We start from the raw sequence: 72,089 nt of genomic DNA, 5'->3' as shown, positions 1-72,089 counted from the left end.
TGGGGCACCTTTTTGAGGCTTGGGCGTGAAAATTAAAGGACCAAGTAAACCCGGCGAAATACTGCTTAATGCTGCTTTTTTTTTGTCCATTATCCGCGAAAGCTAGCCATCTGGTAGCCACGCCCATGCCTGCCCATGTCCCGCCTTCACTTCGCCGCCGACATGCCCCCTTGCACTTTCGCTGGCGCGGCAACAGGAAAGCGGCAATGGTGTCAAAAACGCTGCTTTCGATTATACCGATTTCACTGCTTTTGCGAAATCGCCGGCCATCTCCCGATATATGTCAGAAGATGGCCGGCGATCACTTTCAAAAATAAGCCTGAAAGTCAACATGGATTTAGTGAAGGGAAATCTTGCCTCACCAATCTACTACATTTCTTTGAAGGGGTGAACAAACATGTGGATAAATGTGAGCCAGTTGATATTGTGTATCTGGATTTTCAGAAGGCGTTTGACAAAGTACCTCATGAAAGACTCCAAAGGAAATTGGAGAGTCATGGGATAGGATGTAGTGTTCTATTGTGGATTAAAAACTGGTTAAAAGATAGAAAACAGAGAGTAGGGTTAAATGGTCAGTATTCGCAACGGAGAAGGGTAGTTAGTGGGGTTCCCCAAGAGTCTGTGTTGGGACCGCTGCTTTTTAACATATTTATAAATGACCTAGAGATGGGAGTAACTAGTGAGGTAATTAAATTTGCTGATGACACAAACCAGCTTATTTTCAAAGGAGATCGCCGGGCATCTTTCGACACAAATCGGGAGATGGCCGGCGATTTCCTGAACCCGGCCAAATCAGTATAATCGAAAGCCGATTTTGGCCGGCGCCAACTGCTTTCCGTCATGGAGCCGGCCAAACTTCAAGGGGGCGTGCCGGTAGGGTAGTGGTGGTCATTTGGTCAGTTGGGGCACCTTTTGATGCTTGGTCCTGAAAAAAAAGGGACCAAGTGAAGCCGGCGAAATGCTTGTCAAGGCCGTTTTTCTTTTTCCATTATCGGGCGAAGACGGCCATCTCGTACCACGCCCCAGTCCCGCCCCCATCCTCTCACTGCATGACCATGTGTACTGGGGGCTTTTTTACCCACTGCAGTAAAAAGAGCCCTGGCGTGTGAGAAAAACGCCCCCCCCCCCCACCACTAGTGCAGGGCCCTTTTTCCCACAGCTTGATAAAAGGACCCCAAAGTGACGTCCAAGAAATCAAGAAGCAGCAGTAGGATTTGAACCCTGGCTTCTCTGGTTGACACCCTGCTGCTCTATTCATTAGGTACAGCTAATACAGATGATACTTATTCCAAATATGTTTGGTAACCCAACAATAAACTAAAGGTTGGCGGATCTGAAACCTGGTGGCTATTTGGTAACTTACTAGGCAAATCAGTTTATGGTTGCTGGAAACCACAGGATTTCTGTTACAGTGCTGCCAAACATTGCTGTTTACATGGCCAACAGGAAGATGCTGGACTGGGGAGCTAGAACTGATTGCTAGCCAAGTTTTAAAGTACCTGCATATATTACCAAAATACTGCAAATACTATTCTACTTAATATGTTGCTTCCTCCACTGTGCTATTGTGCTGTCCTTGCTTCCTGCACTGTAGTGTTGTGCTGTATTATTTTGCTGTACATTATTTAGATTTTTTTAAAAAAACTTTTGGCACATAATTCCCTGGAATGTGTTCAGTGTGCATATTATCAGTAAGAGAAATAATTGGGGATGGCAGCTGTTAGCTCTGCACCAAAGAGGTCCTTCATTGCTGTGTTCAAAAATGCCCCTACTGTACCTTTACTGTTGATATAGGAGTTGCCCCCCTCACCATAAGGATCTTAATTTACCCAATCACAACTCACCACCTTAGTCCCACCCATCTGAGCCTCCCCAAACAGTCGAGTCATTGACTACCTATGATGGATTGGAGGATGAAAGTGGAGGTCAGCATGAGGAGCAAGAAAATGGGGAAACTGTTGCTTACAATTTTCAGGGAGAAAAGAGGATTTGGAAGGGATATATTAAGGGAATTCTTAATGGAACACTTTATATTTAGGTACCTGCTATGAGCCTATTCTTCCTTTATAAAATCGGCCTCTATCAGGTGCCTAAATATAGGTGCTCTGTTATAGAATTGCCTTTTATGCGTGTGTGTGGGAGAAGTGGTAGGATCCCCAACCCCTTTTATGATGTTGTGGGGAGATGGAAGGTCGGGTGGTTGGTTTGACGAGCCTATTTTGTGGTGTGGTGCTGTGTTTTGCTAGGGTATATTTTCCGCCTATGGATCTGTAACAGTCCAGCTTGTTCTGTTTCCCCAGTGGGAAATGTATTGATGTCCTAGAGAAGTGTGTGAGAGGAAGGGGAGAGGGTTAGTGTGCACAGCCCTTGACAATTCATGGAGATGTGGGTGGGGGCACCATGTGACACACTTCCCTTGGTGCTAGCTCATTTCAGTGAGAACATCTTCACTGTCCAAAAAACTTGGTTCCTATCCGGTTTATTTTTTGAGATAACCATATATGAATATGAATGACATGTATATATGCAAATTAATATAATAATGTGTCACAGCCTACATTTTGCCCCTCCCAAATGGAACAGTCAAACTACACCTATGCGCGCATTTCATTTGCATGTGATTCCCTTTGTGTATTGGTTGCTGCTTACGACGTGGTAATTTTTCTAGCGGCACCCGTATTTACCGGTTGCCACTGTGCAACGGCCTCAGAGTCCTTTAGGACACTTTCATCCTCCAATCCATCATAGGTAGTCAATGACTCGACTGTTTGAGGAGGCTCAGATGGGTGGGACTAAGGTGGTGAGTTGTGATTGGGTAAATTAAGATCCTTATGGTGAGGGGGGCAACTCCTATATCAACAGTAAAGGTACAGTAGGGGGCATTTTTGAACACAGCAATGAAGGACCTCTTTGGTGTCTGGGGACAGAGAAATACTATAGTACCTGAATTTAACTCACTTTGAGCTATCACTGAAAAAGGCATGAACTATATCTAAGCAAACAAAGGATCTTAGAGAAATCCAATGCACAGTAAAAAAAAATTAAAGAATGGCACTATGCATTATCAATTAGTACTATAAGTTGATACCCAAATTTTATATGTGGCACCTTGAGTTATGAATGTTAAATTGGGTGCATGCCCAATTTAACATGAATAATGTAATTGAATAATGAGCCAATCAGCACTGATAACTGGTGATAACAACCAATTATCAGCACTAATTGGCCCTAATTAGGATTTATACGCATATCATATTATATAATGATCTATGCGTAAATCCTAATGTGTGTAACTATTTTAGGGCATGGCTAGAGACATTTCGGAGTGTTTTTAAATTTTATGCATGTACATATATAATCACGCCTATCTGTAGGCACCTACAACTAGACCTGAACAGGCCTAATTGCAAGCGACTACAGTTAGGCATGGTTATACGCTAAGCATGATTCTATAAAGAATGCATACCCCTTAGAGAATTGCTCTAAGCGCGTTAAATTTTTACCGCCGATTTTTAGGTGCTACTTATAGAATTTGACCCTTAATGTATAGCATTCAGAATTACAAATATTGCCAAAAACAACCTTTAATGCTTTGAGCTAAGCATGAAGTATATTTCTTCAGTTAGAAAATATATCATGCATTCAAAATTGTGCAGAGGAACATTTGAGACAGCAGAGCTTATGAAAACTGTAGAGGGTTTGATGTGCCACCTTTTAGTGGAATGCTGTGCTGCTGCTTTTTCATAGGAACATGAAGGAGGCTTGCAGGCTTATTTTCGAAAGAGAAGGGCGCCCATCTTTTGACACAAATCGGGAGATGGTCGTCCTTCTCTCAGTCGCCCAAATTGGCATAATCGAAAGCCGATTTTGGGCATCCCCAACTGCTTCCTGTCGCGGGGACAACCAAAGTTCCTGGGGGCGTATCGGAGGCATAGCGAAGGTGTAGTGAAGGTGTGACTGGGGCTTGCCTAACAGATGGGCGTCCTCGAGCGATAATGGAAAAAAGAAGGGCGTCCCTGAGGAGCACTTGGGCGACTTTACTTGGTCCATTTTCCTTACGAACAAGCCTCAAAAAGGTGTCCGAACTGACCAGATGACCACCGGAGGGAATCAGAGATGACCTCCCCTGACTCCCCCAGTGGTCACTAACCCCCTCCCACCCTGAAAAAAACTTTAAAAACTTTTTTTACCAGCCTAAAATGTCATACTCAGGTCCATTGCAGCAGTATGCAGGTCCCTGGTCGGGGGGGGGGGGGGGGGGAGGTATGTTTGTGTCAGCGGAGGCATAGCGAAGGCATGGACATCCTTCCTTCAAACATTTTGGACATCCTGAACTGCCCCCCCCCCCCCACAGGGAGTGAAGTGGAGTGGAGTAGAGTAGAGAAGTGGCCTAGTGGTTAGAGCACTGGTCTTGCAATCCAGAGGTGGCCAGTTCTATCCCACTGTTGCTACTTGTGATCTAAAACCCAAATAAATAAAGGGGATGTTGGAGGCATAGCAAAGGCATGGATGTCTTTCTCACAGAAACATCCACATTTTGGATATCCTCAACTGCTGGAGGCATAGCGAAAGAAAAAAAGACGTCCCTGACGAGCACTTGGACGTCTTCACCTAGACTTAAGGTTGTAGACGGCAATTTATTTAAGGTTGTAGATGGCTATTATACACGCAGCTTGTCTGCATGTAGGAAGCCATCTTTGGCATGCGCAGAGCAGCCACGCATAATGCTTGGCTGCTTTGCACTAGCTTTCCCTCTTTAGGAAGGAAGTCGTGTGCAAATGGGCTAACAGCGAGCAGTTCATTTGCATGCGATTTCCTTCATCCATGCCCGTTCCTTTCTGAATCACTAAGGGATCGGTAAGGGAAGGGCTTTTTCCGTTCAGTTAGTGCATCTGGCTGAAGGTAAGGGAGCTATGTACCTGGGAGCAATTTGTGAAGTCCACTGCAGTGCCCCCTAGGGTGCCCGGTTGGTGTCCTGGCATGTCAGGGGAATCAGTGCACTACGAATGCTGGCTCCTCCCATGACCAAATGGCTTGGATTTGGTCGTTTCCGAGATGGACATCCTCGCTTTCCATTATCGCTGAAAATCAGAAACGACCAAGTCCTGGGGACGACCATCTCTGCTGGGGACGACCATCTCTAAGGTTGACCTAAATTTTCTGATTTGGGCGTCTCCGACCATATTATTGAAACGAAAGATGGACGCCCATCTTCTTTCGATAATATGGGTTTCTCCACCCCTTGCTGGAGTCGTCCTGGGAGGAGGTCCCCAGGAAAACTTGGGCATCCCTTTCGATTATGCCCCTCTTGGTATTCTGGAAAAGTTTCTCTATACTATTGGATTTGGCTGAAAGTCGGTCAGAATTCAATCCATCCAAAAGAGAAAAGTCAACAACATAAATAAATAAATACAATTTTAAAAAAATATTTGCTAAGTAGAATAGGTAAGATATTGGTGTTTCTGAGTCTGCACTTATACCTTCCTATCAGTGATAGACGATGCTCAGAACTCAACGCCGTCGCTAGAGTCAATTAGTGCTGGACTAGCTCTGGCGTTAATCTGCACAGAATGTTCAGAGGCTAAAGCGCAGGAAATAACAGCCATGCCAAAGATTAGTGCAAATTGTATTTAATTGTAATCAAATAGATATAAATTAGGTAATTTGCTATTCCTTCCTAATGCTTAGAGAACAGCACACAAACAAACCCTGTCCATATCACTGGAAGCCTAATGCCAGCTCAGAGCTTGCATTGGGTTCTTCAAAGAGAGGATTTCTAATTTTTCTCAGCTCAAAATCTGCTGATTTTGATTTATTTCAGAAGCAGAAGGAAGCCTGTGCAAGCATCTAAAATGCTGGGAATGAAAAAAAGAAATGTGTGCGGGTCCGAGAAACCCAAAAATGAAAACACATATTGGCACCTGTTTTCTGCACTTAAATATAAGCCTTTTAAGTGGAAAAATAATTGAAAAGCTTATATTTAAAGGCACAGAAGAATGGTGCCGATGTGCTCTTCCCTTCCTGGTTTGCCTGGCCATAGGCAAAAGCACAGTGCTTACTGCAAAACTCGTCTGTGCATGCACTAGACACATTCCTCCCCTTACTTTCTGTCTCACAGCACATATACCATTTGCATACCATTAGCATTGAGCATTGGGGAGTGAAGTTTTGGCACTGTTCCCATGGTATGAGACAGGTGCTATTCCCTATAGCATGGGAGTTCTATGTATTGACCCATGAATGAGTGAGTGCTGGTTAGTGTGATCCTCCTCCCCTCCCCCACTATCAATATATTTTTGAAACATTTTAGCAGAAGATTTAGTCCTTTTGTGTTGACAATCGTGGTAAACATCATTATGTCCCCAACTGAGGGAGAGGGACAAGGAGAGAGAAAGGAAAGTCAAGTGACAGAGACTTAACCACCCCTCCCCCCCAAGTTATATTTTAGGTAAAAGACCAAGAAAAGACTATTCCTGGTTCATAGCTCAGACTTTGCACTTGGATTGCAGCTAAAAAGTGAGATACATAAAATAGGAGCCACTGTGATTCTAAAATAATTTAAAAGTATACAGAATAAACTTTTATTACTGACAAGGGTATTACTTTAAAATTAACAATGATCTCTCATATAAGCCAATAATTTGAAAAAAGCTGACTTTAACACAATCTATTTCAACCACTGCAAAAAAGTTGATGGATTTGATTTCTAGCAGTGGAATAAATCCTCAATGAGTGGAAAAATAATGAAGTATTGAAATACATGTATCTTTTATCAACAAATATAAAGCCATAGCTGTAGATAAACGTAATAGATTGGGTCACTTTCATCTGAAATAGAAATCACTGGATTAATTTTTTGGTCCAAGAGTTATATATAGTTGATTATGATGTAAATTATGAAAAGTTTATCTAGGGATTGGTGGGCTTGGAGTGTGCTTTTCATAATATATTGTTATTATTTCAGAATTGTTTAAAACATTTTCTGAAAATAAATGATAATAAAAAGTCTGAAAAAAATCCAAAATGTCTCTTTCTCTCAAATAAACTGCCTTGTAACAAACTAGGGGGTCCTTTTACAAAGGCGCACTGAAAAATGGCTTGCGGTAGTGTAGGGGCGGGTTTTGGGCACGCGCTGATCCATTTTTTAGAGCGACTGTAAAAAAAGGCCTCTTTTTGACAAAAATGGACATGCAGCAAAATGAAAATTGCCACATGTCCATTTTGGGTCTGAGACTTTACCGCCAGCCATTGACCTAGTGGTAAAGACTCATGCGGTAACCAGGCGGTAATGACCTACGCGTGCCAAATGCCACTTGGCGTGCCTCCATTATGCAGTCCTGAAAATAAAAAATTATTTTTCAGATGCAGGAATCGGACACACACCAAAAATGAAATTACCACAAGAGCCACGCGGTAACTCCATTTTGGCATGCGTTGGGCACGCGTAGACGCTTACGCAGCTTAGTAAAAGGGCCCCTAGGTTGTCCACTTTTCATTGGCAATTTTTACTTGAAATTAGCAAGAAGCTGATATCTTGTTGTTAAAATCAAAAATAAATGATAAAACCCTGTAAGTATAACTTACCCCAGACAATGACATTTGCATCTGTACATTTTATGAAAATGACTATAAACAGAAACATGGCTTCATTTCATGGTATTTCCTTCATGCCTGAAAGCAGCCCTATAATTGTTCACTTCAATTACAGCATTCCTACTTTAAACTGAAACCCATTCTATCTGCAGACCAGCCTTCTTTTTATTTGTTTTACCAACTATATCTATTTCCATTACTACAAGGCTGATGGTTTGTCTCAAGAGGAAATCAGATCCATTAATTCAGAAATTTCAAGCAAGGCTGGATCTGCCATAAGCAGTATTCCATTTGTTAATAGCACATGTGCTGGGACTGAAAAGAACTGACATTGCTCAATAACATTTTTTTAGCATAATAAAAATGTTTCTATAATATAAAAACGTTTCTGATAATAGCAAGAGCACATAAAGGGGCCCTTTTCCCAAGATGCATTACGTAGCCAGTGTAGGGTTTGCCACATGTTAAATGTTAATGCATACCTGAACTAATGTCTAATGCTTTGCTAAAATGCCCAGCATAGTATATTTATTAAAAAAAACCCAACATGCTAGCTGCTTAATGCATGGGCATGACAGGGTGGAGCGGAGGAGTGACTGTTGGTGACAGCTAGTGCTATCATGACTGCTGATAGTGTGGCTGCACTTTCCATAACATCAAGAGTAGAAATTAGATTCAACAATGCTATGGGCAGTCCAGTAGTGTTGCTGGTCTACAAGCACTGCCATAGCAGCGTACCCACCACATCACTCTTCCATTATAATCCCTTGACACAGAACTCTTCCGATCCCCCCCCCCCACACACACACACATCAATCACCCCACCCCCCTATCCTATCCCCTTCCTCAACTAATAACCATGCCACTAGAGAATAAGCCCTGTTCCCTAGAGCCCAACCCTTCCCCTCCCCCTGATCCCCAGGGTCTTACCCGAGGTCTTCATGGTGGTGTAGTGGCATGTGGCGAGAGTGCCCCCCCCCCTCATCCAAAATGGAAATAATGTCCCTAGCTGTAGTCTTGTGGTACCATCACTAGAGTGCATCATTCCAAATAAGGAGAATTGAGCTCTGGAGACATGAGTAACATAGAGGGGCATAATTGAACGGGGGCGCCCATCTCTAAGGGTGCCCATCTCTAAGGACGGCGCCACGAAGGGGCAGGGAAACCCGTATTATTGAAACAAGATGGCCATCCATCTTTTGTTTCGATAATACGGTCGGGGACGCCCAAATCTCAACATTTGGATTGTAGAGATGGCCGTCCTTGGTTTTCACCGATAATGGAATCCAAAGACGCCCATCTCAAAAATGGCCAAATCCAAGCCATTTGATCATGGGAGGAGCCAGCATTTGTAGTGCATTGGTCCCCCTCACATGCCAGGACACCAACCGGGCACCATAGGGGGCACAGCAGTGGACTTCACAAATTGCTCCCATGTGCATAGCTCCCTTACCTTGGGTGCTGAGCCCCCGCCCCCCCCCCCCCCAGGTCTGCCTGCCTGAAGTACACTGCACCCACTACAACTGCTCCAGGGACCTGTATACTGCTGAGATGGACCTGAGTATGGCATTTGAGGCTGGCAAAAAAGTATTTTTAACCTGTTTTTTACGGTGGGAGGGGGTTAGTGACCACTGGGGGAGTAAGGCGAGGTCACCCCCAATTCCCTCCGGTGGTCATCTGCTCAGTTTGGGCATCTTTTCATGGCTTGGTCATGAAAAAAAATGGACTAGGTAAAGTCACCCAAGCGCTCATCAGGGCCGCCCTTCTTTTTTCCATTATCGGCCGAGGAAGCCCATCTCCTAATCACGCCCCAGTACCACTCCAGTCCTGCCTTCACTACCCTGCCGACACGGCCCCATGAACTTTGGTCGTCCCCGCGATGGAAAGCCGTTGAGGGTGTCAAAAAATTGGCTTTCGATTATGCCGATTTGGGCGGCCTTGCGAGAAGGGCGCCCATCTCCCGATTTGTGTCAAAAGATAGGCGCCCTTCTCTTTCGAAAATGAGCTGGATAGTAACATAGTAAATGACAGCAGATAAAGACTTGTACGGTCCATCCAGTCTGCCCAACAAGATAAACTCATTTTACATGGTATGTGATACTTTATATGTATACCCGAGTTTGATATGTCCTTGCTATTCTCGGGGCACAGACCATAGAAGTCTGCCCAGCACTCTTCTTGTACTAAAGGTTCTGAAAGTTAATGTCGAAGCCCCTTAAAATTTACACTCCATCTCATCCATATCTATTCAGTCACGATCAGGGCACAGACCATAGAAGTCTGCCCAGCTCCCATTTTGTTTCCCAATTAATGGCGTTGCCACCCAATTTCCGCTAAGATTCCATGGATCCATTCCTTCTAAACAGGATTCCTTTATGTTTATCCCACGCATGTTTGAATTCCATTATCGTTTTCATCTCCACCACCAACCACAGGAGAGCATTCCACATATCAACCATCCTCTCCGTGTAAAATACTTCCTGACATTACGCCTGAGTTTGCCCCCCTTCAACCTCAATTCATGTCCTCTAGTGCTACCACCTTCCCATCTCTGGAAAAGGTTTGTTTGCGGATTAATACCTTTCAAATATTTGAATGTCTGTATCATGTCACCCCTGTTTCTCCTTTCCCAAGGTATACATGTTCAGGTCGGCAAGTCTTTCCTTGTACAGTTTCAGTGCAAATCCCATACCATTTTTGTAGCTTTTCTTTGCACTGCTTCCATTCTTTTTACATCTTTAGCAAGATACGGCCTCCAAAACTGAACTCCAAGTGGGACCTGACCAACAACTTGTAGAAGGCATCAACACCTCCTTTCTTCTGCTGGTTATACCCCTCTCTATGCAGCCTAGCATCCTTCATTTTGTGCCTCAGTAGCAAGTAAGTAATTAATATTCATTATATTGGGCTTCATTTACAAAGCCTCGCCACTGATTCTCGGTGCGGCAAATGAAAGAAAGTCCATCAATTCCTATGGACTTCCTCTCATTTGCCACGTGGGAATTGCTAGCATGGCTTTGTAAAAGAAGCCCATTGTTTTTTTTTTTAAATTGGTTTTATGTTTTTGTGGGGAGAGAGGGTCTGTTGATTGATTTATTTATCCAAGCGAGTGAACATATCCCTTGAGGGACCTGACGGTTGTGCACTTGGCTAGTTTAGCCCATCACAAAAAAAAAAAAAAAGGAGAGTAGAGGTGCAATCAATTTTCTTGATATATGAAATGTTCGGTGATGATGTCACTGGGGGGTCCAATTTGGGATTTTTCTGGTTCAGTTTACTCTTATTATCTTGGCTTCTAGTTGAAGATAGGAAGGGGTTGGGTAGAGGGTAGGCAGATATGGATTGTTCAGAGTTTGATGACTGGTATTATACTGCTGTTACCATGTGCTTGCATATTACTTACCTCTGTATGATTACAGGTGCTGGCTGTTACGTGTTATCATCAATAAAAATTGTTGTACCATAAGTGACAGTAAAGTGGACACCTCCATTCAGGCATCACAGATGGGCAGTAGGACCCTTTTCTCTAACAGAACCAAGGCACCCATTTTCCATAGAATACTAGCATAACCCCATACTGTTAGGCCTAAGACTTATACTAGCCATGGACCTAGAGTAAGTTCAGATATCTAAATGTTACAGGAATACACATAACTTACAGTTTTCTGTAAGTTACTCATATAAGTGGGGTCCCCCTATGTCCTGCCCATGTGTATGCTCCCCTTGCAAATACAGTACAGTCTTGATTATCCGACTTTCACAGATACAACCAATTGGCATATCCGACAGACCCCCCCCCCCCCCCCCCCCCCGGTGACATCATCGTATTTATTTCTATTTAAAAATCTTTGTTTTACAACAATTTTTGAAAATCGGGAACTCTATGCCTTTATTTATGCATTATTTGAGAGGTTTATGCAGTGTGCTCCATATTATCTGACTTTTCACTTATTCGACAATGGATTGGTCCTGTTTACATCTGATAATTGAGACTGTACTGTATATGCTATGCAAGATAGTCATATATTTACAGAATAATACTTAGGGTCCCTGTTTACTAAGCCGTGCTGTAGATGCACTAACTTTTTAGTGTGCACTAAAAATTAGCATGTGCTAATGATAGAGACACCCATTAAATTCCTATTGGTGTCTCAAGCATTAGCACGTGTGTGCTAAAAAGTTTGCACACCTACAGGGTGGCTTAGTAAATAGGGGCCTTAGGTAACATATTGGTTATATATATGTGTAAGTGTGCAGCTACTTGTGCATGCATGAGGAGTGGCCTAGTGGTTAGAGCCCCAGTCTTGCAATCCAGCGGTGGCCGGTTCAAATCCCACAATTGCTCCTTGTGATTTTGGGCAAGTCAATTAACCCTCCATTGCTTCAGGTACTAACTTAGATTGTGAGCCCTCCTGGGACAGAAAAATATCCAGAGTACCTGAATGTAACTTACCTTGAGCTACTACTGAAAAAGGTGTGAGCAAAACTTAAATAAAATAGTATTCTAAACATTTACACACACAGGACCAGATTCTGTAAATAGTGTCTAAAATGTAGAAGTGCTCAAAAAAAAAGCAGTTTTGCTGTTTTTTTGGAAGCATCTAGATTTTATTTTTTTTTTAATTTTTAATTTATATGCATTCTATAGTTTACATTCAAAGAACAAACTTATGAATGATAGTGGAAAATCAGCAAACATGAAACACTCATGAGACTCTCAATTCCACAAGAAAAGAAAAAAGGAAAAAAAAACCTTTAAGATAGTTCACAAATAATTCTGGCTATGATACAAGGAAATAAAACAAAAGGAAAAAAAAACCCATATAATTAATCTAAGACTAACTATATTAACACACTGAGCAGGATTCTGTAAAAACCAAGTAGACTGTACAGAATCCCGCTCAGTGCGTTTTTACTCGGCACTGATTTTTTTGTGCACTATATAAACAATCTAGCCCTATATCTGTATTAAATCTCCTATTTATTAGTTCCTGCCTATCCAAGAGTAGTTGAAGTTTAGTTACATTCAAGTGCAGTAGGTATTTCCCTGTCATTGGAGGATATACAATCTAAGACATTGTTGCAGAAAGTCATTTTACAGAGCTGTATTTAGATAGCTGAGAATGTAGCTTCTACCGCAAGCTTAAAATTGCACCATGCAGTAAGAAATGAGCATATAAACTACTGCCACATCAAAAACTAACACACATATACACAGGAAGAGGCACATTATTTTTTTAAAAAGTTGCTTCAATCTGCCTCTGCCCAACATTTCTTGTTGTCTACTGGACTCTTCCCTCTCTCCCCTGATTCAATCCAACCCGACTCTTCACCCTCCACCCCTATCATAGAAATAAAGTCTTGGTAGTCTAATGCACCCTCCTTCCCTCCACCCCAACTATTAAAAAATGTCTCTAGATTCTGGGGCATCCTACCCCCAATCCAGCCCCTGACCACCACCCTACTTTAAATAATTTCACTACTGTATATTGCTACCCGGAATCCCTCTGACTTCTCCCCCACTTCCCCTGCCCTCCTCCCCTAGGATATACCTTAAAAGATGCAGAAGCAATGACCATACGTTCCTCCTCAGGCACCGCCATCTTGGAAAATGGTGGTGCCTGACCTCGCACAGTGCATCCTGGAATGCACCAAGCAGGGTCAGTTTAACATATAACGGAGATTTTCATTATTTGATAGTCCCTGCCTACACCACCAAATAAGGGAAAAATTCTTTATTTGGCAAACTGACTCCACTTCCTGCATCCCAGGATGCACTGTGCGAGATCAAGCACCACTGTTTTCTAATATGGTGGTGCCTGAGACAGGATCAAGTGGGCATCACTCCTGTCTCTTTAAGGTATACCTGAGGGGGGGGGTCTTAGGGACCTAGTGGAGGGGTCAGAGGAGTCATGGCTTCCACTAGACATTAGGGAATTGTCTTTTTAATATTAGGGAGGTTAATTGTGTTAGAGGGTGGGGGAAAAGTTGCCTTAGACATAAATGTTGCCCATAAATGTCTTGTCTGTCTGTTTTTACCTAGATTGTAAGCTCTTTGAGCAGGGACTGTCTCTGTGTGTCTCATGTTCAGCACTGCGTACGCCTGGTAGCGCTATACAAATGTTATTAGTAGTAGTAGTATTAAATCTTGGGGAAGGGTCAGGTTGGGGAGTGGGGTGTGCCCTAGACACTATAGAATATTTTTTAACTGTTGTGTGTGTGTGTGGGGGGGGGGGGGGGGTCAGTGGAGGGTGGGGGACACACCATGCACTGATGCTGATAGCTGTTGAAGAGAGGGAGAGGGTGCCACTAGAAAGATATCAACCCTTCTACGCTACCCTGAACCTAGCAAAAAATTTATCATGTGCTTCAAAAGCCACTGTTTTCTTCCATTCATTGTGGCAGAATGCTTAATGGGCTCATTATCATCCATTTTAATGGAGTGTGTGGCCACATCTTCCACATGCTTTAACACTCATGCTCAACTCCTCTCTGATTGGTTGGCAAGTAACTTGGACGTACAACCTGTGGTGGCTTTCTTCATTGGCCTTTAAGTTTGTACCCGAGGCAGTTGAGAGTGAAGTGGATTGTCCAAGGTCACAAGGGGTGTCAGTGGAATTTGAATGCTGGATTCTCTGGCTCCCAGCTTGCTGATTTAATCACTAGGCCACTCCTCCACCCCATGTGTAAAAGGACATGCAATGTCAAGATCATGAGTACTCATATTGTGCTTGCTGTAGGTGGAATTTCAGTAGAGTATGGATGGATATGTAATTTATACGTGTACTTAATAAAACTGATCACGGATATTGGTGGAGTAACCTAAGGTCAGAGGCATAGCTAAGAGGGGTGCAAGGGAAGCAGCCACTCCCCCAAACAGATTTTGAGTTAACTGATGCTTATCATGAATTGGTTCTGCAGTCTCGCACTGGCACCTGCTCCCCCGACATCAAAACCTAGCGATGTCTCTGCCTAAATATAGTGGAGGAGTAGCCTAATGGTTAGTGCAATGGCCTGAGAACCAGGTTTAATCCCCACTGCAGTTCCTTGTGACTATGTGCCATTAACTTAAGTGGAGGAGTAGCCTAGTAATTAGTGCAGCAGACTTTGATCCTGGGGTACTGGGTTCAATGCCCACTGCAGCTCCTTATGACTCTGGGCAAATCATTTACCCTCCATTGCCCCTGGTACAAAATAAATACCTGAATATATGTAAACCACTTTGAATGTAGTTGCAAAAACTTCAGAAAGGTGGTATATCAAGTCCCATTTCCTTTTCCCTCTATTGTCCCAGGTACAAAATAAGTACATGCTTTGATTTGTAACCACAGAAAGGCGGTCTATCAAGTCCCATCCTCTGTGCATACATTTACACCTGCTCCTGACCAGGTATAAATATACACAGGCACATTTTACCTACAGTTTCTATAGGATCTGTGCAGCTAGGCTCTTACGTACCTTTGTAAAATACACAGCAAATAGGTGCCATTCACCTGCAAACCTAGGTGCCCTGTTTAAAATCACCTTCAAATGCATGCATATATTTACATCATCTTCAGAATAAGTGTAAATTTGTGTGCAGGCATCAGCATGCTATTAGAGCTGCATCTGGGAGCCATATATAAAACTAGCCATTGAGCCAGTGTAAATGGGCTAGTTTTGGAATGGGGGGGTTCTGAGGCCCCCCCCTGAGGTCGCCGCTGCTCCGCCCCCCCCCCCTGGCCCGAGCACTGTCTGTTATTGAACTTACATTGCACCACGCAGACGCAGCAGGCACATCAGCAAAGCTGCCATCGGGACGGGCTTCCTTCTCTGCCTGTGTCTCGCCCTCGTGTGACGTAATGCGGCGAGGGCGGGACACAGGCAGAGAAGGAAGCCCGTCCCGACGGCAGCTTTGCTGATGTGCCTGCTGTGTCTGTGTGGTGCGATGTAAGTTCAATAAAAAAGACAGTGCTCGGGCTGGGTGGAGGGGCAGCGGTGGCGGCGACTCCGGGTGGGGGGAGCAGTAGCAGTGACCTCGGGGGGGGGGGGAGGGTGGAGCGTTTGCGAGTACGTCTGTGGCATGCGCAGTAGAGACTTCCCGCTCTGTCCTGCCCCCCTCATCACGTATTGATGCAGGGGCGGGGCAGAGAGGGAAGTCTGTACTGCGCATTTTCGAGTGAGTACGACACTCGCCTTTTATATGTTTGATAGGCTTAAAATAGCTAGCTATCTGGGTTTCCCATATAGGCATTCAGTTATAAAATCAAGCCCTAAAAGTTCTATAACCTATATGGAATCCATAGGAATAAGTATTCATTTTTTCAACAGCTTTTCTTCTGCATTCATTTTGGTCTGTTTGTGCTAGTGGAAGTGTACAATATCCCTATGTCTTGGGGTCTACATCAACTTTTCAGAACTGAAATAAACTGTAGTGATTTGGCCTCGGCCTCCATGCCCTATGGTGTTGGTGCTTTCTTCCTTTTCCCACAGATGCATTTGAAGCTGTAAATCAGTTCTTATTGGAGACTCTTTCTTACATTCTGCCCTCTGATAAGCTCTCAGAATGCAGCCAAGGCTTTTAGGAATTGATGAGCCATGCAATTGACCTGCCTGGTGCATTGTTTTGCCAGCTATTAAGCTCAGGATACCCATTTTAGGATGTGTCTGGCTTTTTTCATCTCTTAGCCTACAAAGCAACCTTAATCACCCCTCCTTCTAGTCATTATTTAACTGATTTTTTTTTTTTATTTGCTAACTGAGATGCTACCTTCACGCATCAAATTAAGAAGATCAAACTTGCACTGGGCTTGTTTCTGTGCTTGAGAAATGTGTGTCTTTTTTTTTTTTAAGCAAAAGAGATTTTCTAACTGTACATGCCACTTTTGTTTTGGTTGGCAAGGGACTGTGATTCTTTTCTCTAAAAACAAACTATAAATCTTTTGTAAACATGCGTTCTTTGGTTTGCACATTATAAATGGTTCCCGGTTGTTCAGCATCGGCTTGTCTCACTATTGTGTCAACAACTCTACTGAAGCAATTGTGTATGGATGTCTTTCAGCCTCAATGCCTTGTTAGGTCTTGCCCACTGCTTTAAATCCAGCCTTTTGTTTTGGCAGAGCAGAGGCTTGGTAACCAGCAATAAATACCCTGATTACTTGTATAAGCCTTTCCTACTGGCAGAAAATTTCACAAGTGCTGTTTTATGTAATCTGTGCTTCATGAGTAGCAACAGAGAGAGAGACCAGCACTTGAGAAACCCACAATATTAAGAAATAGCTTAAAATAATACAACATTTCAGTGAAAATGTTTCAGGTAGAATGTGGAATGTGAACTTTATGGCTTGCTTGTTATTGAGGATCAGGGCTGAAGCTGGAGGAATGTGTCCTGACTCTCCCACAATTATTCACTTCTGGCAGTCTGGCTATAAATTAAATTACTGTTGAGAAGTACTAGGAAAACCACTTAAGCCATAGTCCCTAGGACTCCAGTAGTATCTCAATATGATTATTTTCAATTTACTTAATGTGGTTTCTCTAATAATAATCAGTCTTATCCCTAACATATTTTTCTTGACAAATTATGTAGTTAATCATAAATTCTGTTTTTATGTGTTCAAATAATTCAATTTGTATGGAAGAATAAGCAGATGCAATAACACTTATACCTGTTACAATGTGGATAGGAGTTTTCAATAATTATGTCATCAAGCATTTTTTTTCTGCTCAAGTCATCACTAGGTTGATATGTTTAGAATATGTTCTTTTTTTTCAGGAGTATTGCATGGGATACTTGATTCAATTACACTTACATCTGCAAACCAGCCTGCCTGGGTTAACATGAATTACTCAACCTCTGATTAATGTGGATGCTGGCTCCTATCAAGTTAACAACACTGAGCTCTGTGAGCAGAATGAGTTAGGGCTACAGGATTCTTAAGTAAACATTTCCTATATATATATATATATATATATATATATATATATATATATATATATATATAGTAGATGACGGTCCATCCAGTCTGCCCAACAAGATAAACTCATATGTGCTACTTTTTGTGTATACCTTACCTTGATTTGTACCTGTCCTTTTCAGGGCACAGACCGTATAAGTCTGCCCAGCACTATCCCTGCCTCCCAACCACCAGCCCCGCCTCCCACCACCAGTTCTGGCACAGACCGTATAAGTCTGCCCAGCACCATCTCCGCCTCCCGCCACTGGCTCTGCCACCCAATCTCGGCTAAGCTCCTTAGGATCCATTCCTTCTGAACAGGATTCCTTTATGTTTATCCCACACGTTTGAATTCCGTTACCATTTTCATTTCCACCACCTCCCACGGGAGGGTATATATATATATATATATATATATATATATACAGTGGGGGAAATAAGTATTTGTAAGTTTGCCCACTGACAAAGACATGAGCAGCCCATAATTGAAGGGTAGGTTATTGGTAACAGTGAGAGATAGCACATCACAAATTAAATCCGGAAAATCACATTGTGGAAAGTATATGAATTTATTTGCATTCTGCAGAGGGAAATAAGTATTTGATCCCCCACCAACCAGTAAGAGATCTGGCCCCTACAGACCAGGTAGATGCTCCAAATCAACTCGTTACCTGCATGACAGACAGCTGTCGGCAATGGTCACCTGTATGAAAGACACCTGTCCACAGACTCAGTGAATCAGTCAGACTCTAACCTCTACAAAATGGCCAAGAGCAAGGAGCTGTCTAAGGATGTCAGGGACAAGATCATACACCTGCACAAGGCTGGAATGGGCTACAAAACCATCAGTAAGACGCTGGGCGAGAAGGAGACAACTGTTGGTGCCATAGTAAGAAAATGGAAGAAGTACAAAATGACTGTCAATCGACAAAGATCTGGGGCTCCACGCAAAATCTCACCTCGTGGGGTATCCTTGATCATGAGGAAGGTTAGAAATCAGCCTACAACTACAAGGGGGGAACTTGTCAATGATCTCAAGGCAGCTGGGACCACTGTCACCACGAAAACCATTGGTAACACATTACGACATAACGGATTGCAATCCTGCAGTGCCCGCAAGGTCCCCCTGCTCCGGAAGGCACATGTGACGGCCCGTCTGAAGTTTGCCAGTGAACACCTGGATGATGCCGAGAGTGATTGGGAGAAGGTGCTGTGGTCAGATGAGACAAAAATTGAGCTCTTTGGCATGAACTCAACTCGCCGTGTTTGGAGGAAGAGAAATGCTGCCTATGACCCAAAGAACACCGTCCCCACTGTCAAGCATGGAGGTGGAAATGTTATGTTTTGGGGGTGTTTCTCTGCTAAGGGCACAGGACTACTTCACCGCATCAATGGGAGAATGGATGGGGCCATGTACCGTACAATTCTGAGTGACAACCTCCTTCCCTCCGCCAGGGCCTTAAAAATGGGTCGTGGCTGGGTCTTCCAGCACGACAATGACCCAAAACATACAGCCAAGGCAACAAAGGAGTGGCTCAGGAAGAAGCACATTAGGGTCATGGAGTGGCCTAGCCAGTCACCAGACCTTAATCCCATTGAAAACTTATGGAGGGAGCTGAAGCTGCGAGTTGCCAAGCGACAGCCCAGAACTCTTAATGATTTAGAGATGATCTGCAAAGAGGAGTGGACCAAAATTCCTCCTGACATGTGTGCAAACCTCATCATCAACTACAGAAGACGTCTGACCGCTGTGCTTGCCAACAAGGGTTTTGCCACCAAGTATTAGGTCTTGTTTGCCAGAGGGATCAAATACTTATTTCCCTCTGCAGAATGCAAATAAATTCATATACTTTCCACAATGTGATTTTCCGGATTTAATTTGTGATGTGCTATCTCTCACTGTTACCAATAACCTACCCTTCAATTATGGGCTGCTCATGTCTTTGTCAGTGGGCAAACTTACAAAATCAGCAAGGGATCAAATACTTATTTCCCCCACTGTATATATATATATATAATTTTGAGTCTTTGAGTTGTATATAATCTAAACAGGGCCAGATTAATGAATGGGTCAGGAGAAGCTCTGGCCCAGGGCACAGGAGATAAAGGGTGCCAAACGTCTTAGCCTGTGATGTCACTGGCCCTATTGGTTAAGCTTACTCAGAGCTTGCCTGGCAGTATTGTATGGCAGCAACTCCCTCCTAGTTCTGTCTCAGGCTAACTTCCCATGTCTACCTTTAACCCTACCTTCATCAGTGCCCTGGCATCTTCCTTCTGCCATGCCCCAGCCCTTCTTTGACATAACTTCCTGTTCCCACAGGGGTGCAACAAAGGGAAGACTGAGGAGCCAATTCAGACAGGAGGAAACTGCCTTTAAAGTAGGCCGGGGGAGGATGACTGGGGGGGGGGGGGGGGGAGGCATGCCAATGGGAGGGTGCCAAACCAAAAGTTGGCCAAGGATACCACAGTCCCTTGAACTGGCCCTGAATCTAAGACTGTTGATGAGGTTCTGTCCCAGTGGGGTAGATTCTTCAAAGAACAGGAAAAATATGGGCACTTATCACCACTTCTATAATGGCAATGGCATTCAAAACAAAATTGCCATTATAGAATAGGGCATAAGTAAGCATATGCATGCCTAACTTTAGGCACAAGCACTTACGCCATGCAAATGCCTACACTAAAGTTGGCAGTTGTGCATTTAAGTGATAGTGTTCTGCAACTTTAGGTGCTTAAGGCCCAATATTCAAAGGATTTCTGCTCCTAATTTTGAAAGTTATACTTATAAATTACCAACTAGAAACACATCAGAATTAACACGATCATATCTAAATCTCACTACCCAAGCTGCAAAGGACTTAAATACAAATCAACTTACGCATCCAGCCTTTCCTACATAAGCACACAATTGTGGAACGCACTACCAAAAGCCTTGAAAACAACGGACGACCACCTAAACTTCTGGAAATCACTAAAAACTAACCTGTTTAAAAAGGCATACCCCACCGAACCAACGTAAATGCCTGATCCCTGCAACACAACAAAACTAAAGTACATAATGGACAAAACTCTTCCGATGTACGTTTCCCCAATGTGGCCATGCCACATGAACTTTACCTTACCATAACATCACTTTGTATTTGTTTACACCGGAGTCTGCAAATGTCTCTCCGGTACTATGTAAGCCACATTGAGCCTACAAATAGGTGGGAAAATGTGGGATACAAATGTAACAAATAAATAAATAAATTGGCCTCTTTGAAATGTTGCTAGTAGATGCAAGGGGAAAAAACAAAACAATTTGAAGTGTCTGTATACAAATGCTAGAAGCCTAAAAAACAAGATGGGAGAGTTAGAATATAATGAAGGACTCAGAGACCTGGTGGAAGGAAGAAAATCAATGGGAAACTGTGTTAAAAGGGTAGAAATTATACCATAATGATAGAATGGATCAACTTGAAGGGAAGGGGTTTATGCTATATGTTAAAGAGGGAACTGAGTGAAACAAAATATTCTACATGTAACAGATAGCAGAGTGGAATCATTATTGATAGAAATTCCATGTGTGAAGGGAAGGAGTATTCTTGTAGGGCTGTACTACTATCCACCTGGACAAAGATGTAAGGGATCTACCTGTTGGGCTTTATTCATTTTGCATGTTTTAAAATTATATATGGCTATTAGTTTTAATGCATAATTTTGCATGTTTTTCTATTGTGTTTATTGATTATTAAAGATCTGCATGATTTTACTTTTTAAGTATTATGTATGTTGCTAAATGTTATATTTTTCCTTTTTTTCAATTGAGCATTTTAATTTGTTTATAATTGAAGATTTTAATTTACTTCTAATGTTGATTTTAATTGCATTATGTAAGTCTGGTTAACAGTACTGAAATGTGGCAAATAAATCTTCTCATCTATACATCACTTGGTCTGCTTTCTTCTGTCTGACAGAGATCTACCTGTACCAGAAATGGTTTTCAATGGATGATGCGGAGGAAATGAAAGAAATCTCGGTGAACCTGGAAGACATACTGAGCCAAATTGACAAACTAAAGAGTATTAAATCACCTGGACCAGATGGCATGCACTCTATGGTACTGAAAGAACTCAAACATGAAATTGCTGATCTGCTGCTAGTATTTCTGTAACCTGTCATTAAAATAGTCTGTACTACTTGAAGATTGGAGGGTGGCCAATATAACACCAATTTTTAAAAAGGGCTTCAGTGGTGATCTGGGAAATTACAGACTGTTACTTACAGAACACATAGATAAACATGGTTTAATGGGATAGAGTCAGCATGGATTCAGCTAAGTGAAGTCTTCATCTCACCAATTTGCTTCACTTCTTTGAAAGCATGAATAAACATGTCAATAAAGGTGAACTGGTTGATGTGGAGGGGCATGTTCAATATGACGTCTAAGTTTAACTTAAATCGTCCAAAATCTGAATAGGAAAGAAGGTCATTTTCAAAAAAAAGAAAAATATCTTTTTTTTTTTTTTTTTTCAAAAATACTGTTTTGAACAAGGTTTTGTGATTTGGACATTTTGGTTCTACTGCCTTCTAAATAGGAGGTGGGAAGGGCTCCCCTAAGGAAATGGCCACACAGCCTTGGTGCATGGCAAATCCATGCACTGACACTACAAACAGGCTACCGCAAAACACATTAAAGCATTTTGTGGTATTTTGCCTGGCTAAAAAATATTTTCAAAAAATTAATATGTGCTTAGCACGTGCTAACAGGCAAAACACCACAAAATGCTTTAATGTGTTTTGCAGTAGCCTGTTTGTCACGTACTAAATGTGCTTTAGGTCTTAATGCCCTTTAGTATAAGGTCCTCCGTGTGTATTTGTGAAGTTAGTCTTCTACTGTGGTAGCATATCTCAGTAACTCTAGTTACTTTGGGTCCCTTTTGCAAAGTTTTGGTAAAAAGGGCCCTGCGATAGAGTCGGTGCATGGATTTGCCATGCACCAAGGCCCCTTTTACTGCTGAGTGGGTTTAAAAAAAAAAAAGGGAAATGGTGACTGTGTGGTAAGTACAAACTTGCTGTGTGGACATTTCCATAGGGGAGCCCTTCCCACCTCCTATTTAGGAGGCAGTAAAGTCTTCCTTACTAAGCCGGTGGTAACAGGGCAGCCCACAGCACTGCCCGATTACCACCTGGTAAGCCCCCCCGGTGGAAAAATAAAAAAAAAATATTTCTGGCTCCCGCTGTGGGTCTATGGTAGTACTGGATTGGCCTGCGCCTCTGTCACATTGTAAAAGGGCTCCTTTGTATTGATTTGAATGCTCACACTGCATCCAGTTCATTTTCCTAATTACAAATTAAACTGTGGTACTGTTTTACTAAAGCTTAGCACATGCTTATACAATTAGTGTGCACTAAATGCTAGGGAGTCCATAGGTATAATAGGGTGAATTCTGTATATGGTGCTGAAAAAAAGTGTTATTCTATAAGCTGCACTTAAAAGTTAGGCACTATTTATAGCATAGCACTTATGCCTGGGACTCACGGCTAAATTCAGTCATGGCCATTTACACCAATTGAAACATGGTGCAAACGTACGCACATAAATTGGACATGTATGCCCCGTATTCTATAATAATAATTTGCATAAATACTAGGAATGCCCACAATCCGCCTATGACCCTCTCATTTCCACACTTTTTTTTTACTCATGTGTAAAATTTGTGCCTAAATTTACATGCATAAGTTCCAATTAAATCTAGTTAGTTGCAATAATAATAATAATGGTGCTAATTAGCTCAAGATTCGATTAAATTACATATGCAAATTGGGCACGTGCCCAAATTTACACACACAATTTTTGGTGACTTATAGAATTAGGTGGGAAATGGGCTTCTTAGCATTTAGTGTGCTCTAATTCTATTAGTATATGCTAAGCTTTACTAAAAGGGCCCCTGCATTCCCTACGTTTTGCGCATATCTCCATTCTATGGGCAATCTATGTGCTAATCCTGAAAGAGTAAATAAGTCCCTTTCTGTCTAAATAATTGCATTCTCAGAAAATATTTCTTCACAGAAGCAGTGGTAGATGCCTGGAATGCTTTCCTGAAAGAGGAGGTGATGGGAAAAACAGTGCTGCAATTCAAAAAGAAGAGAGATAAATATAGAGGATCCCTACAGGGCAAGAGAATAGAAACTAAGAATCGAGCACTTCAACTCAAAACATCTTTGAAATGATTGTTGTTCTTATCCTAAGAAATTGTGGGTAAAGTAATCTACATTGTGTGGTTAGTACAACCTCCCCTCCCCCCCCCCCCCTCCCCAAATAAAAACAGGCAAGTGGAAACTAACCTGCACTGTTCTGACAACCCTACTAGGCAAACTGGATGGACTATATCCAACTTTATCTGCTGTCATCCACTATTTTACTATGCTAAATAGCTAAGTGGAGATGGGCAAGCTGCCAAGATCAAGACAAATCTCTTTCCTTCCCAGCACTTGCAACCTTTGAGCTGGACAACATATTGTGTTTGTCTGATGCACGTCAATACAAATTAAACTATAAAACAAAAAACATTCGGTGACTCTTTGACATCTAACACTTTGTCTTTTGTACATTTATATATCAAAGAATGAAAACTGAGAGAGAGAGAGAAAGAGAGAGAGAGAGAGAGAGAGAGAGAGAGACTCTGCAATTTCTAAACAATGTGTTTGATTTACTAAGGTTTTGTCCTTTTCTGTATATATGAGATGAAAGGTTAGTAAATTAGGCCTTTATGAAGGAACTCTCTGCTAGTTTAAAAATTGCCAAACTATATGTTTGATAATACTAAGACTGAGAAAAGCATTATGTAATAGTTCACACTCTATCATGGAGGGAAAGAAAGGAGAGATGCTCTAGCATGAGGCATATACAAACCCCTAAAGAAGCAAAGAAGATGCTAGAAAGGGGATTTTCAGGAAGAATGGGAGGGTTGCTTGTTATGTGGTTAGGAACTGTCTGAAATGATTAAACATTAACAGTATTGTGAGAGCTGATGGATTGCATCTGAGGATACGACATGAAATGAGTATAGAATTATTAGAGCCATTAGCTCTTATTTTCAATAAGTCATTAGGACTAGCTGACACAATTACAGGAGATTAGGAAATATGGGATGTAATAATTTGTATGAAATATGACAATGAAGATCCATGAAGCTGCAGACAGTAGACAATGTTAGCCTGACGCAAGTGCATAGAAAAATTGTATTGTTTATCATGAAGGACAGCAAAATAAATAAAGACCTGAGAAACAGTGGATAAGAATAAGAAAAGGAGAATGGAAAGGCATGATGTTCTTAAGGCAATAGCTCTCATTACTGTTCCTTGAGGGCCACAAACAAGTCTGATTTCAAGGTAGCCAAGCTAATTAACTAATTAGGTTGTGGAGGGCAATTTTATAGCAAGAGGCTTATCCTGTGGGCCTGAAATGCATGTCAGTTATGTCTATTTTATAAAGGACACTTATGTACGTAACTGTCTATGAAATAACTCTCTGCCCTCTGAGGGAGAGAGTGTCGTAGTGACAGGTGTCCCTAAGAGCACTCCCTCACTGATGATGCAGTTAAGCAACCTTACATCAGGTGGCACTAACATGCCAAGTCAGAGGTTGACTCAGGGAGGCAGGGCTCAGACCTGGCTGGAGTTAAATACCCTGAGTCAGTGTAGAGGAGGAGAGGCTTTGAGTGCAGGGTCCTGAGGGAAGAGGACCCCATTCTAAACAGAGCTATAATACCTGAGGAGAAGGTCAGGAAAGCAGTGTGGTTAAAGCTTAAGGCTCCTTAGTCTGTGTGTGCGAAGACTATCGATGTAAGAGATAAACTTGTATTCTATTCAGAAAGTATTTACTATTGGTATGTGTGCAGAGAAGACCCAGGAAGGTGTTAATAGTCAATGTTTTGGGCTGCGCTGGGAGCCAGCCCTAGGAAGAGAGTGCTGAAAGGGATACATGGAGGGGAATAATCAAAAGGGACACCCAAGTTTTGTTGAGGACGTCCTAGCAAAACGTCCCAATGGAGGGGCAGGGAAACCTGTATTATCGAAACAAGATGGTCGTCTATCTTTCATTTCGATAATACGGTTGGGGACGCCCAAATCTTGAAATTTAGGTCATCCTTAGAGATGGTCGTCCCTAGACTTGGTCGTTTCTGATTTTCAGCGATAATGGAAACCAAGGACGCCCATCTCAGAAATGACCAAATGGAAGCCCTTTGGTCATGGGAGGAGCCAGCATTCGTAGTGCACTGGTCCCCCTGACATGCCAGGACACCAACCGGGCATCCTAGGGGGCACTGCAGTGGACTTCATAAATTGCTCCCAGGTACATAGCTCCCTTACTTTGTGTGCTGAGCCCCCCAAAACCCACTACCTACAACTGTACACCACTACCATAGCCCTTACAGGTGAAGGTTTGTGGTGGGTTTTGGAGGGCTCACATTTGCTACCACAAGTGTAACAGGTAGGGGGGAATGGGCCTGGGTCTGCCTGCCTGAAGTGCACTGCACCCACTAAAACTACTCCAGGGACCTGCATACTGCTGTGATGGACCTGAGTATGACATTTGAGGCTGGCACAAAATATTTTTAAAGATTCTTTTTGAGGGTGGGAGGGGGTTAGTGACCACTGGGGGAGTAAGGGGAGGTCATCCCCAATTCTCTCCGGTGGTCATCTGGTCAGTTCGGGCACCTTTTTGTGCCTTGGTCGTAAGAAAAACACAACTAGGTAAAGTCGTCCAAGTGCTCATCAGGGACATCCTTTTTTTCCATTATGGGTTGAGGACATCCATGAGTTAGGCACGTCCATGTTCCACCTTTGCTACACCTCCAACACCCCCCCCCCCCACCGTGAACTTTGGCCGTCCCTGCGACAGAAAGCAGTTGGGGATGTCCAAAATCGGCTTTTGATTATACCGATTTGGACGACCCTGTGAAAAGGACACCCATCTTCTGATTTGTGTTGAAAGATGGGCGTCCTTCTCTTTCGAAAATAAGCCTGAAAAGGAACCAGAGCGAAACAAAAAGATTTTACTAATGCCAGACTAAAGCCCGTGAAGTAACAGGGGTGTGCATAAAGTATTTTCCTTTTGCTTGCAAACCCTGAGAGTATGATTTTGTGACAGATCCAAGCCACACCCTCAATCACGTTACCACATACCTACTGAAAGTAGCACCCACACATACACCTGCTCGGGAGCACCTCAAAATAATACTGATCTGTTATCTGCAATGTGAATGGACAGTTATCAAAAAGTCCATTTCTGCAGGTAAAACACTATTGTACCGAATTTGAATTGTGCACCCAAAATAAACATTACAGAAAAATACCAGGCTCTAAGTTCCCTTGTAGGGTCAAGTGTCCCCAGAATGACATCCATTTCGTTCAAAGGGTAACCAGCAATATTAAGACTGGCCATGCATATTCAAGCATATACATGTGACACAGGTAAGAGTATATTCAGTTCATTTACAAATGTTATATCAAAGAGAGGTGCTCGATAAGGGGCCCTTTTACTAAAGGGTGAGAAGTCTTAACGTGTGGTTAATGTGCTGAAACAGGCTACCACGTGATCAGGTTTTTGCAGTAATTTGCCAGTTTTTGCTCATTAAACCATGCATTTTTCAGATTTTTCTTTCCCTTAGAGGACGTGGCATGAGCTGAGAGTGGACAATGAAGCATTAGCCAGTTAACACGCGACCACTTAATAGGAGATATAAGTGACCTTGCATTAACTCTCAGCAAGTACTGCATGCAAATGGAAACATTAAAGCATGACCTGCAATAAAAACAGTGGGAATGACCCGCAAAAGGTAGCTGTGTAAAATTTGCAGCTACTGTGTGGTAAAATCCCACATCCTATTCCTTCCTCATCTAAACCTGTTGCTAGGAAATGCTTCCCATTTAACACAATATTCCTTAGTGGAACCATGATTTTATCTGCACTGAGGCTGAGTAATCGTCAGAGGGTTTGTGCAGATAGAATGTTTTTTATCCACATAAATCATATTGAAAATTGCCTTGATTTACAAAGCCATATTGAAAATCAGTCAGTACAATGTATATTCTTAATACACATTAACAGACAATATCGATGCAGCTTATCCTATATAATAATTCTCACCTCCAACGTTCTGAAGCTGCCTGGGACCGTGGATCCCTTGGAGGTGGTGAGCTTCCGTCCGTAGATCAGTGACATCACAATGACACTGCTGAGAGAATCCAATAGCAAACAGAGGTTGACTCAGGGAGGCAGGGCTCAGACCTGGCTGGAGTTAAATACCCTGAGTCAGTGTAGAGGAGGAGAGGCTTTGAGTGCAGGGTGCTGAGGGAAGAGGACCCCATTCTAAACAGAGCTATAATACCTGAGGAGAAGGTCAGGAAAGCAGTGTGGTTAAAGCTTAAGGCTCCTTAGTCTGTGTGTGTGAAGACTATCGATGTAAGAGATAAACTTGTAAACTTGTAGTCTATTCAGAAAGTATTTACTATTGGTATGTGTGCAGAGAAGACCCAGGAAGGTGTTAATAGTCCCCTGCCTAGGAATCAGCTGTCAGTGCCCCCCTCGGCACATCACCCAAGCCCCTCCCCTGCCAAACCGCGACCCAGGCAGGGGGAGGAGTGCCTAGGAATCAGTTGTCAGTGCCCCCCCTTGGCGCATCACCAAAGCCCCTCCCCCCTCTTTCTCCCCCCCAGCCACCCATGACCAGCGACCCTCCCCTCCCCCCTCAGCGCATCACCAAACCCCCCTCCCGGCGCATCACCCAAGACCCTACCCCCCCCCCCCCCGGGCACATCAATCCCCTCGCCACCCGCAACCCCCAATAGTAACCCTGTCCAGCCGCTGCTGCTTCTCCTGTTGAGCAGCAGTGGCCGGTACAAAAAGAAAGAATTAAAAAAAAAACAACAACCTGAAAAACGCGGCTCCATTGACAGCCATCTGGCATTGGCTGTTGTCTCTGCAGCTGCTCCTCCTCTCCCCTGCATGTCACTGCCCCTGGAGGAAGACCCTGGAGGAGCGCAGCAATGTCAGAGGGGAGAGGAGGACCGGCTGCAGAGATGACAGCCAATGCCAGATGGCTGTCTACGGAGTTCGTTTTTTTCTTTTTGTACCGGCCGCTGCTGCTTCTCCTATTGAGCAGCGGCCGGACACCATTAATATTGGGGGTTGCGGGTAGTGAAGGGGTTGATGTGTTCAGGGGGGCGGGTAGGGGCTTGGGTGATGTGCCAGGGGGAGGGGCTTGGGTGATGCACCGAGGGGGGGCAGGGGGAGGTTCAGTCCCTGTGTCTTTAAATAAGATAGGACTACAAATCTTTCTTTAGTTCTCTGTGATAGGCTCTTCCTAAGCACATGTTCCTGTTCCTTGTTTCTTATGGGACTCCCCTATTGGCTAGCTTGAATTTCTAGGCTTACTGGGTAGTTAACCCCCCCTCTCTTTTTTCTCTTTTCATGCTCCATGCTCTGCATCATGCTTCTCTATAAACTGTAGTTTAACAGTGTACCTTGCTGCTCTAACTTTTCAAAACCTTTGTAGCATCATACAATTTTCACCAGTTCAAAAGTATTTACAACATCTACTCTCTCAGCTTGGTGCTGAGATCTCCTAGCTTCTCTTTGCATATAGAGTAAGCTAGTGAAGGTTGCATGCGTCAACCTTTTCCTACTTGACCACACAATTCTGGAATGCGCTGCCGTGCAACTTGAAGACAATCCATGAACTAACCAACTTCCGCAAACTACCGAAGACCCATATCTTTGAGAAGGCATACCACAAAGATCAACAAATGTGAACCATTACACAAATATCCAGAACTGCTTAAAGAAATTCGACTCACGAAATTAGTTCGTTACTCTACTATCCTGCTTAACTATTATCATGTTACCCAAGATCCTTAAGCAATAATAAATGTATATTTTCATATAGATTTCCACTATTCATAATGTAATGTAAGCCACATTGAGCCTGCAAAGAGGTGGGAAAATGTGGGGTACAAATGCAATAAATAAATAAATAAATAAATATGCTGTGCAGAAACTCTTGTTCATCACTTTAGAACTGTAAGTCATTTCTTTGTTTGATTTTGCATTGAAGAAGATTTTGGTTCAAGAGTTCTGAGTCTTTGCAGTGATGTTCTATACTCTGGTTTAACAGGTAGTCAAGTTTAGTGTTTCTGACAGCACTGTTACAGGTGTTAAAGCCCTTAGAAGTTTTCTATAAATCGTGCCTAAAAATTCAGCGAGGAAAAAAAAAACATTTAAGAGCTATTCTATAAGCCATGCCTAAAGTTAGGCACAGTTTGTAGAATAGCACTTAAGCACAGGGATCACACATAATTTTGGTCACGTCCATATGCACCAACAAAAATGTGGTGCAAATTCCCCTGCATAAAATTTACATGCAGAACCCCCTTATTCTATAATTACATATGTAACTGGAATCCATGCCCACGCGCCACCCTGAAATGCCCATGATCGTCCCATTTTCGTGCCTTATTATCATGGACATGCATAAAATTTAGGTGTGGACCACAAGCCTAAAATTATGCACATACATATTAATTGATTTCAATTAGCACCAATAATTGATAAAAAAAAAGTCAATTAATTAAATTATTAATTGTAATTATTCAATTAAATTGTGCATGCAACTTGGAGCTCATGCCCAAATTTGCACATGTCATTTTTGGTGCCTTATTATAGAACTAGGGGTTTATTGCATGGTTAGCACATGCAAACAGGCTACTGCAAAACACATTAAAGCATTTTGTGGTATTTTGCCTGTTAGCATGGGGTATCCTGCATGTTACCTTGGTGGATAGTGGGTGTTCCCACATGACCCAGCTAGCACATTAGAATTAGCATCCACTAACTGGAAAATGCAGTAACACACAAGCACTTAGCACTTCCTAAATAGGAAGTGGTAAATGCTCCCGTGGGGTATACCATAAGAGTGTCATGGGGAGTATATGCCTGATGCACTCCCCTCTCTCTCGGGAAAGCTGTGATCTAACATCTATTATTAAAAGACTGAGTACAGCTTGGCTTGTAATATAAATAGACCATCATTTGGGCATGTCTGATATTTCCTCATACAAGTTTTTTGTTGTTAACTTTGCCTATTGGTTAGTTAATAGTTGTCCTGCCATCTTTAATGTTAAATCTCCATTGGACTTGCTGGATGCATCCAGAACATCTATACTGCTACCCTCTCCAGATGCTTAAATAACAAAACAGCTGGCACTTTGTGAGAGGGTACTCATTTAAGTAGAGATTTGGCACATAGTTCCTGCATGAGAGGCTTAAAGTGACAACAATAGCACATAACCTGTAAATAAATAAATAAATAAATAAATAAATAAAAGACATGCCCTACAAAGTGAGCATTGACAGCCTACCCCACATTGGGTCACACAAAGCCTGCAAAAACTGGGTCCATATCTCCAATGCGGTTAACAAGGGGCTACAGAAACTGATACAGAGAACTATCACATTACAATTGCAACATTCTGTTGGACCTAGACATTTTACTGCAGCAACATGCTCCATCTAATTAAAGCAGGGGTGGGCAACCATGGTCCTCCAGGGCCACAACCCAGTTGGGTTTCCAAGATTTCTACAATGCAAATGCATGAGATTGATTTGCATGTACTGCTTCCATTATATACAAAAAATACAAAGAAATCCCAAGCATATTCATTGTGGAAATCTTGAAAACCTTACTGGGTTGTGGCCCTCAAGCACCATGGTAGCTCAATTCTGAATTAAAGACATTATGGTCATTTTTACAGCATTTGCATGTGTAAATACCAGTATTTGCCTGTGTATATTGCATACATATGTACATAGGGAAATTAGAAAACCATTATTTATATGTGGAGATCTACACCACACAGAAATTTTAAGGGAGCATGGTAAGGGCATGATTTAGGAATGATTTGAGTAGGATACAAATCTATATGTGTACCCTTCATTTTCCAAAGGGGATACAAATCTATGGGGAAAAATGTCCCCCAAAGATCAACTCAAACTTTTTAAAAAGTGCTCATTTTAGCCAGTCGTTCTCCTAAATCCTTCTTTGTTTATTTCTGCTTCCATAATGAAACCACTTTAAAATTGTTGTTTTACTACTTATACAATAGATTTCTGAAATGCGGCAGCTACATATGAAGTGATATCACTTTTATGAGGAAGTTGCAAAGTTGTTCTTTCCATGTGGAAGCTGTCAGACTCATATTCATTTTATTCACATGCATATTTCTAAACTAGCTGTTCCTGCTGTGTGTACTGATAAATACAGGTCAGTGCCGGGCAGAATTCTATAGACTATGACTCGATTATGGCAAGGTCAAATCAAGATCAAGTATACATGTGCTATATTGAACCATGCTATGAATGTATCTTATTGGACAGACTGGATGACCGTACAGGTCTTTATCTGTTGTCATGTGATATGTTACCATGTTACTTTATTTTAGAAGAGGTGCTGCATTAGCAAAACCCTTTTTAAAAAAACAGCAAGAACTGAGCATGTCCCAACCTGGATCGTTCTGGTCAGCAAGGCCGTGCCAACCCGGTAAGTGGGGTAAGCACCGCAGGGGGGCGCCTGCCTTCAAGGGCGCCACACCATCGAGTTGTATTAAAAAATTAAAAAAATAAACCTTACTGCGCGTTGGCACCTATGCACATGCACTGCTGTCTTCCTGCGCTCGGCTCTTTGGCACCGCCCAGCTATTCCACGCGCCTTGGAGCCTCGCTCGCGGATGCGGAACACATTGCTAAGCAGGTCCGAGTCGAGTGCTTACCCCACTTACTGGGAGAAGAAAAGCTATCAAGGGCAAGGCTCCATCACTGGAGCTAGAGAAAGGGAAGTCGGCGGTAGGAAACCAGGACACTGCAGACGGGGCTCAGTATCCGTAGCCGGCGAGAAAGAAGACCGGAAGCAGGTGCTGCGCAGCCACGGCACTGGGTGAGTCGAAACATCAAGATTCCGGATGGGTCACCTCTCTCGCCCTAGGTGCAGATGCTGCCGCTGAGGAGAGGGCGGCGGATAGCAGCGGAGCCCAGGGCCCGGGGAAAGGCAAGAGGGTTGAACGCAGCGGGACTCTGTGGGAACTGGCAGAAAGCCTCCGCCTTCGTGGAAAGGAAATCGGCAGTGCTTCAAAACCCGTCAATGATGTTGTGGACACGCTGGTGAAAGCAATCAGGAAACACGAACCATTCCACGAGAGACTGGCTACCGGCAGTTACTACGAAGGCGTAAAGGTCAGTGTTGCCAGGTAGTTGTGGAGGAACAAGCATGTTTTAGCTTACCCCCCCCCCCCCCCAAAAAAAAAAACAAAAAACAAGCATACCAGTTAGAAAAAACTGAGCTTGGTTTTGTTTTTTACATGCTGTGAAATTTAAGCATAGGCTAAAGCATTTTTTCAACGTTAAACATGTTTGTAGGAACATAACATCACTCAAGTTCATCGATTGCATGTTCTTAAAGAGCATGCACTATTTGCATACTCTCTCCCATCGGTACACACTTGGGCTGTCATTTGTAATAAATTTCGTTTGCCATCCCTAATCTCTCTATTTTTCTAAAAGCTTTTCTAGTATAAAAACTTACTAATATGTTACAGCCGTTGACTTATAAAACCACTTGTACCTTTTATGGTAATGGGCTGAAAAAGGGGGCAGGGTGGGAGAAGAGGGAGAAGAGAGAAAGGAGATGTCACACGGCGGGGGTGGGGGGGGGGCGCCAACTGATAGTCTGCAGGGGGGCACCAGAGACCCTAGGCACGACCCTGCTGGTCAGTCCTCTAAAGGGTGTATTTGACAGATCCTTGGGGACAGGATTGGAGAAGGGCTGCAACAGAAAAACAGTTCATAAATGTCAACTTGGTCTGTACAATTCAGGGTGTTCTTCTCTTTTAGATAGTCAGCACAGCACAAAACATAGTCAATCATATCAGGGCATTTAGGGTTCTCACTTCAAATCTTATCTCCTCTATTTACAAACCCAGAAACAGTACTTGGTGATGTTTCCCTCTTGATTAAACTCAGCCCACATTCATCTCCACACACAACTGTTGCAGTTTCTCCAGTTTCTTTATACACTCCTCTGATCATGGCTCAGGGAAATGGAGTGGGTAACCATCCACCCCATGTCCACTTTAGTCCTTGACTCTTATCTTTCTCATTTTTTTTCCTCTTACATAGTCTCTTGGTCTTACAAGCAGCAAAATAGCATATGGGTGAGCCGAGCTAGCTCTTTCAGCTTATAATCCACCTTTCATGACTTCCATTGTCATTTGTCCCATCCTGAAACAAGGTCCATTCACTCATGTAATGCAAGTCCTGCCAGAAGTGAGGCTCACCCACTTCTACTTCTCCCACCTGCTGGTTATCTTCAAGCACTGCTCCTCTATTCCCAGATCAGGAACTCTACTGCAGGCATCTTGTGCTTTGTTCAGAGGCTTCCAAACACCAAACCTACACATTTCTCCTGCTTTGGTACCTAGCATCTCCCCCTCAATGCTATGGATCTTGGCAAGGGTGGGCTACCAGAGACCAAATTTTTCTCCAACCTGTTTTTTTTTTACTTCTCATGTCCTGCCCCCTTGGGCTTTATCCTGATTTCCTTAGTTTCCAGGCTCCTTCCTCCCACCCTCTAAGCATGGGCATTTTCGGGGGAGGGGGGGGGGGGATATCACATAAGGATATAAAACAACTTGAAGTTGTTCAGAGAAAGCTGACCAAAATAGTTTGAGATCTGTGCCACATGATGTATGAGACTTGATATGACACAGACATTTTAATACTTGAAAGGTATTAAAGAACAAACATTTCTTTTTCAAAACTGGAGAAGCTACAGAACTAGAAGACATAAAATGAAAATGTAAGGAATTGTTTAAAAACAGTATCAGGAAATATGAAAAGGGTGGTGGATGCCTGGAACACCCTCCTGGTGGAGGTGGTTGGGACAAAAACAGTGACAGAATTCAAAAAACCATGGCATAAATACAGAGGATCCTTATCTAGCAAGAGGATGGGATCAAAATAAAACAAATGACAGAGGGTTGAACATGCTCAGAGAGGCAGGTACAATCTTACACAAAGGCATAGTGGAGATAACCTGAAAGTCCTGCACAGAGTGACAGGTAGGACTATAGCCATCTTGCTGGGCAGACTAGAGGACCATTCTGGTCTTTATCACCTTTATGTTACTGTGCAATTCTCATCTTTACATTCTGTATAAAATGGGGGCTCCAACTTCATCCATTATGCATCAAACAGAAGTTTAATATAGGCATTAAAGTCAGCAGGAAACAGATGGCACCCGTAGGAATAATTTTTAAGCCAAATTTATAAGGTGCACTGACAAGGTAGAAAACTAACAGAGCATCATGTGAAGTCAATGGCTTAAGATATCTCAAGTACTAAGAATATGAAACAGAAAGGCATCACCTGACTCCCAGCAGGCCTCCTTGCTTAAGCCTTCTACAAAAAGGGCAGTGTCTGCTAAGATGATCAATGATTTATACACTTCTGTCTCAAAGCAAGTGTTTATGAATTTTAAAGCTGCATCCTCAGCACAGACAATTTGGGAGAAAGAAAGAAATGGGCCAATAAGACTATTATAGATGAATATCCATTTCTCAGTCATTAACAGCCAACTGAAAAGTTTTGAAAAAGAACTCTGTTGTGAATACTGATATTGTCAGCGCTGCCACACCTGTATATCTGGAAATCTCTGATCAATCTGAACCTGAGACAGTTGATTCACCAGTTTCAGGCAGCTACAACCGATCCTACCAAAGAGTCATCACTCCTGACTGAGAAGAGACAGAATCCTGCTTATAATCGAACGAGAAAAACGCCCAAGAGCCGACCTAAATCGGGAGATGGACGTTAATCTCACAAAAACGAGTAAATCCATATAATCAAAAGCAATGTTTCAGTGCGTCCGTGTCGCTCGTACGTGGACGTAAAAACGCCCAAATAAGAGGCGTGTCGGGGGCGTGTTAGGGGCGGTGATACGACGTGGACGGGTACAACGTATAACGAATAGCGAAAGGGCTCTGGTTGGGCGGGAAGATGGGCGTAATATGATGGACCCGAAATAAAAGCGACCAGAGCAAGGAGGAAATCGTCTTTAGACCCATTAGCGATTGTGTGTAGTTGGAGAGTGGCGATATTGTTGGTGGAAGAGCTGAAGTGGTGGTTGCAGAGAGAAAGCCGAGCGTGTTCAGTACCTGTGACGGTCGTCTGTGTGCCCTGCCTCTTTTTGTGTCTTACCCTTTCACCGTTCCTTACTCCTACTCCTTTGCTCTATCGCCCCTTCCCCTCCCTCTCCCCCTATCCCTCCCCATTCACTCTTCCCACGTGTATACTGTATTCCCTGACCTCCGTTTGTCTCTGTGTGCCTGTACTGTTTGGCGAGTGAGTGGCCAGAGGGGCGTAGTGCCTGGAAGTGACAGATCTGTGTGTGTTGCTGTTTGACTACTAGTCCTAATACTTGCACTGGTGGTGGGGATATGGATGCACTTAATGCACTTGTGGCATTCATGCTACACGAAGAGGCCACCCACCGCAGGAGGTATTCACGGCCCCGAGTGTTTAGGCCCCGCACCACCTTCCTACAACTCACTGACCAGCAGTGTCTAACAAGGTTCAGGTTTGATAGGGCCACCATTCGTCAGCTGTGTGAGCAGCTGAAACCCCTCCTTCAGCCCCAGACACGTAGGAATAACCCCATCCCTGCCCACCTCAAAATCACTTCCGCTCTCTCTGTCCTGGCCACTGGCAGTTTTCAATCCGTATTAGCTGCTAACACAGGCCTCACCCAGGCTTCTATTTCACACTGTCTCACCCAGTTCCTGGATGCCTTCATAACTCACACCTCACACTACATCACTTTCCCCACCACCCCCCAGGCTCCTGCACAACAACATGGCCACCTTCTATGCTGTTGCTAGATTCCCCTCGGTCATCGGTGTGATAGACTGCACACACGTAGCCCTCAGACCCCCCCGGGCACACGAAGCCACCTACAGAAATAGGAAGGCATTTCATTCTATGAACATGCAAGTTGTATGTGATGCCCAGGGGGAGATATTAGACGTGTGTGCCAGGTACCCCGGCTCCAGCCACGATGCCTACATCCTACAGCACTCGGGCATCTTCCGCAGGTTCGAGCGAGGGGAGTTCATTGGTGGATGGCTACTAGGTAAGTGCAACATGCATGTACCACCCATACTAGACCTCCTCCACTGGGCAACCCTCCGCCCTGGCTTCCTCCACCACAACCCACTATCCAAATCCCCCCGCCCCCCCTGTACCTGCTCCAAGCGATACACACTCATCTATCTCATTCTGCTTTTCTGCAAAGGTGACCGAGGCTACCCGCAGAGGACATGGCTCATGACCCCCCTGATCCACCCACAACCAGGGCCAGAAGAAACCTACAACAGGAAACATCGCAGCACCCGGGGGATCATTGAGCGCACCTTTGGTTTATTGAAAAAACCGCTTCCGCTGTCTGGACCGGTCTGGAGGAGAGCTGCTCTACAGTCCAGAAAAGGTGGCCAAGATCTTTGTGGCGTGCTGTATGTTACACAATTTGGCCCAGCGCAGAGGACAGCCTCTCCCAGAGGAGCCACAGCCACCACCAGAAGAGGCCCCAGATGAGCTGGAAGAGGAGCCCCCTCCACCCCCAGCCCACAGAGCAGAGCTCAATGCCTACCAGCTTGGCGTAAGAGCAAGACAAAGACTCATTGAAACAAGTTTTAGGTGAATGTAAGTGAGCATTTATTTTTTACATACAGTGCATATGTGTTTGGTGAACCCCACCACCACCACCACCACCCCCCCCCCCCCCCACCCACCCCCCCCCCACCAACCCTCACCCTACAGCATGTCCCATCATTTTCCCCTTCCCTTCCCCCGTCCCCTCCTACCCCTCCCACGCCCTTCCTTTGCAGCTGGTGCTGCACGGGAAGTCTCTTCCCCCTCTTCGGAGCTGCTGCTCCCAGTGTCCTCCTCCCTATCCCCACGGCAGCCTGCGGCTTCGGCTGCACCGTGGAAATCGGGCCACCTTCTTGGTTGTAGTGGTCTGGCCACAGGACCCAGAATGGGAGCAGCAGGAGTGGGTGCGGAGGCTGAGGAGCGCAATGCCCACCTCTTAGCTGGTGGTTGCTGGTGGTCAGTGGAGGAGGAGGTTGATGGCAGGGGCTGCTCCAGCAGCACGGGGGCTGGAGTAGGCGCGGTGCCCTGAGGGTGCAGGTGTTGGATGCTCTGCTCCAGCCGTCTCAGTTGCTGGAGCACCTCCTGGTGGCCTTCACGTTGCGCCTGGAGGAGTTCTTGGTGTGCTCGCTGCTGTGCCTCCAGTGCTTGGCGCTGCAGCTCCAGTTTCTGCTGGCGGTACTCCTCCAAGCGCACGTTGTGGCGGAGTAGTTCCGTGGCCAGCCGCAGGAGTTGCCTCCTTTGGGCGGATGGCCTCTGGTGGGGAGCTGGGCCCTCCTCCTCCTCACCAAAGTCCTCCGGTGCTGGAGGTGCGGCCTCTGCTGGTGCAGGTGGTGGTGGTGGTGGTGGCAGAGGCTGGACAGCCGGTGCAGGTGGTGGTGGTGGTGCTGGCAGAGGCTGGACAGCCGGTGCAGGTGGTGGTGGTGGTGCTGGCAGAGGCTGGGGTGCAGGTGGTGGTGGTGGTGCTGGCAGAGGCTGGACAGCTGGTGGTGGTAGAGGCTGGACAGCTGGTGCAGGTGGTGGTGGACGCGGAGGATGCACAGCTGGTGCAGGTGGTGGAGGCTGGACTGCAGGCTGTGGAGGTTGAGGCTGGACGGATGGTGTAGGGCGTTGGCCTTGCAGGCCACTAGGGCCAGCCTCCTCTGAGTCTTCACCTGTATAGCACAAGAGAGGAATAGTGTTGGTGCAAATAACCCACTTTTGTCTTTCAGCATTCATATACATTGGTATGTCCCCCAACCTGATGACCCAGCAAAGAGATGGTGAGGAGAAATGGAATTGACACGGGTACAAAAGAGAGAGGCCCGCAGGCAGCTGGGTAGAGGTGGTGGATGAGCAGCCACGAGAAGGACACCACTCACAACGTTGTGCACAAGCTGTTAGTTGTATAATTGTTAAATTGAACAACATTGCAGCATGTGTTGTGTTACTACTGACTTGCTAAACTGCATAGAACTGCTTTATGACCCCCATTACAGGCTCCTTCAGTTGAATGCATGTGTCCCTCACTCAGTAGAGCACAGAGGTCACAGGAGGAACTAGGCACAGTTTGGTAAAATGGGAAAATAGGAGGGAGTAGTAGGGAAGGACGGCCCCCAGAGTTCTGCCACAGTAGTAACCTACACACACCCATAGGAGCCAACTGGAAAGTAGTATTGGGGGTGCTAAGCCCAGTGACCAACACTCCTCCCTGCACAGCTACATGATCTTTCCTCAATATTGGGGGTGCTCACACACACACACAGCACCCACCCTGTCTGCTTGCTCCTATAACACACATGACCACTACCACTACTCAAATAGAGCTTACAATTAATTCTATAAATATGGGCACACAGGACAAGTAAGAGGAAACCCAATCACAATGGTAGGGATAGGGAGTAAGGGTAGAGAGCTAGTGAGTAGGGGTTACCAGGTCACAACAGCATCATAAAGGTGGCCTGTTAATATACAGAAAGACAGCCAGAGATACTCCCCCCCCCACCCCCACCTCCACCTACCTCCCTCCTCCTGCCCCCCACTCCTCACCTCCCTCCCCCTGACCCCAACTTCTATAACACAAGTGTACTGCAGCACAACAGATACCCCAACTGCATAATGAAACACCTACCCGAGTCCTCAGCCTGGCCCGAGGTGTCCATGGAGCCAATCCCGTGGATGCCCTCCTGGGGTAGGAGGGAGTACACCATCAGCTCCATTGGTGTAAGGTTGGCAGTGTCATTGCCTGGGGGATTGGCCCCTGCCTTCCTGCGAACATCCCTCCTCAGCTTCCGCCACTTCCTCTTGCAGTCCTCCACGTCTCTCCCAGCATGGAAGACAGCATTCAGGCTGTCCCGTACTGCCTCCCATTCCCGCTGCTTTACTGTTGCTGCCAGCCTCTGCCCTGTGGGAGCAAACAGACTCCGGTGCCGCTGTACAATTTCTTGTACCAGGAGCTCCACCTCTGCCTCGAGAAAATTACCCTTCCGGGTCGGCGGCATGCGTGGTGGCATTGTACCAATGGTGTTTTCGAAAATACGGAGTGGGCGTTTATATAGGCGCCAAGAACGCCCATTGAGACGGGGGAATAGGCGTTTCTGATTTGGGCGCTACTTTTTCAATTATACACATAATTCCTAAGCGTGCCCAGCTCAGATAGCGATTAGGAACACATGGTTTCGATTATGAGTAGATAAGTATGGGCGTCTCCACCTGCCTTCCCTTTCTTCATTGCCATTTTACCTGCCATTTCCTGCACTGAGACCTTGCCCGATGTTCGTAATAATCAGTTACAGGGTTTTACCCTCACTTAGCATGCTTGGGTACACCTGTGTATTTAGGGGGGGGGGGGGAATTATTGTTGGCCCTCAGCCACCACGCCTTCCATTTCCTGTCTTCCACATCGCCTGATGCTCCCTTCCTTTCTCCCATTCTCTCTGCCTGGTTGTAGCAGGCAGTGTGTGGGGGCCACGAATTTGCTACACTCACCCCAAATCAAGCACCCCTCGGTAAGGGTCATTTCAATCAGGGAGATGTGCAGCTAATGTTCCAGAAGATAAAAGGCGCACTACACAGTCTTGAAACAGACGTTCATGGTAAGCTCTCATTTGTCTGCCACCTCTTCTCTTTGTGCTCATAGTCAAGGAGTGTGCATTCACTGTATGTATGTAGTCTGGAGTCAGATGTTAGGTAGCTCTGTTTTCACCAGGTTCCTGTGCACTGTACTGTGGGGTTGGCAGGTCCTCAGTGGTGTGGGCCAGCTGTTGGAGGTGCTGTATTGGTTCCCGGTAGGTTCCATCTTCCTTGTTTATGTGGTGTACCCCAGTCCCCATTTATGAAGTGGCCACCCATTCTCAAGGTCCATAGGCGGGGGAGGGGAGAATGATTAATGCAATCGATGTGTATAGCACATTATGGACCACCTTCCTAAATTGCTCCATAGGTAGTAGTAGGGTAGGGAACATGCACATTACATTGTTTTTAATCGGTAGCCTGGACAAAATGATAGAGGTGGCTACAGGTAGTGCCACTGAGGCCTATGACGTGGTGGTGAGGGAAAGGGGTGTGTGTACAGGTACCAACCCAAAGTACTGGTGGTGGCTAAAGCCTGATGGCTGCTGTGGCCTAGTGGTTAGAGCACCAGCCTTATAATCATAAGGTTGCTGGTTCAAATCCCACCTAAGGCAAGTCAGTTCAGCGACAAAGTTTGACACAAACCCAGAATACTTGAATGTAACACACCTTGATCGACTACTGGAGAAAGTGTGATCACACCTGCAAATAATGAGCACCATTTTTATTTGTGGCCTTCCCTAACACAAGTATTACATTGCAACTGTGATGAAGTAACCATCCATCTATTGGGTTTCCCATTGTTTCCCTTTTGCTCCTCAGCATTATATACCATAGCTGATGTATTCAATGTGAAAATATGAGCCAGCTGTTTGTATTGTAGGTCCTTCTTGCCCCCCCCCCCCCCCCCACCAATGTGGCTTGTGGGTAAGGATATGTGTCCATCAGACAGCAAACACTTTGTATGTGGTACCTGGAGTTATGTGGAAGTGTGTACCTGGCAGATCACACGTGGTACACTATTAATCTCTTATTGATGGCACTCTGTATTGTGGGTCAGTATGGTGGAGGGGAGGGAGGGAGGAAGGGAGAGAGAGATGCTGGCTGGCCATTTTTATTAATGAACACAAATATCCATCCAGCCTCCCTGGCCCAACCCCCCTGCACATATGGGCCATGCAGGTTGGAATGAACAGGTGGCGTTCTGTCTGGCCAACATTCTCAGACATACATCACCTTCTCATTCACACAGCACATTTAATGCTGTGCATATTGCTGCCTCCTTCCTCTCAACTCAACAGCACCATTTGGTGATATGTAATGCACAAGGGAGACAAACACACACACACACCCTGATAGTTATATTATAACAAAAATTTATTTGGCCCCATCCCCACCCCCACCCCTACAAAATAACCCCAACAATGCCATCCTCCCCCCCCACACCTCCCCACACACCCCAACAATTCCCTCCCCCACCCCCCACAGAACCCCCAACATTTCCCTCCCCCCACACACACAACCCCAACAATTCCCTCCCTCCCTCCCCCCACACACACAACACCAACAGGCCCCCCTATTTAAATTAAGGGCGGCCACGCCCTCTTAGTAAGGCCTCTGTAGCAGGGCAATGAGCAGCCCCAGCAGTACCCTTAGTGGGCCCTGGAGCTGCTCATTGCCCTGCCGCAGGGCTGTCACCTCCTGCAGCAGCTGGTGCTGGCCAACTAGAAGTTGCTGCTGGCCAACTATAATTTGCTGCTGGCCATCTACCAGCTGCTGCAGGAGGCGCACCACAGTGGCAGGCCCAAGGCTGGAGGTGGGCCAGGGGACACGGAAGAAGATGGCCCAGGGGATGGAGGTGGGCCAGGGGACACAGAAGCTGGCCCAGGGATGGAGGTGGGCCAGGGGACACAGAAGCTGGCCCAGGGGATGGAGGTGGGCCAGGGGACACAGAAGCTGGCCCAGGGGATGGAGGTGGGCCAGGCGATGGTGCTGCAGGTGGGGAGGGGTCCTCATGCAGGTCTATAATGAGGACTCCCTCCTCCGAGTCCTCCTCCTCCTCTTCTTGCTGGTGGCCCGCCTCCTGGCCTGGCTCCTGCTCCTCCTCTTCCTCCATGTGCCCCTCCTCCTGCTCTTCCTCCTCCTCCTCCTCCTCCTCCTCCTGGGGGTGGTGGCCCTCCTCATCCTGGCGCTCACTTTCCTGCTGGTGGAGCCCTGTGTATGTAAAAGGAGTGTGATTGAGATCAGTGCATACACCATGGCTTGCATAGTGCAGTAGCTGGGTGGCATGGGGCAGGGTGTGGTAAGGCGTAGCCTATGCCCATGGGGAATGAGCTGCATCAGATGACATGAAACAGAACCCTGGACCCTCCTCTGACACACACCACGCAGGACATGTGGCCATACCAAATTCATTGCTGACCAGCATGTTTGCATTGTGAAATGCAACGAGGGGTTGATGGGCAGTTGTTGTAGGAGTTATTGGGGGGGGGGGGGGCAGTGGGAAGGGTGTTGAGCACAATTCTTTTATGTGATTTAGGCCATAACATGCAGTAAAAGTAGGGCCTCAGGCAGCTGTACCAGGACACAGTAATCAGCCACCACAATAAGGGGAATAGTAAAGTGTGGCATATCATCTCATTCATCTCGGGAGGATGGTCGGACGTTGCAAGCATGCTCATGGGAGAACCCCTGCAACCTGCATCCTTGATCTGGGACAGATATGGTATTACTTACTAGGTGGCTATTAGGCACATGGGAAGTGATATTGTACAACACATTTGCTTTATTCATGAAATGTATGTAGTAATGTGTACAGGTGTCCTGTTTTTGAATACTTACGGCGAGCCCTGAGGTGCCTTCGCACCGCCCGGATGAGCTCAGGCCTCTCCCGCCTCACCCGCCGGAACCGCCTCCTTAAGGACTCGAGGTCCCGGTGGACTCCAAAGCGTCTGTAAGATATAAGTTTGTAGAGCAGGGGTCAGGGGTGTTGGTCCTTTTTGTCCTCTGCACACATTCATTTGCTATTCACATACCAGAGAGAGAGGGTCTACAGTGTTGGGGGGGGGGGGGCACCTCCATTGGTAGTGAATCATAGGAGCCACCTTTTTAACATTTTGGGGGGTGGAACCCCCAGTGGAGATGACCCCTCCCTCCATACATATTTGATATTGGGGGTGGGGTGGTGAAGCACCCACAGCAGCCACCGAGTTGGTTCCTATGCAGATGATGGCAGAGAGGTGGGCATGAGGCCAGACAGTACCGTTTGTATACATTCTAATGTATGCTTGTTAAACTACTTTATATGTGTTATCATGGTGGTCGTTTAAATAACATACAAATTATTAGTGATTGTGCATGTTCCTATATTACTCATGATCCTTGCATGGACACTCCAGTTACTGCTGGTAACATTGATGACGGAGCTGTTATATGTGTAGGTACAGGAGGGGAGGGGGGTTGGGCCATAACCTTACCTTTCCAATCGTTCCCGGATGCGGGACCAGGCTCGCATGGCCTGCAGCCTGGGGGGCAGGTGGTGGTGCTGGATGAAAAGGCGATGGCGGTGCCTTAGGCAGAGCCGGACAAGCAGCAGGCTCTCCTCTTCTCCAAAATTTGGCTCCCTGCGTTGTGCCATTTTTCCACGTGTTGGAAAAGAGGTGCCTTATATAGACGACCTTGCGTGAGGGACGTCGTTTCATGCACAGCTCCATATATGGATGACCATTCCATATATGGCCGCTATCAGCACGTGGACGCCCTCGTAAGCATAGACGTCTTTGACGTGCACATGCCTGCAGGAGTGTGAAACGTGCCTTATATAGATGACGCACCCCACCCGACCCTTTTCACATATACACAATATGCATTTACTGCATGTTTAGTAGGTGTACAGTGCATGCAGATCCGGACATTCAGATGGGCACATATGATGGAAGATTTGGTGGAGCAGTAGGTGTACAGTGCATACAGATCCGGATATTCAGATGGGCACATATGATGGAAGTATGGGTGGAGCAGCATGATATGTCTGTAGTTGACACATATATGCGTTCCTCATATATTTCCGTACCCAGATGGCATGAACAACATGTATTGTACTTACGATACACCTATGTACATTTTTTTTCACACCACGTGATTTGGTCGTTTGCACCTGCAATAGTCGACCGTGTTAGGGCGCCCAATTTAGTCACGCTTATGCGCTCGTCATTTGATTGTTTTCTTACAGGGATAATCGATTGTCGAAAAACGCCCACACTATTTTTCCATTATACAGGTCTATTTTTGGACGTTATCGTAAGAACGCCCTAATTCGTACTTGGACGATCTTTCCATTTTGCCCCTCCATATCTCTCATCCTAAAACAACTGAATGCTTAAGGTTTTAAAATTATCCTTATCAACCTGGGGTAGTTAAGCATATAGAACATAAGAGTAGCCATACTGGGTCAGATCAATGGTCCATCTAGCCCAGTATCCTGTTTCCAATTTTGGTCAAGCCAGGTCATAAATACCTGGCAGAAACCCAAATCGTGGCAACACTCCATGCTACCAATCCCAAGGCAGCAGTTGCTTCCCATGCCTGTCTCAATAGCAGAGAATAGACTTTTCTTCCAGGAATTTGTCCAAACCTTTTTTAAACCCAGAAACGCTAACCGCTGTTACTACATCCTCCAGCAAAGAGTTCCAGAATTTAACTATTCGTTGACTGAAAAAACATTTCTTCCTATTTGTTTTAAAAGTATTTCCATGTAACTTCCTTGAGTGTTCCCTAGTCTTTGTACTTTTGGAATGAGTAAAAAATCAATTTACTTCTACTTGTTCTACACCACTCAGAAATTTGTAAACCTCAATCATATCTCCCCTCATCTTTCTCTTTTCCAAGCTGAAGAGCCATAACATCTTTAGCCTTTTCTTTATATGAGACTAGTAAAAAAAAGGCCCGTTTCTGACACAAATGAAACGGGTGCTAGCAAGGTTTTCCTTGGAGTGTGTATTTTGAGAGAGTGTGTGTGAGAGTGACTCTGTGAGAGAGAGAGAGAGAGAGAGAAAGAGAGAGAGAGAGAGAGAGTGAATGTGTGTGTGTGTGTGTGTGTGTGTGTGAGACAGAGAGAGATTGAGACTGGGTGCGAGTGTGTCTGTGAGAGAGAGAGTGTGTGTGTGAGAATGAAAGTGTGTGCCAGCCCCCCCCCCCCCAGTTCCAGGGTCCCTCCTCCCTCCCTCCAAGTTTCAGGGTCGTCCCCTCCCTCCGAGTTTCAGGGGCCCTCCCTCCCTCCGAGTGTTCTTCCCGCTGCGCTACGGGCACCTGATGAGCCGGCGGCAGGTGCGGCTCCTGATCGCTGCAGCCTGGCTGCTGCCGTCCACCCTGCTCTTTCCCATCACCATCCCTGGCGGTGCCGTGATCCACGTCTACTTCTCCCTACTCACTGCTGCTGACGGTGCTCATCTTCTTCCCTTGCTCGTCCATCATCACCGTGACCGATGGGCGCCTTTTTTCATGGTGACATCAGCTTATCCATCGTCACCGTGACCAATGGGTGCCTTTTTTTGTGGTGACATCAGACTGTGTTACAGAGCCTAGCAGACTAACTCTGAAGAAGTCACGAACACAGGCAGCAAGACCAATAGAACTTTGGAGGTGAGAATTATTATATAGGAAGAGTTACATTCCCTTTATCATTTTGGTCGCTCTTCTTTGAACCTTTTCTAATTCTGCTATTTCTTTTTGAGATATGATGACCACAACTGAATGCAATATTCAAAGTGAGGTCACATCATGGAGCGATACAGAGGCATTATAGTATTTTTGGTGTAATTCACCATCCCTTCCCTAATAAGTACTAGCATCCTCTTTGCTTATTTATCCGCCGCCACACACTGAGCAGAAGATTTCAGCATGTTATCTACAATGACACCTAGATCTTTTTCTTGGTTGCTCACCCTTAAGGTGAACCCTAGCATCAAGTAACTATGACTTGGATTATTTTTTTCCAGTGTGCATTATCTTGCATTTGCCCACATTAAATTTAATCTGCCATTTGGATACCTAGTCTTCAAACTTTCTAAGGTCTTCCTGCAATTTTTCACAGTCCACAAGTTTTTTTTATCAACCTTGAATAGTTTTGAATAATCTGCAAATCTAATCACCTCACTCGTCATTATGATTTTCATATCATTCATAAATGTGTTAAATAACACCAGTCCTAGTACAGATCCCTGCGACACTCCACTGTTCACCCTCCTCCATTGAGATAAATGATCTTTTAACCCTACCCTCTGTTTTCTGTCCAATAACAAATTCCTAATCCACACCAGAAAATTGCTTCTTATTCTATGACTCTTTAATTTTCTCAGCTGAGCTGTGTGTGTTTATACCAAATTTGACCAACCGGTATCAATTGTGCTTGAAAACCAATTGTGTGTGCTTTGCTTTCTATGGCTGGGTCACTATATATTTGTATCAGGGGAAAGTGCTAAATGTGGTGGTATGCTTAGATTTCAGGAAAGCCTTTGACGTGCTTCCTGATAGGTGACTCATAAACAAGAGTGTCTTTGGTATGTTTAAAATGACTGAATGAGTCAATGATGGGTTGAGTGGAAGGCAACAAAGGGAAGTGGTAAAAGGAGTTTTCGGTGAGAATAAGGGTATTGCAAATGATGTGTGGCAGGGATTGGTTATTAATATAGTTCATTTCAACTTTTGTATACGTGATATTGCTGAAAGGCAATTGGGGAAAGGTTTGACTCTTTGTGGAAACCATGGAAGGTGTGGATTATATGAGGAGCGACCTACAGAAGCTTGAAGAATGGTCTAAAGTATGGCAGCTAAGATTTAATGCTAAAAAATGCAGGGCCATGCATTTGGGCTGCAACTACAGGGAACAACAAATAATATTTAATCTGAACACGGTTATTCCTAGGGTTTTGAATACAGAATTGGAGTGAATATCTTGAATATAAATCAGCTAGGGGGGAGGAGTTGGATGACGTAGTTACTAGGAAGAAGTATTTAAGAAGAGTTAAAAAAACACCGTCACCTTTTATGAGCTAAGCTGGCGCTATAGGCGATTTAGGTAAGGTTATGGGGAAAATGTTTCTGACTATGTGTATGTTTTGTAAAGGGCAACAGACTCATACAGTGGTTTGGTGTTTGCAAGGGATGGTCCTTGAGACAGCCTGAATGGGAGAAACATGATCATGTTGGGTCCCCTGTCTGACTGATAATATATACACTTCTAAGATGAGTAAATTTATCATTTTTTATTAAAGCTATATGACATGCAAATATGTAAGAAGTATTGAGATATCATTTATACATATAAAGTTTGATACATAAAAAAATATATCCAAAATACCAATGACGAGATGGGTGTTGTAAATTCTTGCAGCATAAATTGCTGGCAAGTTACACCAGCTGAGGTTTTCGGAAAGAAAATTTAGAAACATTTGAGCTGTGGGACAGAAGTGGGAAGTATTTTATTATAGTCCCGCTGTGAGAGGTCTGCCTGGTATATAGTTTGATCACATGGACATGGCCCAAAATTTGAGTGAATTTATTGGATATACAGATGAATAGATACAAAAGATTTTACAGTGGCCTATGCTTATAGAAGATTTTGGTGAGTCCGACCTCATACATCATTGGCTGAGTTAGTAAACATTTATAAGTGATTGACCAAGGCAGAATTGCATGCTGGCAGTTTGGTACATTATCTCCGCAAGTCTTAGATACCACGAGGATTGAGGTTCATTAAAGAGCCAAAGTTTTTCACTGCAGATAAAGTCTTTATGGAAAAATGGTCAGCGATATTGAACAGATGCAGTCGGATCGGATGGTTCTGATAGTAGAAACAAAGGGGGAGGTGGAGAAAGAGTTGATTCAGATAGGACAAGTTGAGGAAGAGTTAAAAAGTTAACACTACAGTGGAGGATTTTGATAAACATATGCTGGAGTTGAAGCAGACAATTCAATCTTTAAAGAAATCAGGTGAAAATTAGGAAACTCAAACACGATGAGCGAGAGTGTAAACGTGGAATCGGAGGGATCAAGAGTATGTCCCAAAGAAGAAGGTGGCGTTTGAGGGGGTCCTCTGTAGAGAGTGATGAGGAGAGTTATGATATTGGAAGCAATCGGAGTGAGTGTTTTCAGTGCTGTGGTCAGTTCAACATATGACCTATATTTAGGCACAACCAATCACACTACCCATAGTGCTGGTGTAAAACCGCACACCTAGGGATCCTTTTACTAAGCTGCTTAAGCACTAATGCATGTTACCACAGCAAAAAGGCCTTACCACAGAATGCACTGAGGTGTTCTGTGATAATTTTGTGATAGGCGCATGCTTCCCATGTGCTAAACAATAGAATTTATTTTAGTGCTGGGGTAGGTCAGGGGACAAGAGAATAGTGTATTCTGCATTAATTGATTAGCACAGCTACATTGGCTCATGCAACCAATTAGCACGTGATTAGCACGTGAGCCCTTACTGCCTACAAATAGGTGCCAGTAAGGGCTCATGCGCTAATGGCCTTGGCTAATGGGAATGGCCATTAATTCAAAAAAAATAGAAAGTGACCATTCTACCCATTCAGGAAAAATAGCCTTACTGCATGGGAATGACCCACATAAGGACGTGCTAAGGCTACTTTTTACCAATGTTTAAAGGGCCCACTAGATTGTTAAAAATCCCACAAATAAATATAGTGCTGTATAATTTACAAGTGCACCCTGCCCATGCTCTGCCTAGACTCCACCCATATATAATGTCCAATTGTGATACAGGAGTAAGAAAACTGCAAGGCAGATGGTCCGCTAAATCCAACGTGGAAAACAAAAAGGAAGCAGTCCTTGTGAAGAAAAACAATTCATAAAAGTTGCCCAACATGGCCATGTTTGGCAAAAATCCGGCTTCATCAGAGGCAGAAAAACCAGATGGTATAAAACCTCGGACTTCAGAAATGGATGGCTTCTGGCACAACATGGCCATGTCAGGCAACTTGTATTTGAATCATGGGAGCTTTTATGAATTAATAGAGACTGTTTTCTCCACAAGGTCCGCCTCCTCTTTGTTTTCCCAATTTTAATATGGGCTGTTGTATTTAAGTACCATGTCTTAGAACAGGGTGTGGCTAGAATATTGGCATTTATGAATGTGTGTGCACACATATATATTTTATATGGCACCATTCTGGTCATTCAGGTATGTTCTTGGTGCCTAACTATTAACTCCTTCCTTATAGAATTGCCCTCCATGTGTGTATAATACTGCACTTTTTAAAAATGTACATCACGACTCATTTACTAAAGATTTTCACCATTTTTACTGCAGTGCAACAGTTTCTCAGATTTACATATAATACATTCCATTTTTGTCACAGGGGAAGACAGTGGTCCAAAAGTGACATAAGCCTTAATACAAAGGCACAGCTGGTGACAGTAACCCATAGCTATCTATGCCTCAGTATTGAGCTAACTGTTAGTAGACCTTGGCAGCACAGCTACCAGATGCCAGTCTCTAGGATGGATTTCCTCTGTAATGTCATATGAATGTTCATTCCTCTTCCCTGACCTTGCTTGCAGCTGTGGACTTGCCTCAGGACAGGATGATCCCGTTCGCAGCCATCACTGTATTATCCACTTTGACTTTGTCATTTTTCATTTTTCATTGATGGGATACCATTTGCTCCTTGTCACATGCTGTTGCTGTCTGTGATTATGTGCTAGAGAAACTTGCACTGAGATGCCTGTGCGATTCTTTGCAAAGCAAAATTAAAAATGTATGTTTCCTCATTGCACATCTGTGTTTTCTCTCAGCGAACTACAGTGCTGCCCTTTTATCAGTACACATCCCATTAATGTTCTAAGTTTTCTTTTTGACTTAGAAATATAATTTATAGTCACTCTGTAATGTATAATGAGGTTGCATATTTTTTGCCCTCCATGCACATGAACATATGGTTCTTATAATTGAGCTCAGGAGTGTCATACTCTGGAGTCACTTCCCTCCATGAAAAAAAAAAAAACAGCATTACTACAGCCAACCCAAGCCTATGACTAATATAAGAATTTGATCTTTCAATATATGGTCTTTGTACTGATCCCAGTGTTGAGAGAACTAAGCAGAATGGTCAGAATATCAGCCGACCTTTCCACTCTCAAACACTCTACAAATAATGGAAAGGAGGGGTTTACACTGTTCTTTCACATATGGACATTTGAATCGAGAGGAGGAATGAACTGACAACATGGTTTTTAAATTCTGATTTAAGGTATTTATATACTTTAAAGAGGTCTTTTAGAAAAGTGTGTTATGCTTTTGCACTTAGCATGCCTTAACAGCAAAAATTAAAATACACAAGGGGCCCTTTACTTTTACTAAGCTGCATTAGGTAGTTAACGCGTGGATTAGTGCATGGGAACTGCTACCACATGGTCGTGGTAGGTGCAAATGCATGGAAATATGCATTAGTGCATGGTGATGCATTTATATTAGAAGATTTTCCATGCATTTTGTTTATCTTGGGACAGCACGTGCAGGGCTATCATTGTGTATACATGTTTTCTCTGAGCTCCAATATAACCTTGTGCCTGGATGGATGCTTATTTATATAGCTGCTATTTGGCCTACGCTATAAGGATTCACCCAAATTGTGCCTCCCCTTTTTGTCACAATGAATCCTGGGATGGAAGGGTGACAACTAGGACAGCTGTAACCTGAATCACAATATGTGGTTTTGCCATCTCCATTTAACAGAAGTATGAGTGAACCTTGCTGTGTTTGTCTGGGCTATCATTCATGTTCTCAAATGTTAACACAATATGGAGGGGAGTTGTTGACTGTCTCTCTGGTTTTCTATGCCTGGAGATGATATTACAGAAATGGTTTTAACTACAGCTTTTTAGGGATATGTGTATTTATTTTATTATTATTTATTTAACAATAATTTGTTATACCGCCTTTACTAACAAGTAGACCTAGACGGTTTACAAATAAAATAAGCCAGCAATCAAATAAATAAGAAAGAAATACAAAGCTTAATAGAAAAGTAACAACAATCATTACTACTAAGGTACTGGAGACGATTGTTTTACTCAACTGTCTTTATACGTAGAAAAAACTTGGCTGTTCATCCTAAGCAATCGGGATTCAGACCCAATTATAGTACAGAAACAGTTCTTACTGCTGTTCTGAATGAAATTTACTGCCACCTAGATAAACACATGGTTGTTCTTGCTATTTCGCTTGACCTATCTGCAGCGTTTGATTTAGTTAATCATGAACTTTTATTATCACATATATCTTCTCTGGGCATTGCTAGTTCTGTACTGTCCTGGTTTTCATCTTTTCTCTCAGGTCATTTCTACCAGGTTTGTTCGAATCATCTCATGCTTCACTATGTCCTTTAACTTGTGGTGTCCCGCAAGTTTCGGTCCATTCTCCAATGCTCTGTAATTTATTCATAAGCTCTCTAGCCTCTCTTATCCAATCCACAGCTGTCTCATTTCATTTTTATACTAGTTATATTCTCCTCTTGTTTCCCACTAGACCTTATTCCCCTCTTCTCAGCCCCCTTCAAAACTGCCTTTATACCATTTGACATTGGCTCTCTGAAAATAAACCGGTCTTAAATAAACAGAAAACTGTTGCTTTTGGTTTATGGCATCATTTCCATTCCTACCATTCCCTTAAATCTCCTGATTCAATTGGTCAGTTCTTTCCATTACCTCGCGTTACTCTTGATTCCCACTTAACACTCATCCCTCAGATTTCGAATTTATATCAAATCGGGTTCCTGATTCTCTGTCAACTATGCACTGTTCATCGTTATTTGATCAACTCAGTTTCATACCCTTGTTCTGCCCCTTCTTATCACTAGACTCAATTATTGTAATATCATGTATCTTAGTTGTTCTCAGTCAAATCTCAAAAAAAGTAAAAAACAAAAATCCAAAATATGGCCATTAAGCTCATCTGTCATGCATGTAAGCTTGATGGTGTCTCTCCTTTATTTCAGAAATTCCACTGGCGACCCAGATGACTTCCTTATGAGGAAAGGCTAAAGTGGCTAGAGCTCTTCAGCTTGGAGAAGGACGGCTGAAGGGAGATATGATAGAGGTCTATAAATAATGAATGGAATGGAATGTTTGCACGTAAATCGTTTGTTTACTCTCTCCAAAAATACTAGGACTAGGGAGCACACAATGAAGCTATTAAGTAGTAAATTTAAAACAAATTGAAGAAAATATTTCTTTATTCAATGTGTAATTAAACTCTGGAATTCGTTGCCAGAGAATATGGCCAAAGCAGTTAGCTGCACAGGGTTTAAAAAAGGTTTGAATAACTTCCTAAAAGAAAAAGTCCATAAGCCATTATTAAGATAATTACTATTACTAACAATAGTTCATTTTTCAATGTTATCAGTATTCTGGGATGTATACCATCTGGTCCAGGTGATTTGCTACTCTTCAATTTGTCAAATTGCTCCATAACATGTTACATAGATTTGTTTCAGTTTTCTCTGACTCGTAGTAGTGAATACCATTTCTGGTACTGGTATCTCTCTCACATCTTCCTCGGTGAAGACCGAAGCAATTTATTCATTTAATCTCTCTGCTATGGCCTTGTTTCCCTTGATTGCCCCTTTTATCCCTTGATTATCTAGCAGCCCAACTGATTCTTTTGCCAGTTTCTTGCTTCTAACATACCTAAAAAAAGTTATTATTCTGTGTGTTTTGCCTCCATCTCCATCTTTCTTTGTCTTTCTTATCAGCGCTTTGCATTTGTCTTGCCATTCCTTTTGCTATTTCCTATTTCTTTCAGTTAGATCTTTCTTCCGTTTTCTGAAGGATTTCTTTTAGCACTAATAGCTTCCTTTATCTCATTTTTTAACCATGCCGGCTTGCATGTGATGTTCTACTTATGCACCACAGGAATGTGACCCTCCGTGTAGCACACAAAGAAACTGTGCTGCACCTATGAGTGTAACCTATGAGTGTATATAGTATGTATACCCATAGACACTCCAATAATGTAAACATAGCTCCACAATGCATCTACCAATGATGCTCAAATGCTGATGTACAGAATTTGGACTTACATACAGATTGAGACAGATGTGTAAGTGCAGACAAAGAACATCATATATGTCCTCTCTGTCAAAAACTAACATCTAATGATGTTGAGGATAGGGAAAAATATATAATCATGTCTAGGACTCTCCAGCAGTTGGGGAACTTGACATCTGTAGAATCCCTTGCCCACTTACATTCAGCTCAACAAGTTAAACAAGTATGGAGCTAGGAAAAACTAACAATATAGTTGGGATATGATTTGACTGCAGACATCATAAGTTCTGTAAACCAAACCAGAGCCTTCTACCTATAGGTAAGAAGCTATGATTCTAGGTACTGGGCTCATTTCCTAGCAGTTAGTGCCTCATTATATTGACATCTACACCGTATGCATGCCCATACTATGGTGTAATAACATTTAAAATGCTCACAGACCATTCCAAGGGGGATGCTTTAGGATGATCTGCTTATCAAGGGGTGCACTGCATTGTGACCTTAATAGATTAAAAAAAAAAAAACTTCCTATTTCCAGACTGTGGAGGACTTGAGATAACACAAAGCATGTATTATGTTCTCCACACACATGCTGTAGATGAGTGGTAGTCTATCTCAGGTAAAATTTTCTCTATCCTAGAAGGATCTTAGTCTCCTTTTCCATCCTGAAGGCTGGGATGTCTGAGTAACATGTATTAGAATAGTGGAAGGGACAATCCTGGGGTGACAAACCTGATACCCCTAAAGAAGTGTCACCTGCTCTCAGAGACACATCCCAAAGGGTCACTGAAACATAACAATCCACTAAGTGCAGGACTAGGCCAGCAGCTTCTCAGAAGGTACTATGAAGGCTACACAAAAATACACTTTTCTGAAGCCAGAATAGCTCTTTGATGTTATTGTTGTGACATCAAGACTGCCTTCTGCAGGTGTTTGAACATGTCTATAATGGTTCAATCATGAAATGCTGTGAATACCCTTTATATATGCATATCCAGAAGTGGTTTAATACTCCAAAGTGGCTGAATAATGGAGCAGACTACTATCATGGACATTTACACTGGAATGCACATTTAACTGCAATACAAAACAGCAGAAAAATGTGTAGCAGCTGTTCTATGTAAAAGTACACACGGTATACCAAAACCTACACTTCATTTGTAGATCCTCACAATTGTGACATGTGACAGGGATTAGTGTGAGCATAACAAACGTTCAGAGGATTATATCTGCAGTGGGAGTGGTGTAACAACTATGTGCCATTTTGGAAGAGGTCTTTTCCATGAGTTGAGGGCAATTGTGCTTTTCTTGACACACACGGCCAATGTCCCCCCTTCCCCCGACTACAGCATATGCTATGCCACCCCACATGACAGATGTACTTTCAGCGTGTCAATATTCCCATTCTGGCTGCTATGTCAAAACAGGAAGTGAACCATACCCACACCCCCCAAAGTAATTTTTGCCTACAGTACATCACAGGCCCTTAGGTGAACAAGATTCAACATTGCCATCTGATTTCTGTTTGCCTTCTGTCATCTGGCTGACCTCAATCCTTCACCTAGGTAGTGAACAGAGTATATAATATGCTACACTTATTGTTCCCATTTTTTCAAGGTGAATTGAATGCACATGTACACTTACAGTACAGCTACCTGTCACAGTGAAGGTTTGAACTATTATATGTCACTGCCCAAGCATGTGTGAACTGGTACGCTACTAATGTTATCTACTTTTTCAGTCACACCAAAACAGAACTGATGAGTCAGCCACTTACAGGAAGAAGAATGTTGATTCAATCCCCATTACCTAACTGGTGCAAAGGTGATGGCCACCCTTGACTTTTCTTCCCAAAAGAACTCCTACCTCAATAGACCAATGGACAGCTAGTACCTGAGCCTAACTTCCCACCCTTTTATAAAATATTTACACAACCATAGGGACTGTCATGGATACATCCTGGAAAATATGCACCGTATACCTTGTATTAAGGGATTTGATTAATGACCTCTCTATGGCACAACCACGGTCTTTGCAGTGTCCATAGCAGACTCGTAGTCTAACTGTAGGTTAGTGAGCCAAAGGAAGGGTAAAACATGTGGTGGGTGAACATAAGCTGCAGTGGGACTTAAAACCAAATTTCCAAATGCTAAGCCTAGTGCACTAACCATTAGGACACTCATGGGTAGATGATCAAAAGCGCCGCGCTGTTCCAAACAGCACTCTAAAAATAGTGCTGGAACAGCGCAGGGCATTACTGGACCTATTATCAGCAAATTTAAGTAGGCAATTCTCTCTGATCATGGGGTAGAAGTGCAGGAGGATTGTGCCATCCTCCTACACTTCTTCAACAGGTCCTGTCAAACACAGAAGCTGGAGATCCATGAGACCACCAGACCCCAATTAACCCATGCCGAGCCAGGCAAAATGGGGCTGGAGGCCCGGTGGACCTCTGGGCCCCCTGACCCCCCGACACAGGTTCAGGGGAGGCCAGAGATCCGGTGGGTCTCCAGCCCCCCTCAACATCCCTCAGATGGCCACCTCTCTCCTCCAACTAAGGTAAGGGTGGGGGATTGACTGCAGCCCACTGGGCCACCAAGGACATTTCAGGGATGCTGGGGGGGGGGGGGGTTGGGGGGACTGGAGAGCCCTCAGATCTCCAGCCCCCCCCCCCCGAACCAGTGGTGGGGGGTCAGGGGGGACCTCCAGCCCACTGTCGCTGGGGGGGGGGTCGGTCGGGTTGGGTTGGCTTGCCTTGGAGTTCCTGCGGGGGCTGCTACATTGGGGGGAATGTGGGCCTACTAGCGTGCAAATGCATGCTGAACAGGGCTCACCATTCCTCCCCAATGGTTTGCAAACCCTAACGCCAGCTCCAAGCTGGCATAGGGTTTGCCGCGGCCAGCGAACCAATCTTTGGCACGCTGGTCACTGATCATTGTGGATGAATATGTTTAGCCCTGTTTTGCGTGCATTTGCATGCTAGTTGCGTTCAGAGCCTGCAAGCGTGTTGTTTCACATACTCGGGGGGGCTCTGATTATGGGGCAGTAGCAAACACAGGCACTAGTATGGCGGTAACAGCCTTTAGCACCTGCATTTGCTTCTGATCATCGGCCCATCAGCCCCTGGGAACATTTAACACATACGTAACACTCATGAGCTCCAATTGAGACCTTCCTGCCAGGTGAAGAACCAACAATCCAGCACTGTTTATCTTTGTAAGAGACTGTCTTTCAATTCACCAACAACAGCATTCACTCACCTCACACAGAGCACTCCCAATCCTCCAATGCTCCACCTCCTTTATTAGAAGAGTCAGTAGTTTATCACGTGGGAATACAGGTCTTTAGCGTGCAGGATTTTCCAAAACACTACCCAGCATACATTATGCAGCCTACATAAGGCCAGAAACCTCCATGTGCTACTTGTACATGCGCTAATTTTGTGTTTAGCATGCCAATTTCACTGTATGCATCAGGGGTATAGCCAGACCTCAAGGTGGGAGGGGGCCAGAGCCCAAGGTGCCACCCACCGCCACTGCAAATACCTTGGCTTGTGGGGGTCCCCAACCCCCGCCAGCTGAAGACTTCGTCCAACGCTGGTCTCTGGCACTGCTGCATTGCCTGCCCTGCTCTCTCTTCCCCTCACGTCCAGAACGCTCCTGTTGGTGAAACTGAGCATGCTAAATTTCACTAAAAGCAGCATGTCCGATGTGAGGTGAAGAGAGAGCAGGGCAGACAATGTGGTTGTAGTGTGCTGTCTAAGCCCATTGTCTGCACTTGACCTGCCTCATTCCCAACACAACATGGAGTTATGGAGGAATTCAATATATGATGCCTAACGTGAGGTACGACACATCATTCTAATGGATGCAAGGTGCCAAAACAGGGCAGAAACAGCAGATCCATGCAAAAATACACTTGCATGCTCATTTATAGAATAGCACCTAAACATCTCCGTGTAGATCTGCAAACGGGGCACAATGTTATAGAAAAGTGCAGATCTGCACCCAGCTTATGTGCCAGGATTCACATCTGGTTTCAGTTAGTGTAATTCCTCGCACCCAATGGTGGCTGTTGATTCCAGCGCTACATGCTGTTCTAGAAAGGGCACCCATCCTAGTAAACCTGTTATAAAATTCTGATCAGCATCTATTTTGTTCAGCGCTGAATTCTGAACGCCATTTACTGAATTCAGCTCTTAAGGGCCCTTTTACAGAGCGGTGGTAAGCCCAATGCGAACTTACTACTTCTCTTCCGGGACTACCACTGGCCCAACGTGGCCGCTGGTGGTAGACCTGCCCCGAGAGATTGCCATTTCTGGTGGAAATGAAAAACCCTGGAAATGGCTTGTGCGGTGATAACATGGTGGTAATCGGGCATTGGTGCGTGCTACTCGGTTACCGCCAGGTTAGCATGGGAACCCTTATCGCCAACTCAATGGGTGGCAGTAAGTGCTCCCCGCTGCATGGCCATGCGGTGTGCATTCTCTTACCGCATGGCCATGTGTGTCTGGGGGCTTTTTTACTCGCTGCACTAAAAAGGGCCCTGGCATGAGGGCCCCAGTAAAAGGACCCCTTAGTGGTCAAATTAGTGCACACTAATCACCATACTACCTTGATAAAAACACATGCTAATTTGTACATTAACTGCTTAGTGCACATTAGTAAAAGGGTTCCTAAGTCAGTACGTCCTCCTGAAATTCATTTATTTATTGGCATTTATATCCCACATTATCCGAATCATGTATCAGTTTAATGTGGCTTACATTATTTAGTAACAGGGTGTAAGATTTCAGAAGAGTATTAGGCCAAGTTTGACCAGGTGCATTAACAATTGTGGATATGAGGTAATGACTGAGAACATTTTTAAAGGTTTACAGAAGAGTATATGATTATTTATGTGTCTTATTTCTTTCGGGAGTGAGTTCTGCCATTTTGCTCCTAGATAAGGGAATCCTTTAGTGGATTTGTATCTAATTTTCTTGCAATTTGGGAAATGAAGAGAGAGGTCATCTCTTGTGTATGAGGCATAAGTTGTTATGTGTTATATTTTAGCTAGGCATTTTAAATTGTAACTGCATATCATGATAGTATCTTGGCAGACTCATTCAAGGCTGTGCTTGGAATTGTGAATAAATCCTGATAATGGGTTTAAGGGGTCCTCTCATTCATGCAAGAAGCTTGATGTCAGCCCATGTTGGCATTCTGTTGATATATTATTTATTCTATTCTGTTGTTTGACAGATGAAGTGCATACACCATGTCTGTTCTCATATTCATGCAGAATTCCAGTATATCAGTTAGCATTAGAGGCAGGGGGCGAGGAAGTGTTCATTTATCATAGATGAAGGGATAATCCAACTTACATTGTTGAGACGTCTGAATATTCTAAAACGTTGATTATGATTTAGGATAAAAGGTCAAATGTTTATAATCTGTCACAGATCTGTCAACAGCACTAGTGAAACCTCCTGGGGTGTCTACAGTACAGTAGATATGAAGTTCACCTTTTACCTTTAAGCATCATAAGATTTACTGAACATGTGGTATAAACAGTAAGTAAATGAAACTGCAGATGAGCACTTTGGGGGATTTTTTTTTTTTAATTTCATTCAATAGCTTGAATCGGAGGATCAGCATGAATTACAGTACATTTCCAGACACATGTTCAGTTATTTATGCTGTACACCACCTTGGGTGAATTGCTTCAGAAAAGTGGTAAATAAATCCTAATAAGTAATAATAAACATTTATGTGATAGAAAAATACACAGCTCCAATATTCAACAACAGTTATCCAGATAGACCTTTTTCACTCCCTTTACCGTTCTTTGAACCCCTTTTGTCCTTCTTCTTCTTACCTTGTCCAATATCCTTCTTCTCCTACTGGTAGACCAACACAATTTTAAGAACATAAGAGCATAGGAATGACCATACAGGATCAGACCAGTGGTCCATCTAGCCCAGTATCCTGCTTCCAACAATGGCCAATCCCAGTCACAAGTACCTGGCAGAAACCCAGTTAGTAGCAACATTCTATGCTACAAACCCCAGGGCAAACAATAACTTCCCCCGTGTCCATCTGAACAACAGATTTTGGAATTTTTCTCCAGGAATTTGTCCAAATTTTTTTAAAACCCAGATATGCTAACCGCTGTTACCACATTCTCTGGCAGTGAGTTTCAGAGCTTACTATTCTTTGAGTGAAAAATTATTTCCTCCTATTTGTTTTAAAAGTATTTCCATGTAATTTCATTGAGTGTCCCCTGGTCTTTGTACTTTTTGAAAAAAGGTGAAAAATCAATTCACTTCTACCTGTTCTACACCACTCAGGATTTTATAGACCTTAATCCTGTTGCCCCTCAGCTGCTTCTTTTCCATTTGTAAACTGCTCTACTATGCCTATGCTGGAGTTATCTAATTACTGTGATATTCAGTCCTCTATCCAGATAAATACCTGGTTAAAGTTATGATTGCAAACAGGCTGTCCTAATTGTTGAGCATTTTATTAAGCTGCATTAGGCGCAAATATACATCTAACAAATTAACATGAACACACCCAGACAACCTACGGTGTCAATTTAACATGTGCTGATCCATGCGCTGAAATATTTTTTGGAGGAGATGTGTCAGGGTAGTGCTTCTGTGCTAATCAGTTAGTGCAGTTACATTACTGTGTGTTAACTGGTTAGGGCAGGGATACCTCATGAGCCCTTACCATGTGCAAAATGGGTGGTGGCAAGTACCCACGTGGTAATTTTTTCAATGGCCCTGCACTAATGGCAATGGCACATGGCACATGTAGATATCAACAAACAAGTAGACCAACAGTTCTCGAAGTGCTGTAGTCACCCGACATGACCACATTTTGCTTACACAGTTTCTACTTTCCATGGGATCAGAAGGGCAGAAGGTGCCAATATATCTTTCAAATTTATGTTCCTTTTAAATGCTACCATGATTTCTTTTTTTTTCTGAAAGGCAGGAAACATTGTATGATCACCTACTTTTTCTTAAGAATATTAATCATACCAGTGGATAGATGGCCATAATAGAGTGTGCAGACTAATAAAGATTCTCTATCCCACCATGCTACTCTATCAAATCCTTCTTACATATTTATGTGGATAACCTCTACCACAGAATCTAGCAGGCAAACGTTTTGATTGCTTTATCATGTCCTGCTGATCCAATCAAACTCTTTTTATCCTCAAAAACTGACTATATAGGAGATTCCTTTTTAAAGATCTATTGTGATTACTATTATAGTGAAGCAATTTATTAACATCTGTTAGCTTGTGATAAATGGTAATAATGACATTACCATTATGATACAATATTTAAGGGCCCTATTTACTAAGCAGTATTATAGGCGCGTTAATGTCTTTTATGCGTGTTAACCATGTACGCACGTTAACCATGTATGTGCCTACAATTTCCCTATAGGCACCTATATAGTTAGCACGCACGCTAAGTGTAGGCATGCTAAAAACACTAAGGCACCTTAGTAAACAGGGCCCTTAATGTCTAAAAGTCCCCTGTACTTGATTGGCTTTGTCAACTTTTACTCCGCCTCCCCCCCCTTTTACAAAGCCGTGCTAGTGGCTGCTGGTGCGGTAATGCCAACACAGCCCATTCAAGGTGAATGGGCTGTGTTGGCATTACCGCGTGGCTTTGTAAAAAGGAAGGAAGTATGGCATAATGTGCTACAGTGACGTAGCTACATGGGGCCTGAGGGGGCCTGGGCCTCGTAGATTTGGCCCTGGTCCCCCTGCCAATGATCCTCTTGAGCCCCCCTCCTGCCACCAACCCTCCCCTGGCATCGCCGCCCGCCCCGCCGCCGCATCAGATACCTTGTTTGCTGGCGGGGGTCCCCAAACCCCGCCAGCCGAAGAGAGTCTTCTTCAGCACCGGAGTAGCGCCTTTGTTCAACGAAGTTCCTAGTGCGATCAGCTGTTTCGACACCTTACGTCCTGCACCAGGGCTACATGCAAGGTGCAGGACGTAAGGCATCAGAAACAGCTGATCGCACCAGGAACTTCGTTGAACGAAGGCGCTACTCCGGCGCTGAAGAAGACTCTCTTTGGCTGGCGGGGTTCGGGACCCTGCCAGCAAACAAGGTATCTGATGCGGTGGCGGGGCGGGCGGAGACAGCGAGGGAGGATTAGTGGCGGGAGAGGGGTTCAAGAGGATCGGTGACGGCAGCTGCGGGGGCGGCTAAACAGTGCCCCGGGCTCTGGCCCCCCCTCCTGGCGAGGTCTGGCTACGCCCTTGGTATGCTACATTACAATGTCAACACAATACACAATAAAACAATTTAATAGACAGCACAGGATGTAAGCAAAGATGGAACATATATAAATAAGTAAGAAAATAAAGGACTAATTTAAAGAAAGTTGCAAATCAGGTCAAAAAGGTGTTTGAACATTATGTTAGGTTGGAGTGGATAAATATGTATAATTATGTGTGTCACTTTATTTTATTTATTTATTTATTTATTATTTCATTTATATCCCACATTTTTCCTACCAAATGCAGGCTCAAAGTGGCTTACATAAACTGTAAATAGCGTTTCATTGGATCCAAATTTATGCCACTGTTTGGCTCATTGTTAAGTTATTCCTATGTTCAATCTATCCCCCCCTTTTACTAAGCCATGCTAGCGGCTGCCACGCAGCAATGCCAACAAAGCCCATTCAAAATGAATTAGCGGCATTAGCAGACAGCAGCCGCTAGCGTGGCTTAGTAAACAGGGGGTATATGTTTTATTAGTTTTTAATTTATATGACTTGGAATGGTATCCACACTCATTTGTACCAGCCAATGATCTATGCATGTGGTAGACACCTTTCACACACTTTTTAATTAATTTTTTTAATTTTGTGAACATTTTACCGTGCTTTTACAAAGCCGTGCTAGCGTTTTTAGCTCATGGTAAAATTAATTTTGTACACTATGGGTCAGATTCTATATAAGCTGCCTAAAAAATCCATGTGGTAAACATTTCAGCCTAAGTGTATTCCATAAGCAGTACCTAGGGTTAGGTGCAGTATGCAGAATATGCTTAGTTGATATCCCAGCGCCTAAAACTATGTGCCTCCATTTACACCAATAAAAACATGACGTAAATCCCTGCATGTAGATTTACACACACTAAGCTACATTCTTTACCTAAGCATGTAAATTTTGTAATGCCCATGAAACGCTCATTTCCCCGCCCCCTAACTACGCCCCTTTTGAACTGTGTTGTTTTAGAATATAGGTGCAGATCATTACAGAATACAGTTAGTGAGCTATGCATATAAATTCTAATTAATGCCAATTAGAGATCATTATTAGCTTGTTAAGCCAATTAAGTTATGTGTGTTGTTATGGAATACACTTAGATTTTGGCGCGGAACCCTAAGTGCGCTATATAGAATCCGGCAGTATATCAGTGGTGTTTTATTATGTTTTATAAGTTGTTTCAACTCATATTTATTGTATCTGTAGTTTCATGATTTATATTATTTTAACTAAATTGTTTGTTTTTATTAGTTTTTACCCCTTATGTAGTCTGTTGGTGAAACATGGCCACAGATCGGGTGACTGTTTTAATAAATAATACAGCACTTCTAGAACTATTCGTCTGCTTGTTTGTTGATATCTATGCTTGACTATGGATCACTGTCTCTTTTTGCTGTTACTTGCAACATCAAGGCATGGCCATTAATACAAAAAATGGAAAATCGGCCATTTTACTGCTGTGGTAAAAATGGCAATAGCACATGGGAAAGCCAAGCATAAGGAGGTGGTATGTGCTTACACATTAATTTTTTTAATGACTGCATGTTAATGCTAACATTAGTGCAAGGCCATACATTAATCAAATAGAAAAAAAAGCCTTTTTTGATGACCATGCTAGAAATGGTCTTACTGCAGTGAATTGTTGCAGAGTTTGGGTGGGAGGGTCTCTGTCCTCATCTATGCAGAGAACTGGAAAGAAAGGATATCAATTGGGCAGATCCAACTGGTCTTTATGTTCTTTTTTTTTTTTAATATGTGTAACTGCATTCTTAAGTATGCATAAATGTTTTTATAAATATAAACTAACAGGTATTAAAAGAATGTTTTAAATATTCACAAAAATAAGTGTGAAATGATGAACTATAAAGAATATCCCATATAAGCTTTTTAGACCTATATGTTTGCTGAATATTTTTGGATTTTTTCCTAATTGCTTCTTAATGTTTTGCAAAAGTCATCAAATCTCGCTAATATGTCTACTGAGAGCTCAATACAGGGATATTTAATTTTAAGATACGCTACAAAGGGAATACATAGCTGCTTATTATTTTATGTAGCATGCCTCACTCATCCATGGCAATCTCATTTTCTTTTAGATTACTCAAGGCTGTCAACGACATTAGGGGTTTTTTTTTTTTTTGCACCACTTTTTGGCTGTTTGCCATCTTTATCCCCTGTGCCAGGAATAAATCAAAGAAACGATGTGGCATCTATCTTTTATCCTTCTGTCTGTTTTCATTAAAACTCAAGACTTTTTTTTTCTAACTGCTAATCATTATTTCTCACATCATGCAAGCTTCATATTTCATGTGCTTCTAAAATGTCTTTCTTATTGCACCTTGTCAGAAGCCAAAAAAGAAATGATAGCACCAGCTGGAACTGTGCATGCAGAGTAAGTTTAGCATTGTGCTTACCCATACCAATTATTTATTAGGGGGCCTTTTACAAAGCTGTGCTAGTGTTTTTAGCTTGCGGTAAAAATCAGCAGGTGGTAAACGCTGAGACGCCCCTGGCCATCTCAGCGTTTACCACAGCTGATTTTTACCGCAAGCTGAGAACATTCGCACTGATTGTAAAAGACCTCCTAAATATAAGAATATCACAGGGAGATCAGCAAATACTTAGGTGAAGTATAGGCGTGGTTTGCTGGAGGGATGAACTGCAAGTGAGGAGAAATCATGAGACGTGAGTTGACTTCTTCTACCTGCTTCTTGATCCACGGGTAACTCTGGATAGGTTTCCTTGTGCCGTGGAGGGGCATAATCGAACTGGGTGCCCATCTCTAAGGACGGCCCGGCGAAGGTGCGGGGCATCTCGTATTATCGAAACAAGATGGGCAGCCATCTTTCATTTTGATAATATGGTTAGGGACGGCCAAATCTCAACATTTAGGTTGACTTTAGAGATGGCCGACCTCGGTTTTCGCCTATAATGGAAACCGAGGATGGCCATCTCAAAAACGACCAAATCCAAGCCATTTGGTCGTGGGAGGAGCCAGCATTTGTAGTGCACTGGTCCCCCTCACATGCCAGGACACCAACCGGGCACCCTAGGGGGCACTGCAGTGGACTTCACAAATTGCTCCCAGGTACATAGCTCCCTTAACTTGGGTGCTAAGCCCCCCCACCCCCCCAAACCCACTACCCACAACTGTACAAAACTACCATAGCCCTTAAAGGGTAATGGAGGGCACCTAGATGTGGGTACAGTGGGTTTCAGGTAGGTTTTGGAGGGCTCACATTTACTACCACAAGTGTAACAGGTAGGGGGGGTGGGCCTGGTTTTGCCTGCCTGAAGTGCACTGCACCCACTAAAACTGCTCCAGGGACCTGCATACCCACCATGGGTAAATTAAATAAAGGGTGATAGTTCTCACAACTGCCCCTACCCAATCTCTCCTTTTTCAACAATGAGGGGTACTTTTACAAAGGCTCTCTAGTGTTTTTAGCGCACACTAAAAATAAGCATGCGCTAAACGCTAGAGACACCCATAAGAATATATGGGTGTCTCTAGCATTTAGCATGCTCTAGAACTTAGCGCGCATTATAAACATTAGCGCACCTTTGTAAAAGACCCCCTGAGGTAGCTATTTTTTGCTTCAAATACTGTGGCATTGTATATTGTGATAATGATACATTAATAAATTGTGCTAAACAGTCAACATACAATGTGAACACTCCTTGAACCACACAATCAGGGCCGGGTTTGCTGGCATAAGGAAACCTTCCATGAGGAGACCAGTTCATTTACTCTCCTAAGCATCACCTCGTGCAAGAACAGCAGACCCTCCTCCCCAATACTGTCTACCCCAGTAGTATCCACCCTCCTTCCTGCTAGACTACTTTTCAGATTCAGAATCTTGTCTCTAAAAAACAATGCCAACTCCCCCGTGGAAAGCAGCATTCCCAATTCCCTAGGGCCCAGAACACCATAGCTCAAAAGCATGTTCACTGTATTAAATAAAACTCTAGGATTATGAATATGAGTATTAATCTGACTAGAAAAAAAATTATGCTTAGCCAATCTTAATCAGGTCAAATAATCATTAACTGCCCTTCTGCAATTCATCATCTTCATTACAGACTTGGACTTACACCATATACTTCCAACAAGCAAGCAAGTCAGTTGTTTACATACAGACAAATCCTGAGAAAACCATGGATTATGCCTAGCCGCTCTAAGATAGATAGTACAAGAAGGCATTATCTCCTCTAATGCAAGCCTAACCTGAGTAGCCCAATCTCTATACATCATTACCACCTACTCTACATTCCTGCTTTCCACTATTTTCTGCTCCCAAGTGGGAACATCAACTTTACCCCTAACTACTTTCCACACCCTATTGCCCACATCTATTACAGGTTTATCCAACCAAAATACCTGAAATAAAACACTCAAATTATCAGTCCATAGAAAATTAACAGTATCCTTCACCGAAAGCATCAATCCCTCCTGCTCTTCATTTACAAAAATAGAATCCAAGGAATGACCATCTTGACGTGTAGCAGATTGTACCAGCTGGGCAAACCACCTGTACTTAAGATGAGAACAAGGAATTTCTATGCTCAAATTGAGCATTCAGGTTCCCTCAAACTATCAAATCTTCATACCTTAATTGAAGTTGTAAAATGCACTCATTTGTGCAACTCTTACTCCCCCCTCCAATCTAGGTGGGGAATAAAACAGAAAAAAAAACAGCAGTTTATGGGCTTCCCAGTTTTAAAAGGAAAACTTACACCTCTTCAACCACCCCAATATCCTTCTATTCCCATCTACTATAATAAAACTCACCATCAACGTTCTGAAGACAACGTTCTGAAGTCACTCAGTCACTCCCTGAAGGGTTCATGGATTCATGGTGGTGAAGCCATAACACTGACCATGTCTCTCTGCCCCGCCCGCACATGACGGACCAATCAGAAAAAACACCCTCAACATTCTGAAACACAAAGGACCATCACAACACCATTCCCAGGCAACACTAGGCAACGTAAGACGGACCAATCAGAGGAAACTACGTGACAATAAGGGAGGAGCATTCCCCAGCAGAATGGCTCATTATCTGTGCAGCACGGAGAGCACAGAACCACTGTTGGAACGAGAGAAGAATATTCCTGCTGTGGGTATGTGCAAAAATAGACCGGGGGGGGGGGGGGGATTTTTAAATGCATAATGCCAGTACTGAAGAGTGCCAGAGGGCCTATAGCACAGACTATATTTGGGATCGCTTGCCATGGAGTCAGAGGAGCCGGGAAACAACGTGCCCGTCACCATCTGGGACGTGAGCGAACAGGACAAGCTGTGGCCCAGCTGGAAGGATTACCCGCAACCCAGCCAGCAGCAAACAGCGACCAAGGACAGCACAGCACATCCCCCAACCCCCAAGCAAAAAACAAAACAAAACAAAAAAAAGACACACATCAACAACCTGCACACACACCGCACCCTCACACACTCACACACACACACACACAATAACTGTGTGACACATACACACACACACACAAAAAGCCACATGCTAGCGCCCGTTTCATTAGTTTCGGAAACGGGTCTTTTTTACTAGTTTAAAATAATCCATAACTAAAATAGCCAGCCCTTCCCCCTTTTCCCTATATGAAGTATATGCCAATACTTAAAACCATTAGGACAGAGGAAGACTTATGTTGGGTGCCCGCTATTGTTCATTCATGTTTCAGTCAAAAAAAGTACATCCAGTCTAAACTGTTCAATTACATCATGAACCATATGCCATTTCCCCACCACAAATTGTACATACAAGAACATACATGACAATATTCTATCACTGTAAGTTATAGAACCAAAAAAAAGTGAGGAAATATTTTGTGTCAGCCTCAGATGTCATACTTAGGTCCATCACAGCAGTATGAAGGTCCCTGGAGCAGTTTTAGTGGGTGAGTGCACTTCAGACAGGCGGACCCAGGCCCCCCCCCCCCCCCCCCCCCCCCCCCCCCACTGTTAATATTGTGGTGGTAAATTGAGCCCTCCAAAACCCACCAGGAACCCACTATTTTATGCAAAGTTAAAAAAACATTATATCAATTGATGTTTTCTACGTGGAAGTAGTTTTTATTAAAGCTGTATTTGAAGTTGAATCATAAAAACTTGTGAAACCGATGATGAAGTTTGATGAGTCATAAGGCTTTGATCCTTATGTGAAAAGAGTCACCACTGAGGTTTCTGAAGATATTAAAAAGTCTATTATATTCCTTGTAGTGTTATGCTTGAATAGTTGTATGAGTTTAGAATCCATTAGCGCTGGGATTTGATATGCATAAGTATTGATGTGACATATCAATCTCAACACCAGATTTACTTTCAATCATACTTTTCTGTCATCTACTAATTATATTTTCTATAATATGCCTGAATTTATTTATTTATTAATTTGCATATGCATAATTAAAGATGCTATAGAAGAAAATAGAAAAAAATCCTGATACAAGATTATATAACTTTTTTTATTCTTATTATTTCATGACTTTATATAGGGGAAAGTCACTTGCTTACCTGTTTCCGACTGATATTGGATTTTAACTATAGCTTACTGCTTCCTTAGCATGAAAATGTCATTTTGATAGTACAAAAGGAAACAATAATTTACTATTGAAGGACATAAAACCTTGCAATATTGACATTTTGAATGGCATTTTAGAAAGGATGCACAAATGGGCCTTGTTGATTTGGCTTATTGTATCTTTCAGGTTCACTAAGATTTGTTTTGGTTCCTCTGTATCATCACCTTTAAATACTATTTGTGGCATTGTGAGCTCTTTTTTATCCTCCTCAGTAATGACTGAAACAAATAATTCATGTAGGGGCTCTTCTTACAAAGCTGCATTACTGCTAACGTGTGGTTTGGTGTGCTGTAACAACTAACGCAAGGATGCATTAACCTGCCTTTGCAATCAAACTGTATTATGTGGTAAGTCATGCATTAATAGAGTTTGCAGTTAGGAGGCGCTACTGGGTGGGGCATGGGTGGAGAATGGGCATGGAGTGCTCCCTGTAGTTAATACACTGAACTTACCATGTGCTAACCGACTAATGCACTGTTAATGCAGAGGCATGTACCACCTCCTCAACAGGAAGTGCTAAGTGCATATATGTTAACAGCGCAAAGGTCAAGATAGCAGAAGTGAATGATATATTCAAGTAATTTGGATATGAAATGGAACAGTAAAGTAGAATGAAGGCTATTAGAGTACAGTGAGGCTTTTTTGAGGAGCTGTGAGGGTCGCAGCATGTTTAAAGGAAGAGGAAACAGTATTAATGGCAGCATGTGATAGATGGTCTATGTTGTACATTTGCTTAAGACTCATAAGAACCTTAATAGTAACATAGTAGCATAATAAATAACAGAAGATGAAGACCGGCATGGCCTATCCAATCTACCCAGTAAGGCGGATAAGATTGTAACTGCTGTTTCATTCAGGTTACCCTCTCTTTTATTTAGGATTGTAACCGTTTCTCTGTGCAGGTTGCTCACCTCTATGCTTTTCTGAAGGGGAAAGTCATTTATATTTTGCTTTGAGTAGAAATAATCTATGCTTTGATTCCATCCTCTTCCTATATAGAAATCCTTTGTGTTGGTCCAATGCTTTTTTGAATTCCGTCATTGTTGTTACTGCCAGCACTAGAAAAACATACCAAGCATCCATTCTGTCTCTGCCAGTCCCCAAAACAGAAAGTGGTATCAGAGCTTGATGTCACTTCCTGTTTCTGGGACTGGCAGAGCAAGTGATAGCATGCACAAGGGAGGAAAGAGAGATAGACATGGCCATGCAGGATGGTGCTGGTGAGTGGGAGAGATAGTGCAGTGAGTGAGAGAGGTGAGGCTATTCTGGATTGTTGGGGGGTGGGTAAGAGAAGTGATGCAGTAATTAATATGTTAAAATGTTAAGGCATTAATCACCCACATCTATTTATTATATACAGGTACTTGCTTCATCCTTACTGGGCTCACAATCTAAGGGTTTTTTTTTTGATTGTTTGTTTTTTGTACTTGGGGAAACGAAAGGTTGAGACCCAAATGCACAAAACTTAACAATCCAGCAACATGCTTTTTATGCTGGTTCTAGCCAGTTTAGTGAGCATGGAGTTTAGCGAGATGTGTAAAGTTATTTTAATGAGCTAATTACTATTCAAATGCGCATTCCGAGTGATGCACAGCTATTTTCCTCGCGATGCCTACCTTTATGATGAAACTTTTACGGGTGGTCAGGCGCTTCTGGTACTGCTCTTCCCTTCCTATTACTGCTGAAATAACAGCTGCCGGATGGCTAAGGAGAGCTATGGCATCTCTAGAGCTTATCCTCCCTGCTTGCCAAGCATGCACAGCAACCCTTCACTTTCTCCTTTGCCTCGCTCTCCCTTGTTTTCTTTACTGCCTGTACTGCTGCCGAGGGTCTGACGGCAATAAAAAAGAGTTTGAAAAAAAAAGCTATACACTGCTTTCATACATGCAGCTTGTATACATGCATGAAAGATGTCTGTATCATGCGCAGAGCAGCCACGCTTAGCTGTTCTGCACATGATCGGGTGACCTGCTGGCTTCCCCCCTGCCAAGCTGCTCACTGTTTTTGCAAGCAGCATATTTGCATGCTGATTCTTTTGAGCATCACTCACTATTTCCAACTCAGTAATTTTTACAGAGGTGGAAATAGCAATTGGTGCTTTACCAGGACTTTGGTGCATCTGCCTGTGAGTGACTTATCCAGCATTACAGGGAGCCTCAGTGGGAACTGAACCCAGCTCCTCAGGTTCTTAGCCCAAAGCACTAACCATTAAGCTACTGCTCTGTATGGGTATACATATTCAGATCGTGTCTTTACTTTATCTGGTGCACACTCCATACCATTTGCTTTTCTCTGAACTCCATCATGGTTTTTTTTTTTATATCCTTAGCAAAATATGGCCTCCTGAACACAGTATTCCAAGTGAGGCCCTTCTTCTTTCTGCTGGTTATGTCCCTTTCTATGCAACCTAACAACCATGTGGCTTTGGCTACCACCTTATCACATTATTTCCAATACCTTAGGTTTCTCAGATACTATTACCCTGAGGTCTCTGTCCTGCTCTGTGTATATCAACTTCTCTCCTTCTATCTTGTATATCATCTCAGGATTTCTACACCCCAAAGGCATCCTTGCTTTTCTATCATAACACTCCCATTTCATGTTTGTTTATCTTTTACCAAGGCATCAAAGTGAATTACCACTTGTTTCCTTTTTGATTAGATTTATTATCAAATTTTTAAATCTTTCTCAACCACCTATACAACCAGATGCTGTTTTAAATAAATCCTCCCACTTCTCTACCTAAACAAAAATCTTTTCAGCATGTAATTATTATTATTATTTATTGCATTTGTATCCCACATTTTCCCACCTTTTTGCGGGCTCAGTGTGGCTTACAGTACATTATGATTGGTGGAAATACAATATGTTACGATTCAGGTTATGGATTACATTGAGGAATTAAACGTGGCAAAATCAAAATCAATAAGGAATAAATCAATTGAAAAGAACATTGGGACATTGGAAGGGAACAACAGGAAATTAAGGGCGTTTTCTGTGAGTAGAGGTGTGAGTGTGGTGAGATTAGGGGTTGAGGGTTATAAGTGGATATGTTGATATATTAATGAGCAGTAATGAATTTGGTATAGACAGAACCCACACTTTTTTTTAGCTTTTTGCAGGGCTTTATTGCTATATGATAGTCTTGCTTATAATAACCCTTTGAGAAACCTGCATATGGCTTAATCCTCTCATGACTTTGCTTAATCCTTGGTCCAGTATCCTAGCATAAATTTTACAGTCCACATTAATTAATGAGATGGTATTGTTTCATACATGGAAATGCCTTTAAAATTAACTCCTATATGTTTCATATTGGCAGGAAGGAGTGTGCCAAAGAGAAAAGCACTCGTGGTGCTTCTTTGGTGCCCAGGAGGGCCCAGAAGGAATAGGAATTTTGCTGGCATGGGAAAGATAAAGAATAAAGGAAAGTCAACAGAAATGCCTAAGTCTGGAAGTATCCAAGGCCATACAGACAGACACGCAATGCCTGTTGTGTCAGAAGTAAACCAGTTGAGTACTGTGATTGGGGTAGCTGCCTTATCATCTTCTAGGAGTTCCCTCAGTCCCAGGGTGAGAACTTCACCCATTTGCCCAACTCAACAAGGGGGCTTTGGGAGTGCATGATTATTATATAATTTCATTAGATCTTAGCCTTTCTTTTCTCAAATTGTTTCCTTAATTTCTACTTGCATCTTCAAAGCACTTCTCAGTACTACAAGGATTTTAACTTTGTTTTGTTGTATGGCATTCCTGCTTATAATCGAACGAGAAAAACGCCCAAGTTCCGACCTAAATCGGGAGATGGGCGTTTTTCTCACAA

This window comes from Microcaecilia unicolor, chromosome 2, assembly GCF_901765095.1.
Source record: "Microcaecilia unicolor chromosome 2, aMicUni1.1, whole genome shotgun sequence".
Taxonomy (NCBI): domain Eukaryota; kingdom Metazoa; phylum Chordata; class Amphibia; order Gymnophiona; family Siphonopidae; genus Microcaecilia; species Microcaecilia unicolor.
Note: the sequence above shows the minus strand (reverse complement) of the source record.